This window comes from Euphorbia lathyris, chromosome 1 (assembly GCF_963576675.1).
Source record: "Euphorbia lathyris chromosome 1, ddEupLath1.1, whole genome shotgun sequence".
Classification (NCBI taxonomy): domain Eukaryota; kingdom Viridiplantae; phylum Streptophyta; class Magnoliopsida; order Malpighiales; family Euphorbiaceae; genus Euphorbia; species Euphorbia lathyris.
In genome coordinates, this window is record NC_088910.1 from 87939728 (window position 1) to 88000675 (window position 60948).

At 38.1% G+C, this 60948-nt stretch overlaps 2 protein-coding genes across 3 annotated transcripts; one reads left to right on the forward strand and one right to left on the reverse strand.

Annotated features, from left to right (window-relative positions):
• Positions 1 to 38999: 38999 nt before the first annotated feature.
• LOC136218611 (uncharacterized) lies at positions 39000 to 39824 on the forward strand. The gene has a single exon (XM_066005602.1). The coding sequence runs from the start codon at positions 39000 to 39002 to the stop codon at positions 39822 to 39824; it is 825 nt and encodes a 274-aa protein (XP_065861674.1).
• A 4624-nt stretch (positions 39825 to 44448) lies between these two features.
• On the reverse strand, positions 44449 to 48103 carry LOC136211078 (PLASMODESMATA CALLOSE-BINDING PROTEIN 3-like). 2 transcript variants are annotated; one of them, XM_066002604.1, is made up of 3 exons: positions 47837 to 48103; positions 46293 to 46793; positions 44449 to 44875 (listed from the first exon to the last, which is right to left on the reverse strand). In XM_066002604.1, exons 1-3 carry the CDS (start codon positions 47886 to 47888, stop codon positions 44673 to 44675), a joined length of 756 nt encoding a protein of 251 aa, XP_065858676.1. In that variant the 5' UTR covers positions 47889 to 48103; the 3' UTR covers positions 44449 to 44672. The 2 variants fall into 2 exon arrangements, with proteins under 2 accessions (XP_065858676.1, XP_065858678.1); XM_066002606.1 differs by having other exon boundaries at positions 46293 to 46763; positions 47837 to 48098.
• Between the last annotated feature and the right edge of the window lie 12845 nt (positions 48104 to 60948).

Consider the following 60948-nt stretch of genomic DNA (forward strand, 5'->3'; position numbering starts at 1 on the left):
CCAAAAGCTGACCGAGGACAGAAGATACACAAATCTGATTGGCCGAGAGCTCTGAGCAAGTCAGGATGACAATGACAGGAAGCCGTTTCCCTCCAACGGTTATTTCGAAATTCGAAATGACCGATGCCTCAAGACGTCTCTATAAATAGTGCCATCAGAAGCTTCATTCCACACAGAACTTGATCAAGCCATTACGCTGACCAAATTTCTACGCAAGTTCTGCAAGCAAGAAGCAAAGCAAATCTTACACTACATTTCATATATTTGTGTAAAAGTCTAGAGTGATTATTCAATCATCTAAGGTGTCTTAGCAATCATTGTTTAGGACAAACACTTATCATTTCTAGAGATTAGAAAGGAGAGGCTGAGTACTCGGTTATAGTACTCAGCGAGAGATTAGGATTGAGTAGAGGTATAGAGGAAGGTACTCTTGTTATACTCAGTTGCTAAGATTGTAAAAGGTTTTAGGCTCTACCTTTAAAGAGCTCAGTAGAGGATTCGAAATCTCAGAACGTGTTCCGGGGACAGGACGTAGGCTTAGAAGAAGCCGAACCTGGATAAATCTGCTGAGTAACGTATTTCTTACATTAAACTCCTTATATATATTGCTTGCTTAAATAACCAAAAACTGACCAAGTAAAGAGGTCAAGCTGAGTTGTGCGCATCGAACATCTGAGCTCAGGAATAAACTTTAAGTGCTATCTCCTGACTCAAGTCAAGAAACTGACCTAGTCACTAGTTGACTAAGCCAGTATCTTACTGATTACTCAGCGCCGCTGTTAAAACCTTTTCTCTTGAGAAAAGAAGTCTGCCCTAAATCTTTAAAAAGTTTAAATAGTTCCTAACCCCCCCCCCCTTGGAACTATACTTGTAACGTTATAAGGGACCAACAAGTGGTATCAGAGCCTAAAAGCTCACTGTAAAAGGTCTAACAACCTTGAGCTGATCCCTACCATGGGCGAAAACAGTACTCGGTTTCTCCCAGGAAACCAAACAAATCAGATACTGCCTGAGGGGCTGTCCATCACTCGGCCTCCCCTATTCTTCGGGTCTAACTATACCTTCTAGAAGAATAGGATGAAAAATTTAATTCAGGCTACAAATATGAGTGCCTGGCTATCTATAGTTCAAGGCCCATTTGTACCTGTCGAAGTTGTGGCTGGCCAAACAGTTGTAAAAGCTGAGGCCAAATGGACAGAGGATGATCTTAAGAAGCTTCAAAATCACGCTTCGGCTATCAATATGCTTCACTGTGCGCTCGATGCTGCAGAATATAATAAAATCTCAGGTTGTGAGTCGGTGCAAGAGATCTGGAAAAAGCTGGAAGTCACCTACGAGGGAACCAATAAAGTAAAGGAGTCCAAGGTGAATCAGCAGATGAGACTATACGAGCTCTTCGAGATGAACAATGATGAGGGCATTTCAGACATGAATGCAAGGTTTACCAACATCATTAATGAGCTCAAGAGACTTGGGAAAATCTTCACTGAGGAAGAACAAGTCAAAAAGATACTCAGGAGTCTTCCTAAAGACTGGCAAGCAAAGAAGACCGTTGTTGAGGAAGCTCGTGATTTAACCACCTACAAATATGATGAACTCATCGGCTCGTTGCTGACCCATGAGATATCTATGAAAAACTTCGAGGTGAAGGAAAAATCTGAAGACAAGAAGCAGAAGTCTCTTGTCATGAAAGCTGACTCCACTGACGGGAGCTCAACTGATGACGAGGAGATGGCTATATTCACAAGGAAGATGAAAAGGCTATTCAGGAAGAATGACAAATATTCTAAGAAGCCTTACAGAAAGTTTGATAAGTATAAAGCTGACTCAAGCGACAGCAAATACAAAAAGGACAGCTCAAAGCCCATTACATGCTTTGAGTGCCATTAAACTGGCCATATTAAGTCAAGCTGCCCCACACTGAGGAAAGACAAGAAGAGCGGTAAGAAGGCAATGGTGGCTACATAGAGCGATAGTGATGAGTCTTCATCTACAGAAGCTGAGGCCACCGAGTCAGTGAAGATATGCTTCATGGATGACGAACTTACTGAGCCGTGCGTCTCTGAGCATGCTGACCCATCCGTCGCATCAGATGACGAGGAGCAATCAAATGAGGTAATTACTCTTCCCCAGCTCAGAAACGATATGGTTAATGCCCTGAGTGATCTCTACACACTTGTCAAGAAGTGTAATAAGAAAGTTAGAGCACTCAGCAGGCGCTGTGACGAAGTGGAAGAGGTCAAGCTGAGTGACCTCAGATTCCTTCTTCAGGACAATTCAACTCTGCATGATAACATGAAGATCATACACGAGTCTGTCTCTGAAGTCCAATCAGTTTCAAAGAAACTGAGAAAGGACGTCACAACTATCCAGAACCAATTAAAGGTTCCAAATAAAAGAAACATTCCTCTGAGAACTCAGTACCAAGGTACTCAGCAGAGATGGAATCCCCAGCGAAAAGTCCAGTGTGACTTTTGTGGGAAGAAAGGACACACCACTAAGGTGTGCTGGCACGCTCAGCACTGGGGTGCTGACAAGTCAGTGAAACATCCTAAACAAAAGGTCAGCTGTGACTTCTGTGGAAAGAATGGCCATACTGTCCAAGTATGTCGCCATAAAATAAAATATGATGCTTTACCTGTTGCACCTAACAAGCAAGGACCCAAAAAGAATTGGGTACCTAAAAGTAACTAGTTACAATGCAGGTAAGCCTGAGATGTGCCGAGAAGTCAAAGATGTGGTATATTGACAGCGCATGCTCGAGGCATATGACTGGTGATGAAACTCATTTCATCACGTTTGAGCGTAAACGAGGAGGAAGTGTAAGTTTTGGAGACAACAAGAAGGGTAAGATAGTAGGGTCAGGAACCATTGGAGGTAATCCTACTATTGAATCTTTCTCCCTAGTCAGCGGACTCAAATATAACTTACTCAGCGTAGCTCAGCTATGTGACAATGGGAGAAAAGTTATATTTGATGCTACTGGATGTAAAATATACGAGGGTGAATCAAATGAGTTAATCTTAACTGCCCCTCGTATAGATAATGTCTTTATGCTAGACTTAAAGAAAAAGTTTTCAAAAACTGTATGCTTAGTATCAAAGGAAGAAAATTCCTGGCTATGGCACAGGAGACTTGGTCATGTAAGCATGGACCTCCTGGCCAAATTAGCAAGAAAGCAATTGGTTGAGGGACTGCCTGAACTTAAATTTGAAAAAGATCAATTATGCCACGTTTGCCAAGCTGGAAAACAAACCAAACAATCTTTTCACAGCAAAAATATTGTCTCAACTAAGCGTCCGTTAGAATTACTACACTTGGATCTCTTCGGTCCAGTCCAGCCGCTGAGTCTGGGTGGAAGAAGATTTTCCTTGGTCATTGTAGATGACTTCTCTCGGTACACTTGGGTCATCTTGCTGAGTAGCAAGGATGAAACCTTTGAGACATTTTCAAATTTGGTTAGAAAAATTGAAAATGATAAAGACCTAAAATTAGCTCACATCCGTAGCGATAATGGTGGAGAATTCAAAAACCAAAAGTTTGTTGAATTCTGTGAAGCCAGCGGCATTGACCATAATTTTTCTGCTCCTAGAACACCTCAACAAAATGGGGTTGTTGAAAGGAAGAACAGAACTCTGGTTGAAATAGCCAGGACAATGCTGGATGAGCATAGGCTTCCAAAGTATTTTTGGGGAGAGGCTGTTAACACAGCGTGCTATATTCTTAATAGGGCTCTAGTTAGACCTATATTAAAGAAAACCCCCTATGAACTTTGGAAAGGACGAAAGCCCAACATTGGATACTTTCGTGCCTTTGGCTGTAAATGTTTTATTTTAAATACCAAAGATAGCTTAGCAAAGTTTGACTCAAAAGCTGATGAGGCTATCTTTTTGGGCTACTCAACAAACAGCAAAGCATACATAGTTTTTAATAAGTGAACTCAAGTTCTAGAAGAGTCAGTACATATGGAGTTCGACGAAACTAACCCTGCAGGTAGATACCAGCCGCTGACCGAGGATGATCCACACTCAGTAACCGCTGACCAAGAACCAGCTACTGAGTCATTCACTAAAAGGCTGACCAAGAGTAAGAGTGAACCTAAGATTACTTTCACTGACCCATCTACTTCTACAGAGATTGTTGAAACACAAACAGCACAAGACATAAATCTACCTAAAGAGATAAGGATTCCAAGAGGGCACTCAGAGAGTGCAATCCTTGATTCTGCTGGGAATACCCTGATGACGATGAATCAACTCAGGAAGTACCTCAGCAATGTAGCCTTCGTCTTAGTTCAAGAACCGAAGAATTTCGCTGAAGCTGAGTACGATGAATTCTGGATGATCGTAATGCAAGAGGAGCTCGATCAATTCAGAAGAAACGATGTATGGGAGCTAATGCCTCATCCAAAGAGTCAGAAGACCATTGGAACAAGATGGGTCTTCAGAAACAAGATGGATGAACAAGGAAACGTGATCAGAAACAAAGCAAGACTTGTAGCTCAGGGCTACAGTCAGCAAGAAGGTATTGACTACGGTGAGACCTTTGCCCCAGTGGCAAGGCTAGAGGCAATTAGAATTCTATGTGCATATGCATCTTACATGAACTTTAAATTATTCCAAATGGATGTCAAAAGTGCATTTCTTAATGGAGTTATAAACGAGGAGGTTTATGTTAATCAACCTCCAGGTTTTGAGGATCCTAAATTCCCAAACCACGTTTATAAACTCAAAAAGGCTCTGTACGGCCTCAAGCAAGCACCACGTGCTTGGTATGAGAGGCTGACCAGTTTTCTGCTGACTAAAAATTACGTCAGAGGCAAAGCTGATACAACCTTATTCATTAAGAAAAAGGGTAAAGATACCCTGCTGGCCCAAATTTATGTTGATGATATAATATTTGGTGCAACTAATGAATCAATGTGCAAGGAGTTTAGCAAACAAATGCAGACTGAGTTTGAAATGTCCATGATAGGAGAACTCAACTTCTTCCTCGGTCTTCAAATTAAACAAGGAAAGAATGACATCTTCATCAGTCAAGCCAAATATGCCAAGGAGATATTAAAGAAATATGATTTGGAAAATTGCAAGCCAATATCCACTCCTATGGGCACTGACACTGTCCTATGCGCTGACGAGAATGGTAAGTCGGTAGACAGCAAATTATATCGAGGTATGATAGGCTCTCTACTTTACTTAACAGCAAGCAGACCGGATATTCAGTTTTCAGTATGCTACTGTGCTAGATATCAATCTAACCCTAAGGAATCTCATTACATTGCTGTAAAAAGAATCCTTAGATATTTGCAAAGCTCAGTGAACGCAGGTTTATGGTATCCCAATACTCATGATTTCACACTCATCGGATACACTGACGCTGACTATGGACAGGATAAGCTGGAACGTAAAAGCACATCTGGAGGATGTCACTTCTTAGGAAGCTGTCTCATATCCTGGTTCAGCAAAAAGCAGGCGTCAGTAGCCCTGTCTACCACTGAAGCTGAGTACATTGCTGCTGGTCATTGTGTTGCTCAAGTCCTATGGATTAAGCAACAGCTTGAAGACTTTGGTGTTCGAACAAAGACAATTGAAGTCAAATGTGACAACAAAAGTGCAATTGATCTTTCAAAGAACCCAATTCAACACAGCAGAATGAAGCATGTCAGCATCAGACATCACTTCATTAGAGATCGTGTACTCAAGGGAGAGATCAAGCTGACCTTTGTCCCAATGGACGAGCAGCTTGCGGATATCTTCACGAAGCCACTGGCCCGTGAGCAGTTCAGCATACTGAGAGAAGCTATTGGTATGTTTAATCCTCTTCAGTAAATTCCGAACTAAATGAATATGCATGCTGAGTGAATTACTATGCTGAATGATTGTTTTTGCTGAGTACTCATTGAAATTAATTGAACAGCAAATACTGAGTAAATTTGCACACTGAGTAAGTTAGTTTAAACTTAGAAATAATCCCTTTATGCAATACTGACCACTCAGAATATGAAACGCTTAGTATTCTAAACGCTGAGTGTTAGATCCGTTAGAATAAATGCAAAAGCACGCGTATAGCCACCTAGGATGACGTACGCGCCGAATGTGTCATAAATGCCAGGATCATTGTCGGTTCACAATCCCGAGGCAAAACTGACACATGGATTCGTTAAGATCCACACTTCACCGCTATAAATAATGGGTAAATTCCCATTGTTTTCTCTTTACGACTACCGAATTCTAAGGCAAAGAAAGCTTTTTCTCTAAAAACTCTCAAAGCTTCCCAAACGCATTCTTCAACTATGACTAAAGTTTCATTCAACATTTCCGGTGCCGGCCACCCTAAGCCCAGCTCCGATGACACTTCCAGGCAAACCTCTGTGCCGGAATCTACCAAGGTCACCTCGCCGAGCAAAGGAAAAACTGGCCAAACCTCCTCTGGTAAGGGAAAGCCTGAAAAAGTCAGGACCTATTCAAAGGTCTTCGAAAATGTCCGAGAATGGAAGGTTGAGCCCTCAAGATGGGTATCTAAAGCCTTCGTACAATCCGAACAACCCTTCTGTGAGTGGATTTCACAGAATGGATAGACTGAGCTGTTTTCAATTAGGGATCCCACCTATCCTGGCCTTGTAAAGGAGTTTTACCACAACCTTCGCGTTGCCGATGATAACCAGGACTACTTGGTAATCGTGGTGAAAGAGAAAACCATCTTCATCAACCCTCTCTACCTAGGGAATCTGCTCAAGTTAAAAACTGAGGGAGCAAGGCTAAGGAGATATGGAGATCAGGATGGTACTGGGTATGAGGTCAACTTCTGTAAACCTGCAGGCCACTCAGGAGAAGTATCCAGTTCCTCCATGGGTCAGCACCAGAAGATGGCTCATTATCTGCTGAGTTATTTTATCTATCTCAAGATTAACTGCACCACCTCAGCAACAAACTTCGAGCAATGCTTCATCTGGCATATGCTAACGTACAAACCGATCAACATGCCAGTATTCCTCATTGCTGGCTTCCTACGGAGTACCGGAACTCTAAGGCTAGGATCGCTCATCACCAGGATCCTCATTGATCATCAAATAGACCTGACTGATGAAGAAACAGCTAAAGGATCTGAGATCACAGCGGCTTCGTTGAGAGCATTGAAGTTCGGTCAGCCTCTGAAGAAAGGAAAAGCTGCTGCTGCTGTTGCTGGCCAAGCCGAGCAAACAATTGTTCCGCAGAAAGGGAAAAGAACTAAGGCCCCCGCTTCTCGTAAGAGGAAAGCTATTGAGACTCCTTCATATGATACTGAGTCTCCAGCTAAGAGGCAAAAGTCAGCTGGTACTAAGGGTCAGGAGAGACCTAAGTCAGCTGATAAACGAAGCAGGCAAGATGAGCCTGAAACTGAGGACAGAACTGATGCTGATGTGCAACCTCACAAAAAGCACAAGTCTTCTACACTGATTCCCCTCGATGCTATCCCTACTGACATTGTTGTGCCTGGTGACTCTCACTACACACAGTGTTTAGGAACTGTGTCTGAGGAACAAGAAGAAGAAGTGCATCTGGACGACCAGTTTATTGCACAAGTCGAGGAAGAACTAGATGGTGATAGTTCAGAAGATGACGAAGAAGAAGAGGCCAACGGTCAGGATGACGCTGAGGATAATGAGGAAACAACCAGTGAGGTTGCAGCTGAGCAAGCCCATACTGTGTTGGCTGCTGGAGAAAACCAAGAACTTGACCAACACAATGTTGATCAAGTCCAAGTACAAGCTGACCAGCTTAATAATGAGCAACAAGAATCTTCTCCATCTCACTCAGGAGAGTCTATACAGGCTGACAATCCTCCTAGAAAAAGAAGGTTAGTTAAGGCATGTGAGAAGACAGTCAGTGAGCCTCCTGTACAACCACCAAATCTTCCTGACTTCGTTATTCAAAAGCCAACCCAAGACCCTTCTGCTCTAAAGCTAAAAATTTTCAAACGACAACAACCTTCTACTGAATCGGCATCTATAGAAAAGCAAGCCTCTGTTTCTTCTCAACAGGAACATGCTGACTTAAGTGCTTCTGCCACCTCAACAAGTCAGGTTGAGGCGATTACTGTCAATGCTGTCCATCCAAGCATTGTGCTGACTCCAAATGTATGTGCCCCCGTCAGCACCGACAGTATTCAAATTTCTACTTCTCCCCTCAACAACTCTGTCGATCAATCAACCCTACTAGAATCTCAAGTGCAGATTGGAACAACACTACCAGTCACTGACCACGTCATTCCTCTAACTCCTCTTCCCACCGGTCATACTGATGCAACTGAACAACTGAATGAAGGTTCTTTAAGCTACATGAATGTCATTGAGTCTGGCAAACGCATCATCAACTCAGTACAAACCTTGATCAAAGACCTTCAACAATCGTCTACTCCTGCTGCTGAGTCTTTTAATGTAGAGACTACTCAGCTTTCCCAAGTAACTCAGCTTCTGAATGAAGTTAAGGGATTTAAGGACTTGCTGAGTATCATCATCTCCTATCAAACACAGCAAGCTAAGCAGGATTCCATTGCAAAGCTGGCTGAGATCCAGCTGACAACTGTTCAACACTTAAACGCTCTACAACAACAAGTTCAGACCTTGTCAGCTGAGAACACACGCTACGCTACCTCTAATGAAGTCAATATGCTCTTTGCTCAGCTTCACACCGAGCAAATCAAAACCAACGAGCAAATGGCTTCCTATTCTCAGTGCTCAGTTGAGCAAATTGGTGAGGCTGTTCGATTGTTAAATCTGAACAAGCAAGAGATGGACACTGACGCAATGAAACAGAATGAAATGTTGTCCATCACCAGACAAACCTTCAATCACATTCGTCACAGCAATGTTCAGCGTCAATACTATGACACCTACTTACTCAAGACATTCCATCAAGTCATTGCTGGACTGACTGATGCACTTACATGGATAGGTAAGTCTGAAGCTTTCATCGTCAGTATGATCAGCGCTGCCGAACTCAATATACCCGCTGGAGTCTCAGATCAGGGAGTTGCCATTTTTTATGGCGTCAATAAAAGCGCTGACAAACTTAAAGCACTGTCCAACGAACTGACCAGGGTTGTCTTAACTGACAGCTTTAGGATTCCTCCTCCCGATGCTGACAAAACGGGGGAGAAAACACAAGCGAGAACACATCATGAGTTTAGTAGTCAGTCTAAACAGAAGAAAAAGAAATAGATATAGGCTAGCTCAGTATGTAGTAGTCTCTATGCCTGTCTTTAACTTTTGTCTGTAAACACTGCCTATCTATATTTAATATCATACTTGCATCTTCTGTTCAAACTCTGAGTTATGAATTATTTGTATAAGATGCTGTGTATTATGTTATTTTGTATCTTCAATTAAATCAGATATGTTTAAGGCCTATAAAATTCATTGATTGAACCAAATGCTGATAACATGTTTGACACTGACCTATATGTTTATAAAACACTGCCTTATGAAACTCATTGAATAACAAATTACTCAGCGCCCTCTGAATGATAAAACCTTCCGCTTAAACACTGAGTAAAATAGAATATGTTCCATGAGCTGACCTATATTCGAAAAACTGACCTTAGACTTACTCGATTAGACCTTTAAATGTTTAGAGTAAAACTAAGTCAGTAGCTCAACTCTTACGGGGGAGTTTGCTAAGTTATAATAGGTCAACTATCATGGGGGAGCTCAATACTGAGTTCCTCGCTGAATAGTTTTGCCAACATCAAAATGGGGGAGTTTGTTGAAACACCTTTCCACATAATTTTGATTTGACAAAATTGTTTAAGTGTAATTAAAAACATATTCTAAACACACTAAGTTTAAATGCTTTGATTTATTCTACTAATGTGTTTGTTCAATGTTGAGTTAAATTGTTTATAAGACATAAGGATTAAAAGGCCCAAGCCCAAGTCAAACAGTTCAATGTAACTCGGCCCGCGTTTATCAAAACGATGTCACTGTGTACAAAACGCAACTCAGCAAGAGAAGGATCTAGAAGACCTACAGGGAACAACTTCGGAACGAAGCTGCTGAGTTGATTCGACAAAGCGTACAAGACAACAGCTGGCTAAGGAAAACTTCCAGACAAAGTATTTCCACTTTGGGTAAAGTTCAGACGACACAGTATGCTGTCTAGTTGACTTTAACATAAAAGGAGAGACATTCTGCCGAGCTGACCAAAAGCTGACCGAGGACAGAAGATACACAAATCTGATTGGCCGAGAGCTCTGAGCAAGTCAGGATGACAACGACAGGAAGCCGTTTCCCTCCAACGGTTATTTCGAAATTCGAAATGACCGATGCCTCAAGACGTCTCTATAAATAGTGCCATCAGAAGCTTCATTCCACACAGAACTTGATCAAGCCATTACGCTGACCAAATTTCTACGCAAGTTCTACAAGCAAGAAGCAAAGCAAATCTTACACTACATTTCATATATTTGTGTAAAAGTCTAGAGTGATTATTCAATCATCTAAGGTGTCTTAGCAATCATTGTTTAGGACAAACACTTATCATTTCTAGAGATTAGAAAGGAGAGGCTGTGTAACCCCCTCATTTGGATCACATGATATCTCACACAATATCAGTCATAGACATGTTTTCAATTCTCAATCATATAAACTTCAATCTCATATAAATTTTACATATTATACATAAGAGAAAGCATTTATAATTTACAATACACGTTTAAGTCATTATCCTACACAGAGGATTTACAAAACAAAAGTACATTCACAAGACTCCAAAATGCCTAGATGAGAATGGACTGACACTGCTGGTGCGACCTTAAGCAAGAAGAACTCCACCTAACCTGTAAAATCTGTTGGCAAGGGGTGAGCTGCCTACTCAATAAACATATTACACATATATGTATATACAAGTAATGTAAAGAGCACAAACCAAAATAGGTCATCAGTACCAAGTTAGAATTTATTCATTTAGAATAGTAATACTGATTTTAGAAAGGCCTTGCTATACTTAGACAATATATATAAAATGGTCCTTGGGCCCAATCTGTATTCCGGCTCACTAAATTCGGAATACAATCATCTGTGCTACGGAGGAGTTACACTCACTCACGTACTCATATATCTCAACACATGTGCTTCCGGCTCACAATATTCGGATAGCACTCTCAACTTGGACCATTTCACATATCCATCTAAGCAAGCTCATATTCATTTATAATCCAACCATTATCCAGTTCTAGTATGTGCACAAGGCTTAACATGTCGTATTTACGCATAACACTGCAACATACTCAATCATAACACTTTCTTATCAATCATGACGTATCATAAACACTCAAACATTATCCACATCATTCACATCAGATTCAACCACATCTCACACTCAACAAGTCACAAGGCACAATACATTCATACACATATATAAGCAATATGCTTACCGTCGCACTTGGTTCGATCTATTCAACACGATCGGGTATGCGTTCAATTGCACCTTGCCCTCCTAATGTCACATAACATTGATACAATTAGACTTAACATAAACTTAATGAAAATAGAAACTAAGGAATGCTATATGATTTACAAGACACTAATGCCACAAAGTTCATGCAATCTAATCCTTTTGTCTTAGATCATCACATGACCTACTTGCACACATTCTGCCATAACTTTCTGTATATGAATCCAAATGTCCTGATTCTTGAACCTACTGAAACGAGACATATATGGGTAGAACATATCCAAAATTCACTTTAATATCACTTCTACACAATATATGGCATGCAAAATGATTCGGTCCTATTTCCAGCCAAGAAACAGACTATTCAGATTTGCATCTACCATAATTCACTCAACCTAGCTCACAATAAACACAATGGATTGCCAAATCCTTTTACAGAAATATACTTCAAGTATTTAGGAACACTTTTTTATAAAGAAACTTTCTCCAATTCGGATTTTAAGATCCTCAAAATGCTACATCAACATGGCTGCCTCACATGACATTCAATTTCGAGGCAGTCATGATCCATCTAGGTTTTCTTCCTCTATATATGGAATTAAAGTCCCATATTTTACAGAGGGTTTCATAACACATATAGGAACATATGTTATTCTTTATGTATCTTCAAATTCGAACAATATCAATATGAAAAATAGGCTCCAAAATGACTGAAAGCAGTACCCTAGATTTCTGTTTAGGGCACTTGATACATATCTTTCATTTGGACAGCCTAAAACCAATGAAAACAACACCAAAACTCAACAAGCTCAATCACAACTCATCCACAACAAATCCTATGATCATACCTAGGTTTTTTCAGAATCTCCAACTCATAGAAAACAAGCTAAAACAGCATACTAACCTTCAACTTGTGTCTATCACCTAGTATGCTTTCTAACTTGACTTGTTTGGCTTGAAAATGGAAGAAATTGGAAGAGTTTTGTTTGGAGGATGTTAGGGTATATCAAAGGAAGGTTTGCTGAAGTTTTGGTCGAAATTGTGGCTGGAAATGAGGAGAAATGAGTTGTATCAATCATTGTTAAAACAAAGAGGCATACTTTGTCTTACTTGAGTGACACCTCGTGCTTGCTCACAAACCTCCAATCCAGCCCTCCACAAATGTAAGTTAATCAATTTAGGACATATGAATTCATTAATTCATTCATTTAAGTCCTAACTCAATTAACCAATCGTTACATCTTAACGACACACTAATCGCCTACTAATCGCACGATAATCGCATTATGCATACAAAACTTCTACTGACAATGAGATGAATCTAAAATGTATGTATTCAATCATGAAAATATATATGAATGTGGGAAGACTCATATGTTAGGGTTTTGGGGATGTTACAGTTCTTCCCCCCTTAAAGAATTTCGTCCCCGAAATTCACTTACCAGAAGCTTCAAATAGGTAAGGATATTGTGTCCTCATATTTTCTTCTACCTCCCAAGTTGCCTCATCAAGTGTTTGATTATGACTCCATCTCACCTTAACCATTGGAATTTCACGGTTTCTGAGTCGTTTCATTTCTCGTCCCAAAATCTCTAAAGGTTGCTCACGAATAGTTAAGTCTGTATTCACTATTGCAATCTCAGGTTCAGGAATCATATGACTTGGGTCTGATCTATATCTTCTCAATACTGACACATGAAATACATCATGTATTAAAGACAAATCTGGTGGTAGAGCTAACCTATAAGCCAATGGTCCAACTCTCTCAATGATCTCATAAGGCCCGATGTATCTTGGATTCAACTTCCCTCTTCTGCCAAAACGAACTATTCCTTTCCATGGAGATATTTTTTAAAAACACTTTATCTCCAACTTTATATTCCATCTCCCTTCGGTGCTGATCCACATAGGCTTTCTGACGTTCCTGTGCAGCTTTTAAATACTTCTTTATGACATTGATCTTCTCAACAGTTTCCTAGACTAACTCAGGTCCTTCCAATTGTCTCATTCCTTCAACATCCCAACATATAGGGCTTCTACACGGTCTTCCATATAGTGCCTCATAAGGTGCAATGCCTATACTTGAATGATAACCATTATTATAAGCAAACTCCATAAGAGGTAAATGTATATCCCACTCACCTTGGAAATTAAGAACACAAGTTCTCATCATATCCTCTAAGGTCTGAATAGTTCTTTCCGATTGTCCATCTGTCTGTGGATGAAAGGCTGTACTGAAATGCAATTTTGTTCCCAATGAGTGCTGTAAACTGCCCCAAAATCTAGATGTAAATCTAGGATCACGATCTGAAACAATAGATATAGGTACTCCATGCAACCTCACTATTTGTTCCACATAAAGTCTAGCCAATTTATCCATCGAGTCTGTCTGTTGAACCGGTAGAAAGTGAGCAGATTTCGTAAGTCTATCCACTATCACCCATATACTATCGTGTCTACGCCTTGTTCTTGGTAATCCCATCACAAAATCCATAGTGATCCTCTCCCATTTCCACTCTGGTATGGTTAAAGGTTTTAGTTTTCCCACGGGAGCTTGATGCTCAGCTTTAACCTGTTGACATGTCAAACATTTGGAAACAAATCAGATACATCTTTCTTCATTGTAGGCCACCAGTAAAAAGGTCTCAAATTTCTGTACATCTTTGTCATTCCTGGGTGCATAGCATAAGGAGAATTATGTGCTTCCTGTAGAATTTCTGATCTTAAATTTGCTACATCTGGAACACATAATCGACTACCTATCATCATAGTTCCATCATCTTCCACAGAAATATCAGGTCTTTTACCTTGTTGTACATGATCTCGCATTTTCTGTAAATAAGGATCATGCCATTGTGCTTCTTGGATCCTTTCTTTCAAATCTGGTTTTACTCGTAGTGTAGCCATCAAACCTGTTACTTCATTTACTTCTAACTGCACATCCATGGCTCGCATCTCCACTAGTGAATTCAAACTATAATTCTTCATACTAGCCACAATATCAACACTCTTTCTACTCAAAGCATCTGCAACCACGTTAGCTTTTCCTGGATGGTAATCTATTGTACAATCATAATCTTTTAATAGCTCAATCCATCTCCTTTGTCTTAGGTTCAACTCCTTCTGTGTAAAGATGTACTTCAAACTCTTGTGATCAGTGAGAATCTGAAATGTCTCCCCATATAGGTAATGTCTCCATACCTTCAATGCATGGATGACTGCTGCCAACTCTAAGTCGTGTGTGGGGTAATTCATCTCATGAGGTCTCAGTTGCCTAGAAGCATATGCAATGACCTTCCCATTTTGCATTAGAACACATCCCAAACCTTGTCCCGAGGCATCTGTATAAACAACAAAGCCACCACCTTCAGAAGGTAACACTAACACTGGTGCGGAAGTCAATCTCTTCTTTAGTTCCTCAAAGCTTTGGTGACATTTATCATTCCACTGGAATACAACTCCCTTTCTCAGCAATTTAGTTAATGGACCTGCAATCAGAGAAAAACCCTCTACAAATCTCCTGTAATAACCAGCTAACCCAAGAAAACTCCTAAGCTCTGTAACGTTCTTTGGCGGTTCCCATTCATCAATAGCTTTAATTTTGGAAGGGTCGGGTTGAACCCCTTCACCTGACACCACATGACCAAGGAATACAACTTCATCCATCCAAAATTCACATTTGCTCAGCTTTGCATACATCTGATTATCTCTTAAAATTTTCAAAACAATTCTCAAATGTTGTTCATGCTCACCCACAGTTCTTGAATACACTAGGATATCATCAATGAATACCACAACAAACTTATCTAGATATGGCTGAAAAGTCTTGTTCATTAATGCCATGAAAGCTGCAGGAGCGTTAGTCAAGCCAAAAGGCATTACAAGAAACTCAAAATGACCATACCTTGTACGAAAAGCAGTTTTAGGTATGTCAGCTTCTGCAACTCTCAACTGCCAATAGCCCGATCGTAGATCAATCTTTGAAAAATGACGAGCTCCTCTAAGCTGATCTAGCAAATCATCAATTCGAGGCAATGGATACTTGTTTTTCACTGTCATTCTGTTCAATTGTCTGTAATCAATACACAATCGCATACTTCCATCTTTCTTCTTCACAAATAATACAGGTGCTCCCCACGGTGAAGTACTGGGTCGTATAAACCCCTTTTTAAGTAGTTCTTCTATTTGTTTCTTCAATTCTTGTAATTCCATTGGAGCCATTCTATATGGAGCAATTGATATAGGAGATACTCCTGGCATGGTCTCAATAGGAAAATCAATCTCCCTATGAGGTGGTAATCCTGGTAGTTCATCTACGAATACATCTGCAAAATCTCTCACCACTGGAATATTCTCCAATTTTCCTCCATCCTCCCTAGTGTCCACAACATGAGCTAAATATGCCTCACACCCATTTCTAATCCATCTAATTGCTTGAATTGCAGATATTAAACAAGATGGCACAACCTTTCTCTCCCCAACAAATAACACAGTTGATTCTGAATTACAATGTAACACAACTTCCTTTGAACAACAATCCACTTTAGCTTCATATTTACACAACCAATCCATCCCCAAAATAATATCAAATTCTCTAAACCCCATAACTACTAAATCTATAGGGAACTCACTTCCCCTCACTTTTATAGGACAATCTCTCAGAACCTGATTTACAATCACATTATTCCCAACTGGCAGGATAACTCCCACATCATATCCTAATGGTTCTACCTTCCCATTTATTTTCAATATAAACTCAGGTGTTATGTATGAATGAGTGGATCCAGGGTCAATCAAAACAAAAGCTAAGGTATCAAGGATAGAAATTGTACCGGATATAACCTCTGGTGCTGTTTGAGCTTCACCTCTCGTCATATTGAAGGCTCTATTTCGTGGTAAAGTTTGTGTCTGTCCGCCCATAGGAGCATCATGTCTACCCCATCTACCTCCTCCTCGACCTCTGCCTCTGCCTCTATCCACTCCAGCTGTACCACCTCCTATATTAGACTGAGGTTGAACTCTCTCTCCTCTATCAACTAACAAGGGACAATTATTACGATAATGGCCTGTTTCTCCACACTCAAAACATGTACCCTTCTTAAATGAACCATAACACTCTCCTGTGTGAGATCGGCCACATCTGCCACAAACCAGGGAAGGTCCCCAACACTCACCTCTGTGTACCCGTCCACATGTCTGACAAGCTGGAAAAGATGTTGTTCTCGCTCCTCCTCTATACCCACTATTAAACCGACCACCTGAAAATCTGTTACTACCCACAGATGGAGCACTACTCAAAACATCTCCAAATCCGCCCCGTGATCTAGTCCCACCATGATGGATACTACTACTACCTCTAAATTGTTGAGAATAGCCTCTAGAAGAAACTGAGAATCCACCTCTCTTTGATGGCCTGCTAGACTGGCCTTCTGTATCAAATCTAGCCCTTTTAGTTACAAAAAGTTGTTCTTTATCTTTCACAATTTCCTCCGCTCTGAGTGCAGATTCTACTAACAATCTAAAGCTCGTTTCATCTGCATGAATCCCCATTCTAACATCTGGGTGTAGACCATGTTCAAACCTGCGACATTTTGCTTCTTCTGTAGCCACATTTGCAGGTGCATATTTGGCTAAAGTGTTAAACTTAAGCTCGTATTCAGCCACAGACATATCCTCCTGCATAAGGGTCAAAAACTCTGTTTGTTTCCTATCTTTGTATATCTTTGACATGTACTTATTAGTGAACAACTTCTTGAAAATATCCCATGTTATTTCAGTTCTAATTCTTGTCCTTTTTATAGATCTCCACCATTCTAAAGCTTCACCAGTGAAAAGATTAGAAACATATTTGACCATTGAGTCCAGACGACACTCTGTGTTCTCAAGTACATCTTCAATCTTGGCCCACCATTTATCAGCTATATCAGGATCTGTGCTACCCTCAAACTCTGTTGCACCCATCTTTTTAAGCCTTTCAAAATTTTTATCAAAGATTGGCGCATCTCGACGAGCTTGAACACGTGGCTGAGGCTGACCTTGAGCCAAATAGATTCCCATCATCTGTTCAAACTGGTTGTAACCCTGAGGATACCCTGCATGTTCTGAAGCTCCTATATGTTCTGAGCCCCCAGACTCATGAACACGACCAACTGAACCATGACTAGACATATGACCGGATTGTCCATTCTCACCATCAGACTCCATAACCCTACATGAAACATGACCATGTCAACATGCTTTAGCATAAGAAAATATGATTATGTGGTCTTACCCTAGGAATCCAAAACAAGTCATACACAACCAAATCCCTAGGAAAGTAGACCCGCTCTGATACCACTAAATGTAACCCCCTCATTTGGATCACATGATATCTCACACAATATCAGTCATAGACAGGTTTTCAATTCTCAATCATATAAACTTCAATCTCATATAAATTTTACATATTATACATAAGAGAAAGCATTTATAATTTACAATACACGTTTAAGTCATTATCCTACACAGAGGATTTACAAAACAAAAGTACATTCACAAGACTCCAAAATGCCTAGATGAGAATGGACTGACACTGCTGGTGCGACCTTAAGCAAGAAGAACTCCACCTAACCTGTAAAATCTGTTGGCAAGGGGTGAGCTGCCTACTCAATAAACATATTACACATATATGTATATACAAGTAATGTAAAGAGCACAAACCAAAATAGGTCATCAGTACCAAGTTAGAATTTATTCATTTAGAATAGTAATACTGATTTTAGAAAGGCCTTGCTATACTTAGACAATATATATAAAATGGTCCTTGGGCCCAATCTGTATTCCGGCTCACTAAATTCGGAATACAATCATCTGTGCTACGGAGGAGTTACACTCACTCACGTACTCATATATCTCAACACATGTGCTTCCGGCTCACAATATTCGGATAGCACTCTTAACTTGGACCATTTCACATATCCATCTAAGCAAGCTCATATTCATTTATAATCCAACCATTATTCAGTTCTAGTATGTGCACAAGGCTTAACATGCCGTATTTACGCATAACACTGCAACATACTCAATCATAACACTTTCTTATCAATCATGACGTATCATAAACACTCAAACATTATCCACATCATTCACATCAGATTCAACCACATCTCACACTCAACAAGTCACAAGGCACAATACGTTCATACACATATATAAGCAATATGCTTACCGTCGCACTTGGTTCGATCTATTCAACACGATCGGGTGTGCGTTCAATTGCACCTTGCCCTCCTAATGTCACATAACATTGATACAATTAGACTTAACATAAACTTAATGAAAATAGAAACTAAGGAATGCTATATGATTTACAAGACACTAATGCCACAAAGTTCATGCAATCTAATCCTTTTGTCTTAGATCATCACATGACCTACTTGCACACATTCTGCCATAACTTTCTGTATATGAATCCAAATGCCCTGATTCTTGAACCTACTGAAACTAGACATATATGGGTAGAACATATACAAAATTCACTTTAATATCACTTCTACACAATATATGGCATGCAAAATGATTCGGTCCTGTTTCCAGCCAAGAAACAGACTATTCAGATTTGCATCTACCATAATTCACTCAACCTAGCTCACAATAAACACAATGGATTGCCAAATCCTTTTACAGAAATATACTTCAAGTATTTAGGAACACTTTTGTATAAAGAAACGTTCTCCAATTCGGACTTTAAGATCCTCAAAATGCTACATCAACATGGCTGCCTCACATGACATTCAATTTCGAGGCAGTCATGATCCATCTAGGTTTTCTTCCTCTATATATGGAATTAAAGTCCCATATTTTACAGAGGGTTTCATAACACATATAGGAACATATGTTATTCTTTATGTATCTTCAAATTCGAACAATATCAATATGAAAAACAGGCTCCAAAATGACTGAAAGCAGTACCCTAGATTTCTGTTTAGGGCACTTGATACATATCTTTCATTTGGACAGCCTAAAACCAATGAAAACAACACCAAAACTCAACAAGCTCAATCACAACTCATCCACAACAAATCCTATGATCATACCTAGGTTTTTTCAGAATCTCCAACTCATAGAAAACAAGCTAAAACAGCATACTAACCTTCAACTTGTGTCTATCACCTAGTATGCTTCCTAACTTGACTTGTTTGGCTTGAAAATGGAAGAAATTGGAAGAGTTTTGTTTGGAGGATGTTAGGGTATATCAAAGTAAGGTTTGCTGAAGTTTTGGTCGAAATTGTGGCTGGAAATGAGGAGAAATGAGTTGTATCAATCATTGTTAAAACAAAGAGGCATACTTTGTCTTACTTGAGTGACACCTCGTGCTTGCTCACAAACCTCCAATCCAGCCCTCCACAAATGTAAGTTAATCAATTTAGGACATATGAATTCATTAATTCATTCATTTAAGTCCTAACTCAATTAACCAATCGTTACATCTTAACGACACACTAATCGCCTACTAATCGCACGATAATCGCATTATGCATACAAAACTTCTACTGACAATGAGATGAATCTAAAATGTATGTATTCAATCATGAAAATATATATGAATGTGGGAAGACTCATATGTTAGGGTTTTGGGGATGTTACAGGCTGAGTACTCGGTTATAGTACTCAGTGAGAGATTAGGATTGAGTAGAGGTATAGAGGAAGGTACTCTTATTATACTCAGTTGCTAAGATTGTAAAAGGTTTGAGGCTCTACCTTTAAAGAGCTCAGTAGAGGATTCGAAATCTCGGAACGTGTTCCGGGGACAGGACGTAGGCTTAGAAGAAGCCGAACCTGGATAAATCTGCTGAGTAACGTATTTCTTACCTTAAACTCCTTATATATATTGCTTGCTTAAATAACCAAAAACTGACCAAGTAAAGAGGTCAAGCCGAGTTGTGCACATCGAACATCTGAGCTTAGGAATAGACTTTAAGTGCTATCTCCTGACTCAAGTCAAGAAACTGACCTAGTCACTAGTTGACTAAGCCAGTATCTTACTGATTACTCAGCGCCGCTGTTAAAACCTTTTCTCTTGAGAAAAGAAGTCTGCCCTAAATCTTTAAAAAGTTTAAATAGTTCCTAACCCCCCCCCCCCCCCCCTTGGAACTATACTTGTAACGTTATAAGGGACCAACAGTGACATCATCATAACCCTTATTACCAAGTTCATTCTACAATGAGTACAACCCAAGTGGAAAGAACATTGTAAAATGGTCAGTTTAGTCTACTTGAATATACATATGAAATGAATAGCAAAGCTCTACGTTATATTACAAAAGGGAGGATGAGTGTTGCCTTTCGGTTGGAATTAAAGGTCCAAATCTCCTTAACTATTTTGAGTAGAGAAAGGAAATTTGGAATTAGAATGAGAACCACATTTGGAGCTGACATTGCCTTTCGATTCTCCTTTCTCTTACTCAAGATAGTTTAGGAGATTTGGACACCCTCATATCCACTTTGCATACTCCTTATTCCATATCCGGGCGAGCCCCTCATACTCTTCCCTGTTGCTGCTGTATTGCTCAGCAACTGCTTCTTGCCCGGGATATGGCTCCTCACTGTGGGCTGTAGAAGTAGATCATATAGGTGCCACAGACACTACAAAATTCATAGAATAATTAGATCAAAAATATGATGTTGTTTGTTTATCAAATGAAATAGATAAATGGTTGCATTATACCGTGGCAGTGGATAAGTGATGGGTATTAAGGATACGGGGAAGACAAATCAACCCCTAAGAAGCCACGTTAGGATGATATATCCTATTCCAGAAGGGAAACTTAGAATAAGAGGAGACATTTATTAGTGTATGTTTATATGTCATGTAGGTGATTATATCTCACTGATCTGAGTTAATATTACTCTTGCAGGATTGTTTGGGAAATCCGGAGGGTAGCTGATTCTGATTTCAAATACACCCCTTTCATATGGGGTGTATTGAGGGCCTTTCATTCTGATCGACCATGTGAAGAAGTTATCATTGAGAGGACTGATGCGCCTCCCGTAAAGAAGACTCACTAAGGGATAAGTGTACCCCGTCGTTATCAAGTAATAAATCTGGAAAGTCCAGGTATCGAATCCACAGGACTTATTTACCACAAGTATCGAGCTACTTGGTCTCAGGTGTTATCTAGGCTTTGTGGGTTTTGAGTTTGTTTGTTTAAGTTAATCTACTCCTAGGTTGAATTATGCTACTCCTAGCTAAGTTATACTAATTCTAACTAAGTTATTCTACGCCTAATTAAGTTAAACTACTCCTAATTAAGTTATACTACTCCTAGGTGATCTTTCACTAATGCAATTACCCGAAGGAACATGGTATGAACGATAATAATGAAGTTAGGTTATTAGGTCTATTGATTAAAAACCTAATCTAAGTCACTTGTATTCAAGGCGATTAACCCTACTTACCCTCCTGAAGTTCCTAGTGCGTGATTCCCTTGTAAGTCCGAAACTAGGTCTAAGGCTCAACAATTTGGGCTTAATCAACTAAGAGGTCGTCAATCTCCTAGGCTCTGACTAGGTCAGATTCAGCTCACAATATGTGCCTACTAGATTTTGGGGTTTTTGAATGAGTTAAACCAATTGAATAAAGCGTAAGACAACGATTAAACAAATAACCATAGAACAAAACAAGAGCTAAAATATTATTAAAGGCGAAGAACAATGTCACAAGATACAATTAGCCTAGGATTCATAGACTGTATCAAAGAGTACAAACAAGGAAAGATAAAAGGAGATACGAAAATCCCTTTCAGGGAACCTGTCTACTCTGCAGCCGGCTTCCTAGGTCTTAAGGACAGACCTTGAATATTCCTCGGTGAACAGCTTTGAAGGAGCTTCAATGGAGGTTGAAGAAGATGGAGGAGATGGAGAGGAATTTCAAGGGGAAAGCTAAAGTAAATTACAATAATGAAAGATATCTAATTTACAATGGAAAAGTTCTATTTATAGTTGTAGCTCGGGCCCTCTTTTTTACCTATTTCGTGTCCTTATGCAGGTGGGAAGTCGCGGGATCGGTCGTGGAGTCGTGGGGGCAAAATTGAACTTTTTGACCGATTCCCACAGGCCAGCTCACCCGAGCAGGCGCCAGCTCGGTGAGCTGGCCAGCTCGTCGCGAGCTGGCCTCCAGGGGCCTGCTCGGCCGAGCAGTGCCTGGACAGCTCGCCGAGCAGTGCCTGGGCAGCTCGTCGAGCAGTGCCTGGGCAGCTCGTCGAGCACCGCCTGGGCTGCTCGCTGATGCTCAATTCGCCGAGCGACTGCCGGGGGTCCCCGAGACGCGATTTTCACCCGAACTCGTTCCTGCTTTAGCCTGCACATGCATGAAAACTCCAAATAACATTAGTTCTGAGGCTAAATTGACCCGCCAATCGCTCGTTTAGAGTAGACACTCCGTTTGGTGCGACTTTTGGCGGATCAATTAGCTATAAAAGATAATGGAAGTTTAACATACATGATATTTTGGCCATATTTGCCTAAAATAACCAAAAAACGAGCCTAAACAACGAAAAGTAAATAAAACATTTCCAATTTCTAACTAACTCACACAAAAGCATATAAATGCGAGAATTGCTCGCTTATTCATGAAATAATGCTAAAAACCGTCCTAAAACCGTACCCAAAGATAGGGGTTTTTGACCCCTATCAAACCTCCTCACACTTAAAACTTTACTTGTCCCCAAGTAAACTAAAAAACTAAACCCGCAATCACAAGCAAGCTAGAAAGCCTCCTGGTTTGACTAGGTGCTTGACACAATTTTGATCATCTGTAATTACATGCATTCGAAAATACAAAGTAGAGACACGATATCCAAAAGCCGCATTTCAATTATCACAGGTCATATATTTAAGAAAAAGGACACATGTTCAATTAAACGAGCTTAAGGGGATAGCTAAGTAAAACACCTCACCATAGGTAGTTCACTCAATTCACACAATTTTGGTGGCTAAAGTGTTTTACTCTCGGCTTATGTTCTTGCTAAGGATTACGTTGATTTTGCACGTTCATCCGAGTTCCTCTACTATGCTATATGACTCCGATGATATCAAAAACAGCCTCGAATTGGGGTTGTAATGTGGTTAGAGGGTTAAAGGTACAACAAGGGTTAGGAGTTCTAGCACTAGAAAAACAAAGTTAAAAATGGCTTTAGCAAATTGTGAAGTGATTGAGCTTTTTATTCACATATTTTTTCTGAGACGTTCTAATTTTAAGAACTGGGAGATAGAGTTCTCCTTCTTTTGTTCGTCTCTTTTCTTTTCTTTTTTTTCTGTTTTTCTTTTTTCTCTTTTTTTTCTTTGGATAGTAATGCTCATTCACTTCTTAGCCTTTTGGCTTGCTACTATGATGCCATAAACAAAGATAAAGCGCTTAGAAGAAAACAAAAGCTCAATGTGAGCTTTGCAAAAACTTGGGTTAAGTAACAAACCAAGTAATGGTTTGCAAAAATTGGGTTAGAACGAAAGAAAAAATCTACAAACTACAAAAATACAGGCTCAAAGGGGCTTCCTAGAGTGGATGAAAAAGAGAAAATAAGGTAAAGAAAAGGGTTAATTCTAATGAGGCTGATTCATCGTTTACCATCTCAAATCATTGCATATAGGTTCAACTCAGTATTAGGTGCAAAATCTGTAATCTTTCCACAAGTCAAAGCATTCACACAAAAAATGTCAAGAAAAAGAGCTTTTTGATGTTCGCTCTTAGGCTCAAATTCAACTCACAATTCTTTGGGTTTCAATTTGTGCTTACTAGTTCTCCCCAAACTCAAGTTTAATATCACATGCCTTCAATTCTTAAGTTATCTACCTAAGTAATGATTTTAGCATTTCTTCAAAAGTAGGGTCTAAATGCAAACTTTAGCTCATGTTTTTACAGATACAAGGATTGTGTCCTACACCTAAACTAGTTGTCATGCAATTTTAGATTCGGTTCTCAACCCTCAAGGAAAAGTAACGAAGTTTAGATTCGAAGGAGGTTCACGGTTTTAGGTCCTAAACATGCAAAAACATAAATAAAACCCGAAAACGCTAAACTAAACTAGACACGACGCAACAAAAATTTAAAAATTATACAAATTTTTGTAAGTTTGTCTACCCCTCCTCCTCACACTTAAATCATGCAATAAGTTCCAACATTGCATACAAAACCATCAAGCGCATGTGCAAAAAGTTAGGGTGGAGAAGACAACTTACTGATTTTATCGCAATCGCCAAAAACTTGATGATTTGCGGTGCCAAAAAAAAAAAATTTTATTTAGCTCCGTTCGGAAAAAAAAAATCCCGAAATGTTGCTTATCTCGGCCGAGCAGCGGGCTGGGCGGCAGTGCCCAGCAGCGAGCTGGGCGGCAGTGCCCAGCGCGAGCTGGGCGGCAGTGCCCAGTGGGCTGGGCGGCAGTGCCCAGCGGGCTGGGCGGCAGTGCCCAACGGGCTGGGCGGCAGCACCCAGCGCGAGCTGGGCCTCCCGAGGCCAAATTTTTTTTTTCTTTTCTCAGCTCGTCGCAAGCTGGCAGGCAGAAGGTCCGAAAATATATATTTTATTTTTTTATTTTTTTATTTTTTTTATTTTAAACCCGAACACTTAAAAAAACGTAAAAGAAAACTAAACAACTAAACTAAAAGATCAATATATAATCTAAATAAAATAAACCTGAAAAGTTTTATTAAAACTTGGGTTGCCTCCCAAGAAGCGCTACGTTATAGTCGGTGAGCTCGACATAGAATTCCCGCCTAGGTGTATGCTGACATTCGCGTTAGGATTTCAAATTCCTGAATAAATAATCCGTACCTGCAAAACGGATTATCAGTTTCAAAGAATTTTAATGAAAACAAAGGATCAAATTTAAATAAATTATGAAAAATTTTAGTTTGCTTTCTTTTTTATTCTCTAGGTAGATTAAAGAGAATAAAAATTTCTGGACATGGAGCAAATTCGAACTCTTCTATTTTTGGATTCTTCTCTAGAGGCTCAATTTCAACTGATTCTTCAATTAATATTGAAACTTTTGGTTTCTCATAATTAGGGATCAGTTCTTCATTGTTAATGGGAAAAGATATTACCTGATCAACCTGACCTACCAAATTGGGTTCTTTAATTGATTCGTCCGCAGTTGAATCAACTAGGATCCCTTTTTGTATGCATAAATTTTTAATTGAGGCATACAAATCGTCAGTTTGATCTTCGTGGGTAGATAGGAAGTTAAGCAAATGCGTAACAGACTCCTTATTTCCATTGTTTCTAGCCATTTTCTCAAAAAAGAAGAATCATTAGAAATAACAATAAAAATTAAAAACAAATATTCACAAAAAGAAAAGTATAAAGGATTATATATAAAAAAGTATAAACGATTATAAACAAGTATAGATGATATTCACAAAGATATTCACAAAGGAATGCCTAAACTAACAAATCGACCTTTGGTTCGATATTGCAGAAGAAATAAATCCCCGGCAACGGCGCTAAAAACTTGATGCGCCTCCCATAAAGAAGGCTCACTAAGGGATAAGTGTACCCCGTCGTTATCAAGTAATAAACTGGAAAGTCCAGGTATCGAATCCACAGGACTTATTTACCACAAGTATCGAGCTACTTGGTCTCAGGTGTTATCTAGGCTTTGTGGGTTTTGAGTTTGTTTGTTTAAGTTAATCTACTCCTAGGTTGAATTATGCTACTCCTAGCTAAGTTATACTAATTCTAACTAAGTTATTCTACGCCTAATTAAGTTAAACTACTCCTAATTAAGTTATACTACTCCTAGGTGATCTTTCACTAATGCAATTACCCGAAGGAACATGGTATGAACGATAATAATGAAGTTAGGTTATTAGGTCTATTGATTAAAAACCTAATCTAAGTCACTTGTATTCAAGGCGATTAACCCTACTTACCCTCCTGAAGTTCCTAGTGCGTGATTCCCTTGTAAGGCCGAAACTAGGTCTAAGGCTCAGCAATTTGGGCTTAATCAACTAAGAGGTCGTCAATCTCATAGGCTCTGACTAGGTCAGATTCAGCTCACAATATGTGCCTACTAGATTTTGGGTTTTTTGAATGAGTTAAACCAATTGAATAAAGCGTAAGACAACGATTGAACAAATAACCATAGAACAAAACAAGAGCTAAAATATTATTAAAGGCGAAGAACAATGTTGATAACTTGTGGAAAAATCCTTGATCGGAGCACTTCCCTGTGAGGCGCCGTTGGGATCGGCCGGGGACACTCCGATGCTAAAGTCAGTAATATTTCTGAGAATAAACTGTAAGCACAAAAGTAGAGAATCAGTAAGTGTACCTTTGATCCTAGGAAGCTGGGGTATTTATATAGGTTTTTGTAACCTTCAGCATTAATGGGGAAGCAGGTGAAGAGTTGTGTCATTACTCATCTTTAATTGCTATCAATTCTCCATTAATCCCATCATTTAGCATTGAAACCCTCAGAGTTGAGGTATTCGAACAGTCAAGTCTTTATTCCCCTTTAATAGCTATTAATTGCCATTATTTATATTTATTTTCCCTTATTCCTTATTCAAGAATAATTTGGATTGTTATCAGAAGCCCCCCCTAAAGGTATAAAAAGCTCTTTAGGGCTGTTTAAATGGTGTTTTATTTTTCTATCTTGGAGGAAAGTGGACCCGCCCTAGATGGGGGATCACATATGGATATGATACGCTTTTAGGGGATTTTGCTTCTTCGTGGATAGATGGCCAACCGTATCCATTGTTAGCCTCTAGGGGCTTATTTTCTTCAGTTCTTCCATATTGAGGAGAATGACCCGCACTTAGGGATCAGTAAGAATGATCAGCCATTTAGGGACTTTTGTGCATTTTGTGGAGGCGAGACTTTGTTATTTCTATGATGAAGATGAGGATTCATTACTTTGATGAAAACGAGACTTCATTGTTTGGATAAAGACGAGACTTCATTAATTGGATGAAGACGATGCTTCATTGATTGGATGAAGACGAGGCTTCATGAATTGGATGAAGATGAGGCTTCATGAATTGGATGAAGACGAGGCTTCACTAATTGGATGAAGACGATGCTTCATGAATTGGATGAAGACGAGGCTTCATGAATTGAAAGAAGACGAGGCTTTATTGTTTGGAGATGAAGACGAGGCTTCATTATTTGGAGATAAAGACGAGGCTTCATTATTTGGAGATGAAGACGAGGCTTCATTATTTGGAGATGAAGACGAGGCTTCATTATTTGGAGATGAAGACGAGGCTTCATTAATTGGATGAAGACGAGGCTTCATTGACTGGATGAAGACGAGGCTTCATGAATTGGAGATGAAGACGAGGCTTCATTACTTGGAGATGAAGACGAAGCTTCATTAGTTGGATGAACCCTTTGCTTTCCAGAACTATTTTTACTAATGCATTATATCTTTTAGCAAGTAATTTTCTAGAATCTGGTTTAGGATTTCTCTGATTGTTTAGGGTAGGTGGCCAGCCGTACCCCAATGTGTGAACCTTTGTGAAGGTTTAGAAGCTTTTATTCCTGGTGAGGAAGTTAAGCTGTCTTAGGCGATCGATTTGCTTCCTATCTTTGAGGTGAATCGATCCGCCGCCAGGTCTTGAGACTCTTCTTTGGGAAGAGTATTTGAGAGTGTAAAGTTCTCACGTATGAGAAATGTTTTAACTATGTCTCTGATGGCAATCAATTGTTTCCTATCTTTGAGGTAGATCGATCCGCCGCTGAGATTATTGTCCGATTGTTTGTAAAACTTAAGTACAATTGTTTTAATCCTTATGGTCGCCATTTACTTTTACGTTTGCGTAAGTAAATATATAAGTTTGTAGGATTTAATATGGAGTAGGTGGCCAGCCATACTCCGTTGTGCGAACCTTTGTGAAGGTTTGAAGCTGTTCTATTCCTTCTAAAGGAAGTAAAGCTGCCTAGGGGATCAACTTGCTACCTATCTTTGAGGTGAAGCGATCCGCCCGTAGGACTTGTGAACCCTTCTTTGGGAAGGGAGTGAGAGAGTGTAAAGTCCTTGCGTCCAAGGAATGTTTTAACTCTTTCTCGAATGGTGATCATCTAAAGATGGATCCGCCCATGAGAGTGTTCTCCTATCTTTGAGGAGAAAGTTGAGGGTGTAATGATCTCATGTTTGAGACGATTTTAACCCGTTTTTGATGGTGGTCAATCCTTTTCCTGTCTTTGAGGAGAGAGTTGAGCTCATTTGAAAGCTCCTGAGGGTCTGTGCTTCTTATCTTTATGGAAAGGGGATCCGCCCGTGATGGGATCAATTGTCCTATCTTTGAGGTAATTGATCCACCTGTGGAACTTTTCATTCGCCAGCCACTGGGCGTATATCAGCACTAAAAGCTAGGCAAATGAATATAAGAAGTATGGCGAGAAAGAATAAATTATAAAATATAGGATACTATAACAGTTTAATGCACATATAAGAATATGTAAAAATACTGATTTTTAGGCCCATGGTTCCGTCTTTTCTGAGCAACTAGAACCGCATCCTCAATGATGTTTAACTTATGAGTAATCACATCTGGGCTTACTCCTGTGGGGATCTCATTCTCCTATGTAAATACGCTTTCAGACTCAATGAGAACTTTTTTAGCATCCTCTTTGATCTCAAGTTTTAATCCTTTGGCGATCCGCACCCGCTTTCCATCAGCAATAAGGAGCGTTTCTGTGTCGCCCAAAGCTGTAGTGACAAGTTAATATTTCTCACCTTCGTCCTCTTTGGATTGTGGGCGGATTGATAGTGACGCCGAGTATTAGTCTCTTTAGCCACCTTTTGGTTCCCGCTAATCATTACTCCTCCTTTGCTGGTGGGAATGTACATTGTCAGACGACGGATGGAAATTAGGGCTGCAACCTCTGGCCCTTAGTCTGGATAGTGTGACCCGTCACTCCAATGATGTCAACAATGGTTGTTTCTATTTGGATCGGATCAACCTTTAGTTTGGCGAATGCACCTTTGGTGATGACATTGCGAGAACTGCCCGTGTCTTTACTCGCTTCATTTTATCTCCCATCCTTAAATCGCCATTGTTACTACCAATGCATCTACGTGTGGAGAGATTACTGGACCTGTTTCTGCAAAAGGAGCAATGGAGGGATATTTTATCCAGAGCGAATATTTTTGCTTTTTCCACGGGTGGCTGATACACTGGTCCATCTGCTATGACATTAATGACACTTTTGAATTTCTTTTTGGGATCTGTCTTCTGCTTATCGTCTTGTTATTTGTTATTCTGGACAAAGCTATCTAGTTTGCCAGCTCCCAGCAAGCTTCAGTGTGGTGGCCAACCTGTAGTATGCTTTGGCGTTTCTTCCAACGGTTACATCCTCCCCTCATTTGGGTTCGGGATATGTAATGTCCCGCTTATATTGATTCTTTTCTTTTATATTGTGGCAAGTTGGAAGCTTTAATCATTTTGTCCGCCTCGTACCCCATGATCCGCGCAGTGAATGGCGAATTCCTGTTAACTGGATGGCGTATCTTTCTGCATTGTTCTCTTGTCTATTCAGAGCGACATGTACTCGCCTTTCAATCTCATCATCCGTGTGTTCAATGTTGAATCGTGATGGTGAAGCCGGCTCTTGATCTTGATCTCGATCATGTTGAGGTTATGCTTGGAGATATGGTTTAACGCGGATGGATGTTGTCACAACCGTGGGAGCCATTTTATCTAGCTTCGAATATCTTGTCTCTGCATCCTTCAACATTTTGCTAACATAATAGATGGAGAACTGCTGACCTTCTTCTTCTTGAATAACCACGGTGCACATAGCTTTATCCATGACAGATTGATACAAATGCAGGTCTCCCCTTCAAATTGGTTTGCTCATCAAGGGTGGTTCTGCTAGGAATTGTTTTGTACCTTGAAATACTTGTTGACAATCTTCCTAGTACGATGATCCGCTTGTTCAACCTTTGGATCTTTCTCACCCTTTGTGGAGCTTTCATTAGGCGCTCTTTTCACCTTTCTACTCGTAGGGCTTTATTTGGATTTGCTCTAACTCCTTTTTGGCCAATGACATAGTCAAGGAATTTTTCTAAAGTGACTCTGAATATACACTTCTCTGGATTGAGCTTTATTTTTCATGCTAGTGTTTGGCACTAGTTGCATTATTAGCAATTCCCTTGTACCTGTGGGTTAGCACTGAAAGAACTCCAGAAGTGGGGCATACCCTGTCCATTAGTAAAAGATTGTGGTAAGGCATAAAAGCTATATTTACTTACCTTGGGGATCAATGACTTGATCCATGGAACATACTTCATAGCAAAAGACTGTTTGCATTGGCCTTGTTGGCAAATATCATGTATAATGCAATGTCTCTTTATGGAATTTTTAGTTCATCTTGGAATCAACTTAATAATTCCTTCACGTTGGTCCCTGACTCTAGAATGAACTTAGTCAAAGGATAAAACTGAGTAAATATTATATGTCAAACAAATTCATAATAGAATTTTAATCGTGCTTGTTTTAATAATAATATCACGTATAACGGTCATAACCATAAAGATTGCTACTGCACATGAATATCATAATGAATACTTAATAAATAACCATAATGAGAATGGTTTAAGAATAATGTCCTTTTGTATTTCAATGCGCCTTAATATCCAAGATAGCATATTTATTTTAAACGTCATAAAAGTTATGACATTTTATATTGGGTAAGATATCTTACATAGTTGCTATTTACTTGCAATTAATATTGTGCATCCATACATTAATGGCATTCAGAGATCATTAAAGCCTCATTTGAATGAGGTGTAATTAAAGAAAGGTAAGTGATGATTTTATAATATAGTTATATATAAAATTACTCTCATATCATTTCATTTGTACGAATAAAATAAAAGAGAAAGGGTAATTTTGGAAGAAAAATATATGTACCATGATTCTCCTCCAATTTGGAGTGTAAGGAAATTTACTCAAAATCCACTCTCACCTACCTTCACATACAATCCTCCAATCTTTAAGGAATTATCATGTATATCCTAAGAATTTTGCATAAATTAATGTTCTGATCCGAAACCGACACTTGCACTATTTTGTAGTTAGCTCGGGACATGAAAGTTTTGTTTATCCAATTTGGTAATTCATCAGCCCATAATGGCCTTAATAGTTAGGGACAATTACAGGATAATTACAAATAGACTCAATATTTTCAAGTCTCTTGTGTTGGTAACAGAAATTCTAACAATGTCAAATAAACAGTTTTAATATGAATAGACACATCCTTGTAAAAAAGGGAATGAAATAACTGTTTGACAAAACAATATTCAAAAATATGAATTTCTGATATTAAAAGTACTATATAGGAGAAAAGCCATATATAGATGGTGAATTGTACAAGGAAAAACCAAATATGATTTTTTTGTAATTTCTTCTAATAGTTATATGCATGTTCATCCAAAAGACCGACCAGATCTAAATCATATGTAATTACATGAGCCCTTTTATGATATTTTAATATCAAATGACAAAATCACATTGAATGGATGAATTTTTTTTTTGTAAATCCCAAGATTACGGGTCTTATACATGCGTTTTGTACTAATTCAATGATAATATCATATTACATTTGTCATGCATAAAAATATGAGGGCATAGTAAGCATGCAAGATTTAATGAAAGATTTGTGTCCATGACTTCATCTTTCATAGTTTATTAGATTTATCATAATAACATGTAACGATATTCATAGCACTTGATAAAGGTAAGAAATTTCAATTTTCTTTAATTAAAAATGGAATAAGAAAGGGTAGGAAACTTATCTTATTTATCATAAACCTCCAGATTTAATGTAGAAAACTCTTTCCCACCAATCTATAGAGAAGCCTATCTTTGGATAGATTTGATGTATTGATTGAGCCAAAGTTTGAGATTGAGATTTCTATTCCATTGACTCCATTATTTTGTTCTTTGTGAAACTCTATACAATCAAGATTTTGTGATCTTCTGTTTGTTAGAGATCCACGCTCACCGCACCAATTGATAACTTGTGGAAAAATCCTTGATCGGAGCACTTCCCTGTGAGGCGCCGTTGGGATCGGCCGGGGACACTCCGATGCCAAAGTCAGTAATATTTCTGAGAATAAACTGTAAGCACAAAAGTAGAGAATCAGTAAGTGTACCTTTGATCCTAGGAAGCTGGGGTATTTATATAGGTTTTTGTAACCTTCAGCATTAATGGGGAAGCAGGTGAAGAGTTGTGTCATTACTCATCTTTAATTGCTATCAATTCTCCATTAATCCCATTATTTAGCATTGAAACCCTCAGAGTTGAGGTATTCGAACAGTCAAGTCTTTATTCCCCTTTAATAGCTATTAATTGCCATTATTTCTATTTATTTTCCCTTATTCCTTATTCAAGAATAATTTGGGTTGTTATCAAATGTCACAGGATATAATTAGCCTAGGATTCATAGACTGTATCAAAGAGTACAAACAAGGAAAGATAAAAGGAGATACGAAAATCCCTTTCAGGGAACTTGTCTACTCTGCAGCCGGCTTCCTAGGTCTTAAGGACGGACCTTGAATATTCCTCGGTGAACAACTTTGAAGGAGCTTCAATGGAGGTTGAAGAAGATGGAGGAGATGGAGAGGAATTTCAAGGGGAAGGCTAAAGTAAATTACAATAATGAAAGATATCTAATTTACAATGGAAAAGTTCTATTTATAGTTGTAGCTTGGGCCCTCTTTTTGACCTATTTCGTATCCTTATGCAGGTGGGAAGTCGTGGGACCGGTCGTGGAGTCGTGGGGGAAAAATTGAACTTTTTGACCGATTCCCGCAGGCCAGCTCGTCGCGAGCTGGCCTCCAGGGGCCTGCTCGGCCGAGCAGCGCCTGGGCAACTCGCCGAGCAGCGCCTGGGCTGCGCGCCGAGCAGCGCCTGGGCAGCTCGCCGAGCAGCGCCTGGGCTGCGCGCCGAGCAGTGCTTGGGCAGCTCGCCGAGCAGCGCCTGGGCTGCGCGCCGAGCACCGCCTAGGCTGCTCACCGATGCTCAATTCGCCGAGCGACTGCCGGGGGTCCCCGAGACGCGATTTTCACCCAAACTCGTTCCTGCTTTAGCCTGCACATGCACGAAAACTCCAAATAACATTAGTTCCGAGGCTAAATTGACCCGCCAATCGCTCATTTTGAGTAGACACTCCGTTTGGTGCGACTTTTGGCGGATCAATTAGCTATAAAAGATAATGGAATTTTAACATACATGCTATTTTGGCCATATTTGCCTAAAATAACCAAAAAACGAGCCTAAACAACGAAAAGTAAATAAAACATTTCCAATTTCTAACTAACTCACACAAAAGCATATAAATGCAAGAATTGCTCGCTTATTCATGAAATAATGCTAAAAACCGTCCTAAAACCGTACCCAAAGATAGGGGTTTTTGACCCCTATCAAGGACCTGTGTGTTATCATCCAAGAAGAATCATTAGAAATACACAGAAGAAACCAGGAAGAGTTACAGAACAACTATGGATTGACATACGTACCATCGATGGCCAGAAGCCACTCTGGGTTCTCCATGTACAATTTCTCCAAGTCAGCAATTATCTCTTGTGGAGTTTCAACAAGGGGATCCGTTGTTACAGCGTAAGTTTTCTGGGTTGTTGAAGGTATGGATTCTAAACGCGTATGATGCATATATTTATAGTGATATGATTGTGGTAAGTGAAAGGCCGTGAAAGGGGAAGGGTCTGTAATTACTGAGTTTAGGGTTGTGTGTAATATTAATAACCTGCTTTGGCTTTTGCAGATACCAAGACCTTTGGGATTATAGGCCTAATTATTACTCCAAGATATGGATTGGCGTTTATTCAAGATATTGGTTATTTTTTGTGTGTTTTAATTCAGAAATGTATGTGCACAAATGTAAACATATTATGAGTATTGGTCTCCAATAAAATTAAAACCATTGATATACAGAATTTCAAGTTCATATTTTAGTATGTTTCAGTATTCAGGTAAAAACCAGACATTCAAACGAAGAAGAAGGCAAAAAGTGACATTTTAATTTTTAAAAATATCATCTAAACAACAATAAAAAGACATTAAAATAAACGTATCTGTCATCTGGAAAAAAATCCTTTGACATGATTGATTAAGATTTATGCCATCTAAACAGGCTATAACGGCATAAATTATTATACGAACAGTCATCTCAAATTCAATATGTCAATTTTCCACACGTTAACCTGACGGTTTTAATTATTAGAATGTCATGTGATGACATTAAAGGTGACGGAAGTAATAAATAAGCTGCATCGTAACAAGGGTAAGATGACAGTAAGGAAATAGGCTAATGCCATATGTGATGACGAAACATGACAGAACCTGACCATCGTCTTAAGGTGCAACAAACGGCAGCGAGCCCCGTGACAGATTTATATCTCGCGGGACGATGGTTTTTAACCGTCGTCTGAAGAGTGTTTTGGCGTAGTGTGACATGCTACATTTTCCTCTTTATAAGAAGAAATACCCTTTTTTTATATTGTGAGATGGGACGTATAATTGCTAATACTGAATGGTCACATCCTTAATCTGTGTGGGAGTACTTTTAATTTGACTGAAGGAGTGTGTTCCTCGGAATTTTTTCGACTTAAGACCGTTGTTCGAAATCCTTTTAGCATCCATAAGATTGGCCTTTAATATAATCGATTAAGGAATTACAAAAGGATAATTAAAAAAAAGAAGTAGTGTCTATAAGCATTTAATTTTATTAATAACTATTTTGATTGCAGAGGGGGCAAAAACTTACATGGCTTTTGCTAAATGGCAGGAAGTTCCCTAATCTTTAACCTACAAAAGCTGATAAAGAAATAAGCAAAAAAAAACAACATAAATAATCTATTGATCATACTTTCTTAGTGCTATCACATTCCATGTTCTGGGTACAAGCTTCCCCTTTAATTGCTTTAACATGTAAGTGTGGGAATTGATGCATTCTGTTACTTGGAATGGACCTTCCCATTATCTTCCCATTTTTCCTTTTCCTTCGTCTGCTTGTAACACTTCAGTACTACGTAAGACGAGGTCACATGCTTGGAATTGTCTTGGTCAAACTCTTCTATCATAAATTGCTTTCACTCGTTGCTTGTAAGCTTCCATCTTGATTGCCATGTGCTCTCTTTTTTTCCAGCCATGTCCAACTTTTGTTGCATGTTTATCTCACTGTCTGCTTTTGAATAAAATGCAATCTTTGGACTTGTTGCTCTAATCTCTACTAGTACATGCCTCAGTTCCACAGTAGATAGAGAAGGGGTTTCTCTTGTAGTTGTCTTAGGGGTGGTTCGATAAGCCTTTAATACACTGGGTAACTGATTTGCCCAGTTTGAATCTATAAGTTCTAATCTCTTCTATAAGCCTAACACGATGGTCTGATTGGTTACTTCTCTCACGACATTAGTTCGGGGATATGCCACATAAGTGAGCCGAAGTTTGATTTATAACTTGTAGCAATAGTTTTTGAAAGCCAAAGAATTGAATTGTATTCCGTTATCTGTTATGTTTGTATGGGGTATCCCATACCTGGTGAATATTTGTTTATCCACAAAGTTGATAACTGATGACTCCGTAATAGCTGCACATAGGCTCGGCCTTTATCCATTTGGTAAAGTGGTCCACAGCTAATAGGAGATATTTCTTCTGCCTATTGGCTTTTGGAAAAAGGGTCTCACAATATCAAATCCCCATGTGGCAAAAGGCCATGCAGGGCTAGAAATATTGGTTAACCAAATCGATGTTTAGGTTTGGTTTATATAAGTTGATTTTAACAAACTTCAAATTCAGTTTAGGTTTCTATTATACAAAAACCACGGTTTCGATTAACCGAACCATTTATTATATTATTGTTGGGAGGTAGTTTTATTTTTTTTATTATTATGCAAATAAATAGTATAGGTTATATTTTAGTATATAGTTAACAAATAAAATAAAACAGAAGTTATTAAAAAAAAGAAAAATAAAATAAAATAAAATAAACATGTGGGAATAAAGCTGCTATTTTTTAGCAAACTCGAATAGCCATCTTTGACGAATTATTAGAGGTTCAAGACAATGAAATTTTGGAATTTAGGGTTATAAGCTTTCCAATGACTACTCATGGGTATCAAATGGACCTGTAATGAAGGAGTTGTGACTTTTCAAAGATTGCTACAGAAACACAAAATTGGGAAACAAACCAAAATCGCCGCTCCTAGTTTGTTGGCTGTTAGCCATGTTCTCCAAGCTTTGTCCATGATTCTTATTCCCCAAATTTGTAGTGAAGTAGTGGGTAGAAGGTTGATTTTTTTAGGAGCTACCTTGAGTAATGGATACACAAATTGGCTATAAATAGGAGCTGGTACTGAGGGTCTATCCGGGGCTGGGGCTCCGCACGCTGATCAACCTCTTCATCATTACTCCGGTGGATCTCTAAATGAATTCGACCGGATTGAGCCATCGCTGAATATTTTGATAGAAGGTGGATAATCTGAATCCACGCTCACCGCACCAATGATAACTTGTTACCTGAACTTGGTCACGTGACTCGGCCGTGATGATGATCTGACGTCTTATTAGATCCTGTAAAACAATAAGCACGTCAGATAGGGTCGGAGTCTGATAAACCCGCTCTGATGCCTAAGTTAGTTTATGATCTAGGACCAAATGGAAGGGAATGGACTAGTTTAGAGATAGTAGTTAGCGTACTGAGCGTTGTGCTTATACTTGTGTATAGTGCATGATTAGGTTTAAGGTTTGTCACCTCCTTATGAATTTTTACAAGCTTAGGATTTCGTATCCTGAGATAATTTATCTTGTAGGATTCTAGGAGGTACTTTGATGTGTTTAGGTTTGAAGGTTTGGACATTTGGTGATGGGCCGCCACTCATTAGGTTTAGACCGCATCAATGGTTTCCGTCCTGCTGGGACCGTTTTGGGCCTTTGTTATGCGTGGGCTTGAGCTGTAATGAGGGTAGTGATGACTTTACACACGTGATATCTTTTAGCCCGATATCACTACCTACAAAATTCAATTTGTTCTCAAAAGCACGCTATCATGCTTTGACTCCAAGAATATAATTCTTTCTAGAGAAATAACAATAGAAACCGGTATTGCTGAAGGATTTTCATCAAAATGTAAATAATAGGAACTAGATTATCAACCAATTTATTCGTTATTTGTTACAGAAGAAGAATAAAGAAGGAAACAAAAGTAGAGAAAGAAACATGAAAGAAGAAAGAAAGAAATACAAAAATCTTGCCTCTGATACCATCTCAATAATAGAAGTGAAAAGAATGACTTGTACTGAATAGTTTCACAACTATTACCGGGCTACCCTTCTCGGGTAACCGAGTTTAGTTTGCTTTGAAGTTAGTCTGCCATGTTGTTTGCTTTGCCGAGATAGAGGAGCTATTAGGATTTCGTCCCGAGATTGCTCGGATCCATGTCTAGAGAATACAAATAATTAAAGTGTATTTAAACATTTTCTAATTTAGAGCAACTCTAACGGTTGGATACTTCAACCATTGCACTTCATCAATTTACACTATTACAAAACATCATCCGTATTAAAACACTCTCCTAACAAATCATCTCTAGCGGTTAGATACTTTCATCTTATATAAGTGGATCCCATAAATCATAACATTTTATTTTTTACTTTAATCTAATTTTTTTTATTATTAATATTTACTATATTAAGTTATTCAATAATATTTTTTATGGTAATTATTCAATTTTATTGAATTAAAAAATAACTTTTATAAAAAAAATTATTGTATTAAAACGTGTATTACGTTTGAAAATGCTTTTAAAAAAATGGGTGAATTAAAAATTTTCAAAAAAATCAATATATTAAAACAAATAAACCAAAGAGTGAATTATGTATTAAAAACTTAGAAAATAAAATTGCAGTTTTGGAAAAAATGAAACAAATTACATTTTTTTTTACTTATGAAGAAATGGACCCACTAAATCAACAAAGACATTAGAGCACCTCTAGTGGTGCTTCTAAAGGGGTTGATTAGCAATTATTTTGAAGTATCTGACCACTATATTACATAAAATTTATTGTATCTGAAAGTGGATACCCTCCAAATTCAGATACTGATCTATGTCAAAAATGAAAAGAAGAAAGAAAAAGGGAAGGCTGGGTACGCGCTACAAATTTGTCTAAAAAAGCAATGGTGGTCTTCAAACACCATCAAATGGCGCGTAGCATGAAAAAATGAAATTTTATTAGTGGGGTCCTAGTCAAAAACGGCTGCCATCCTCTTGCTTTTGATATAATAGTACTTTAATAATAATTTTAAAGCTTTCATTTGATCTTTTTTTTTTTTCTTTTCAATATTGTTCAAATATTTAATAACAAAACAAAAGCTTTGCATTTACATCAATCCAAAAAAACGGTAATATATTTATTTTAACAAATATTTTTTTGTTTTATAAAAACGGTAATATTAAATTTCAAATGATATTTAACGGTAACATATTAAAAATAAAAACTATATATAAGGCTTGATTTTGAAATGTTACATAAAAAAATTCAATACTCTCACAATTTCGTATCAAAATGTCTTCCGATAATAGCGAAGAATTTTTGGGACAAGGCCAAAGGATGGTGGAAATGATGGAGGAAGATGATCTAGAGGATCTCAATATAATTGAACAACATGTCCAGCAATCAGAACCTCGGCGGAGGAAATATGTGAGACGTGATCGTGAAGAAGCTGCAGAACGACTTTTCAGTGACTACTTTTCTCCTAATTCAGTTTATTCGGAGGACCAGTTTTGTAGAAGGTTTCAAATGAATAAAAATTTGTTTCTACGTATAGCGACAGACCTGGGAAATCACACAACATATTTCCAACAAAGGGTTGATGCCGCAAAAAGGAAGGGACTTACTCCGCTACAGAAATGCACTGCGGCTCTGCGTATACTTGCATATGGCTCTCCCGCCGATGCCCTCGATGAGTATATCAAAATTAGCGAGTGTACGGCTTTAGAATGTGTTGAAATTTTTTGTCGTGCTGTTATCGAAGTGTATGGACCTGTGTATATGAGGAGGCCAAATAATGCCGACGTTCAGCGCTTGGTTCAGATGCACGAGGAACACCATGGATTTCCTGGGATGCTTGGAAGTCTTGATTGCATGCACTGGGAGTGGAAAAATTGTCCAGTTGCATGGAAAGGGCAATACACTCGTGGAGATCATGGGTGTCCAACAATCATGCTTGAAGCAGTCGCTTCTGTGGATTTGTGGATATGGCATGCATATTTTGGTGTTGCTGGTGCGAATAATGACCTCAATGTTTTGAACAGGTCAACTTTGTTCAAGGAGACACTAGCCGGAAGAGCTCCATCAATACAGTTCAATGTTAACAATCACACAAATTGAGATACTACCTAACAGATGGTATATATCCCGAATGGGCTACTTTGGTAAAAAGCTTTCCACATGCCCATGAACCTAAGCGACTCTGCTATAAAGCAAGACATGAGAGTGCAAGAAAAGATGTTGAATGAGCTTTCGGGGTACTTCAAGCCCGTTTTGCAATAGTGCGCGGACCAGCACAAAGTTGGAGTAAAAGAAAAATTCACGACATTATGGATGCTTGTATCATACTACACAATATGATTGTTGAAAATGAGCGTGGTAGGTACTCGAGAGATTTTCCTGAAGAAACTTGTCCAGAAACACTTCCTGAAGACGTTCAAAGTGGACATATTCGGAATTTCGCGCAATATCTTGCAAGGGATACAGAGATCCGTGATAGAGTAATGCACGGTCAGCTCAAATTGGATCTAGTAGAGCACATTTGGGAACGTTTCGGAATCACCGACCTGACTATTTAATTATTATTTTAATTTAACGCATTATGTTTATTTTTTTCCAAATGTACTTTTTTATATTTATAATTTTTATTCAACTACCGAATTGTTTTTCCAAATGTACTTTTTTATATTTATAATTTTTATTCAACTGCGAATTGTTTTTTCAAAATGTACTTTTTTATATTTATAGCCGTTGGAATATAGTCGTTGGAATATAGATGTTGGAACGAACGAATTTTTTTCTAATTAAATAAATTAAACAAATAATTAAAATTTATTTTTATTCGAATAATATAGTAAAATTTATTTTTTATTGAATTATTAATGATTATTGAAAATATATTGAATATTATTAATAAATACAAATATTTGAATTAAAAATGAAGAAATTAAAATGTTATGACGTGTGGGACCCATTAAAGTAAGGTAAAAACATCTAACCACTAGAGGAGCTTTTGTAAAGAGGGTGTTTTATTATGGAGGGTGTTTTGTAATAGTGTTATTTGATGATGTGGATGGTGTTTGAGTACCCAACCACTAGGGATGCTCTTAGTATCTAAATTTGGACACCCTCCAAAATTGAATACAACTCTTTTGCTTCATTCTAATGGTTGGACACTTACTTGATAGTTATATTATTTGCAAATTAGTCCTTTATTGAGACCACTAGAAATGTTCTTAGAGCATCCCTATTGGTTGGATACTCAAACACCCTCCACATCATCAAATAACACTATTACAAAACACATTCCATAATAAAACACTCTCCTTATAAAAGCTTATCTGGTGGTTAGATATTTTTACCTTACTTTAATGGATCCCACACGTCATAACATTTTAATTTCTTCATTTTTAATTTAAATGTTTGTATTTATTAATAATATTCAATAATCATTAATAATTAAATAAAAAATAAATTTTACTATATTATTCGAAAAAAATTTAATTATTTGATTAATTTATTTAATTAGAAAAAACAAATCGTTTGCTCCAACGGCTATATTCCAACGGTTATATTTCCATCTATAAAATTAAACAATTTTTCTACTTTAGTTATCCACATTCACTCTTTAAATTCATTTCAACTAAAACTCTTAACTATCAATGGCTTCATCTTATTTTACCAATGGTTTCCCTAATTTTTCTCCCGAGAAAAGCATAATGTCAACTTTGAGTAAGTCTGATTGCACGGCGAAGATGCTTGATTACCAAGACAATGCAATCCGTGTATATGGAGAGATCTTTGTTAGTCCAACAATGTTTCATCCAAAAACTCCATTTATGTTTTGCTTCAAGTTTCCCTCTGCTGGCTGCTCCAAAATAGACCCGGTATTAGGTGAATCTTGTTGCATTGTGGCTGCTCCAAAATGATCTTCGTTCGAATTTTCGTGATTGATATAAGGTTGTCGAATATACGAGAGATGGTTGTAGTTACCTGGCTGGTAGTGATATTCTGGATTGTAGTATATTGGTGGGTTCGGGGAATATGATATATTTGACTCATGTTGATAACTGCGTGGAATGGGTCGGATTGGAGATATTTAAGAATTTGGGCTCGAATATTGGGAGTTTGGAGTTTCTGTGTTTTGTGAATCGGGAATGAAAGAATAATATTGACTAAATTCATCACGATTATGCTCCATTTGAAAAAAAAAATACTATGTGAAAATAATTAAAGATTGTGAATTGTTGTTGTCCATTTTAAACCAAACTACCAATATATATATATATATATATATATATATATTGGACAAAATATTACCATTGTATACAATTTTTTTAGTGGACCGTTGTATACATTTTAAGTTTTCAAATATTGCACAAATGAATGTACAATAATTCCAAATATTACTGTTATTTTATTATTATTATAAAAAATAAAAAACAACAAGATGGCAACAGTTTTTTACTAGGGCCCACTTATAAGAATTTTTTTCTATGCTACACGTCATCTGATGGTGTTTGAAGATAACAATTGATTTTAGACAAAAAATGCAGCGCGTGCCAAGCCAGCTTTTTTTCTTTCTTCTTTTTTCTTTTCATTTTTCACATAGATCAGTATCTGAATTTGGAGGTTAACCAATTTCATATACAATAAATTTTGTGTAATATAATTGTTAGATACTTTAAAATAATTGTTAATCAGTCCCTCAGAAGCACCACTAGAAGTGCTCTTATACGGAAAAGTTTAAGAATCAGTTAGGTAACTAAATGCCTAACTAATAGTAATAATTATATAACTAACATTTCAATTGTTGGTTTAATTGATATAAGAAAAGGACCTGGCTGCTAAGAGCAACTCTAGTGGTTGGAGGGTTGCACACCCTCCAACCACTCCACCTCACCAATTTCTAAACAACCCTCTCAACAAAATAACTCCAAAAAAAATCATTTCTAGTGGTTAGTCACAATCACGGGTCCCACATGTCATATAATATTTAATTTTCATTACTTTTAATCAATTAACCTATTTTATAATAATAATAAAATTCATTAATGAATTAATATTAATTAAATAAAAATATACTAATATTTAATATTAATCGAATAAATTTATATAATTTGAATAATTTATTTAATTGGATTTAAAAATTAATAGGTAAATATAATTTATTTTCTCCGAATTTTAATCGATTTTAGTAATTAACAAAAGTGCATTACATTAAGGAAACATACATTTGAAAAAAACGAACAAGGTAAATGCATTAAATTAAAAGGAAAACATGATTGAAAGAGTAAAAATTTCCGACGTTCAAGTAGTTATGTTGGTGATTCCGAAACGTTCCCAAATATGCTCAACTAGATCCAATTTTAGTTGACCGTGCATGTTTCTATCGCGGATTTGTAAATCCCTTGCGAGATAAGCAGCAAAATCCGGAACAGTTGAATGTCATCAGAAACTACGGGCTCAAAAAATTCCTCAGTTGGAAAGTTTCTTGAGTAAGTGTGTCTCTCATTTTCAACAATCATGTTATGTAATATTACACAAGCATCCATAATGTCGTGGAGTTTTTTTTATGCCAAGTACGTGCTGGTCCACGTACTATTGCAAATCGGGCTTGAAGTACCCCGAATGCTCGTTCAACATCTTTCCGTGCGCTCTTATGCCAATTACGTGCTGGTCCACGTACTATTAGCATGTGGAAAGCTTTTCACAAAAGCAGCTCATTCGGGATAGATACCATCAGTTAGATAATAGCCCATATTATATGACTTGTTGTTAACAGTAAACTGAACCGTTGGTGCTGTTCCTTTCAAATTATCTTGGAACAAATTGGATCTACTCAAAACATTAAGGTCATTATTGGACCCAGCAACACCGAAATATGCGTGCCAAATCCAAAGATCGATTGAAGCGACTGCTTCAAGCATGATTGTTGGATATCCATAATCTCCTCGGGTATATTGCCCATTCCATGCAACTGGACAATTCTTCCATGCCCAATGCATGCAGTCAAGACTGCCAAGCATCCCAGGGAACCCATGGTATTCCTCGTGCATCTGAATTAAACGTTGTACCGTTAATAAATTCAAACAATGAAAAGACTATATATTACTGTTGCTTGTCATGTGGATTTTGAAATCCAAAACAAAAAATTATATTAAATACCCAATTCACATACATCACTTTTATTGTATATTGTATTTTAAAAATAAAAAGTTGAGACAACAAGTTGCAGGCATAGGAAAAGTAGGGGTCCACCACTCAAAACATATGAAAAAAAAAAGTAGGCATTAACGCGCCAATTACATTGCGTGAATGGGAAATTGCTTTGGATTTGGGCGGTGTACAATTACTTCTCCTTTTGCGGTGTCATTTTTCTTTTAAGCAATTAATTTCTAGAGACTCGCTGGATTGAGCGACTCGCCCAATCCCAACGACCCTAAAAAAAATTTCTCTAATGGTTGGAAGTATCCACCTAATTACAAATTGGTCCAAAACCCCTACACTAGAGTTGCTCTAAACAATCCAACAAAGAGTCCATTAATCATATTCCAATCGCTTCTAGAAACTGGAGTATGCTTTTGTTTCTTTTTCTTGAAATTATGTTATAAATTAGACATTCACAAGAGTAAACTACTACATACAAAACAAAATATTAAAAATGAAAAAAAAGAAAAAAGAACAAAATTATAGGAAGAAATTAATAAGCCAAAGTATAAAGTGAGGGAGTTATAGATCCAATAAGAGGTGTTTTATTAGACAAAAATTGTAGAGGATCCAAAAATGTCTTTTCATAATTCATGAAATAAAATACTAATTAATTAATATAGCAACCCTACATTACACTAAGCCTGTCTAGCTAGCCTAAGCCTAAGCCTGATTAAAGGCACATGAATATTAATGCTTAAGAGTCTCTTCTAAAAACATAGACTACCAAGCAATAAAACTGGGAAATTAGAAGCTACATTACATTACATTATAGTAGTGGGGTATTAGATATGTCATTATCAAGAGATTAATATTAATTTGAATAGGAGCAGAGGCAGATGCAGTAGTAGGGGTGGAGGGGGTGAAAGGTACAGCTCCAAAAACCCTTGATCCATTTGAATTTGTTGTGTTCAATACTGATGAGCTTGTGCTTGTTGATGCAAATTTACATGTTTCTGTGCCTGAAATTAATACAAAATTAAAAACAGGTCTTTATCAACTTCTATCATGTCGTTACAAAAATAAATTAATTGTAATTCATCTGCACCACATACACTAACTTCAGTTTTTGAGGTAGTACCTGCCAAAATTCTATCATTCATAAAGTCCCATTTTAGATTATTCTTAAAAACGAAAATTGGGCCAGGCTCGTATATAGACTCCAAATTTTCTGGTAACGATTTAATAAAAAACTAGTTTTTGGCCCGTGCAATGCACGGATTCATCTTAATATATAAATATTAATAAAAATACAATCTAATAATTACAATTAATGACATAAATGTGTTATATAAATTAAATATTATTATTTGATTTTCACATTTACTTTAAATAATATTTTTATAGATAAATATAATAATAAAATAAAAACTAATATATTATATATTATATTATATTTTTTATCAGTAAAAAATGAGGAAGTGACACCTCAGTTCCATCGTTACTGTTTTATATTATATATAGATTTACAGACATATTTTTAATATTAAAATGAGAATTGATGTTTTCAACTTTAGCAAAATAAAGACTTTTTCGATTGATATTATTAAAATCATCTTTGACAACTTCAAAAATAACATATTTTAAGAACTACTAATATTCTAAATAACTTTAATTCTTCAACTTTTTTATTTTAAGATTATTTAGATGATGTTTGGTAAAGAGAGAAAGTTAATATTTAGATAGAGAAAGTTCCAAAAAAAGATGATTTTCGAAAATCGAAAATGTAGTTCCATAAAAAATATGACATTGAACAACTTTAATTCTTTGAAAATTTTCATTTTCAGGACGTTAAAGATGGTTTTAATAGCATTAATCCAAGTGTGAAACCTCAATTCTCGTTTTGACAAAAAAAAAAAAATCACAGTCCTTTATCTGAAAATTAGTGAAACCACAAAGATTTTATTTGAAATTTACCCAAAAAAAAATTAAAAAGATAAAAGATAAAAGTACAATTTTATGGATTTAGCTGGGTTTAAAAGTAAACTTTTTTTTATTACTGTTGGACTTAATCCGAGTCCGATTATATATGAGGTACGCTAGCTAAGCATTTTCAAAGCTCAGCCTACTTACCTAAATCCGGCCCGGTCCACAAAGGACTCCCCACAACACTTGTAAATCATAAGACAGTTGAGGTAAAAAATAAATAAAACAGTTATAAAGCTGAATTCTGAAATTAATTTACTTTCAACGTTACCAAATAAAAAGTGGTAAGATTAAATTTTACCGTTGAAGTTTATTGGAGAATATAAATTTGACCTATTGTATAAAACCGTTCAATATTGTCCTATAATAATTTAAAAAAAAAAAAATTAAATCAATTTTACCTATTTTTGAAGAGTTCCATGGTGATTTTCAATAGTAAAAAAAAGGACTTACTTGGATCAGTGCTAGTAATGGTAGCAGTTCCTCCAAAATTGCAGCTACTTGGAATTGGATTTTTCTGATAATAATTGTTGAAAGCAAAAGAAGCATGATGTTGAATTATATTAGGATTGTAACAATAACCACCTTCTTGAATTGGTCTACAATCAGCCCCTCCATATCCACATGCATAGTCTAATGCTACTTGCAATGCCTTCTTTGATGCACCTGGGCTACCAATACACCAACTACCTCCACCCGATACCGCTCCTGTTGTTGTTGTTGTTGTTGTGCTCCCCGAAGATATCATCGGTTGTAATGCCGTATCTGGGTCTGAATTCGGGTTTACTACCGGAGTTCCGGTTGTCGGAATTATTGTGGGAACCGTTGTGATTGGAGTTGTAATATCCTTTTGTGACTTGGAAATACAACTTATGTTTACTTGTTTTCTTGCATTCTCTTCTTCCCTATACTCTCCAATTGCGTCTTGATGATATGGACCCAACAAATTAGTTTCTGTTCTCAATTTAAATAATAAAATGAAAATCTACAATGGAAAATGAAAGTATGAAATGAGAGTGCAATAGATTCATCTGATATACTACTATTTTTTGTTTCATACTTATTTTCTATTTATTATAAAAAAAATTAATTTTTATAATTAATTTTTCAACCTATTATAATAAATTATGGTCAAACCGAATCCAATCAAATTCAGTCCAATTATTAAACTTACTCGATTCGATTAGTAATCAAACCAAATTGTTATACACCCCTATTTCAATTTGTTAGAACTACTAGCAATCTGTGAAATGTTCAATATCACTAGCTATGTCAGAATTAAAAGGTTAAGTATAACGGTTTAAATAAGTTGAAGTGGCAAATTCAAATGAAATATCACTAGCTACTTTGGAAATTAAAATTTTAGAAGCCAAATTTTAAAAGGCTAAATTATATTTTTGACCGTGTGTTTATCAAAAGTTTGACATTTAGCCTTGAATTATAATGTGAAATCAGCTATATCATATGGTCTTAATAGTTAAATATTAAAAAAAAAATGTTGCATAAGTAAAGTTCAAAAATATCGTTTTGGCAACTTTATTTAATCCAAATTCAAATGAAATATGAATTTGAAAGTTTTTTGTATCATGTGAATCTACAGGAAGGAGTGGTTAAATTTTTTTCTTTTTTTCTTCTTTTTACATGTGAAATTAACTTGGATACATATATGATTCTAAAGTTGGAAGAGATGTGGTGGGAAGTGCAAATAACAGGTAAATTAGAGTCCAATCAGACGCAAAAAGAAAGTGCCCGACAGGGGTAGGCCAACATATGTAAATTATTCACATGATAAACAAAAGAAAAAGGTCTGAAATTGAACAGAATCATCAAAACCCAGTTGTTGAGTATCATATGATTAAATAGATAAATAAAGAATCATATTTATTTTCAGTTCCAGAAAATTATAGAACATACCCACATGGAAAAAGCATATCACAAGAACAAAATAAAGAAATCAAAGAAGTAAATCTAGACTAGAGCAAAGAAAAGAAAGTTACCTGAAGAATGGAAGAGACAAAAGATGAAAAACAGTAAAAAAGTGGCAGGCATGTTCTTATTCTTGTTTCAGAGTAATGGAGAAAAGAAAGAGAAGAATATTGTAGGAAGAGGAAGAGAAAGGAAAAAATATATAAATAAAAGGAGTAGATAAGACATGGAAGAAATTGAGTAGAGGATATGAGCAAAAGAGAAAGAACAAGGGTTGAAAAACAAGTAAAAAGGGATAATTGATTTTGAATTTAGATTTGGGTAGTGATCATTGTAATCATTATGTATTTTCACTTTTTTCCTCTTTTTTATTATTCTTAATGTCTTTTTCATTTTTAGTGAAGTTATGTAAATGTGTTGGGTTGGGGGGCATCCAAAGAATTTGGCTTTCTTTTTCTTTTGTTAGGTAAGTTTAAGCTATCCAATATTGGAATAAGATAATGATTCCTAATTCTAAAGAGTGGTGCATAACTTCTTATGCTAATGTCTCCAAAGCTGGCCCCTAGCGCCGAATCAACACTACTTTTTATATATACATCAAACTTTCAACCATTAAATTATGATAACTTAGATGGGAAATTTCGGTTAGATACTTTTAGACAATTCAGATATAGATGTCCTTCAATGTTCTATAAGATAAATAAATAGAAAACAAGGTGTGGCCGGATTCTTGTAGGAAACTCTCCAACACTCAAGTCTGTTTTGATTCTAAGTAAACAATAACAAGACATTAAGTATTACAAAAGAAAGAGAGTTACACAGATGTGTAGTTGGTAATATGTACCTTTCAATGGAGTGAGACCCTTTGAATAGGATTTGATATTCCTAGATCAATTAGGAAAAAATTGGCTTTTATGTAATTAGGAAATAATCCTAAATGAGGCAAGACCACGTAAAAATCAAAGAAAAGCGTGCATGCTCACAAGCTTGGGGAGGATGCAGTTGGTATTTACCTAGGTTGTATCTATTGTGCTCAATTTCGAATATAAGATTTGTTTACTTATGTTATCACAAACCCCTCCCCCCCCTAAGCATAGTCATAGTCTAGCTTTGTAAGGTTAGTGGTCTCTAATAAAGGTTTTAAGAAGTTAATGAGATCCAATTATGTAATTCTTTCATAATGGTGTGATCCTTATTATGCTTCAGTGGTTCATGTGCCAAGGGAGGAGAATGCTCCACTTTTGTTACTTGAAGCTCCTATAGGGATTGAACCTCAATAACTCTAGTGTTAACACTAGACAAAAATAATATTTTTTAAGCTACCTTTTGATGGTCTTTTAAGGTTGTAGAGGCTGAAAACTTTCAATCATTGAGATTTTTAATTTTTTGTTTACGTTGGAAGACGGTAGTCGAGACAGAAAAAAATCAACAACATATTTGCAATGAAAAATATAGTTTTTTTTTTTGCTGATTGAAACAACAGATTTTATCTACTAAAACATCAATAAACCGTTGTTTCTTATTTGTAACCAAACGCTAATATGTCTCCTATTTAGGGGTGAAATACAAAAGGCAACCGAAAAGGATGGAAAGAAGCACTCTCTAAGTGATACAGATTGAAAGCGATAAAGTGAAGGTTTTAATCGTAAAACCAACAAAGATGTTCTTTTCTAGCTAAACTAGAAGGAGTGAATCCCAAGATAAAGGTATAAACCTTGAATTCTCAAAGAGAAAGTTTAGATTGATCAAAAGTTGTTCTTCCTTACAAAGATGAGGTTTAAATACTCCTCCTAAAGAAAACTAAAAGACATAATTATCCTTACTATGGTTACAACTGAAGAAAGAAAATAAAGGTTAAAATAGGCAAAATGTATATCCTTCCTTGTGAAGGAAAGAAAACTTGTAATTTAGGCAGCTTTTATATCCTTCCTTGTGAAGGAAATGAATCTTGTAAAATAGGCAGAATGTATATCCTTCCTTGTGAAGGAAAGAAAGCTTGAGGCTATCCTTCCTAGACAAGGAAAGAAACTTCACTCCTTGAAAAGGAAGTAGTCTCTAGGATCCACCTTAGTTATTCATCCAACATACGCCATCAGGTGCACGTGTTGTTCGTCTTGTCTACATCTGAAGATGATCTACCAGGATTCAAGGTAGAGTGAGATCCACCAAACTGGGTCGAAGTAGATACAATGGGTAGATCTGTCGAAGTAGATACATCGACGGAGGTACAACGAATAGATATGCCAAGGTAGATCCACACAGGTAGATACTGGAAGTAGATACGTCGATGAGTAGATACTGTTGAAACACCTTTCCACATGATTTTAATTTGACAAAATTATTTGAGTATATGTTTAAAAATATTCTAAAACACACTAAGTTTAAATGCTTTGATTTATTACAATAATGTGTTTGTTCAATGTTGAGTTAAATTATTTATAAGACATAAAGACTAAAAGGCTAAAGGCCCAAAGGAAAGTCAAAGGCCCAAGACAACTCGGCCCGTGTAAACAAAACGCTGTCGTTGTGGACAAAACGCAGCTCAGCATGAAGAAGGATCTGGAAGACTTTCTTTATCTACTTCGGAACGAAGCTGCTGAGTTGGACGACAAAGAGTACAAGACAGCAGCTGAGCAAAGAACAACTTCAAGACAAAGTATTTCTACTTTGGGTAAAGTTCAGAAGACACAGCAAGCTGTCTGGAAGACTTTGCCATAAAAGGCGAAACATTCTGCCTGTCTGTCTAAAAGCTGCTCAGCACTGACCGAAGACAGAAGATACAATAATCTGATTGGCCAACGGCACTGAGCGTGTACTGAGTGACAATGACATCAAGTTGTTTCCCTCCAACGGTTATTTCGAAATTTGAAATAACCGATACCTCAAGTGTTACTATAAATAGGCCTTTCAGTTGCTTCATTCGATGCAGATCTTCAACTAGCCATTACGCTGACCAAATTCACACTTGAAGTTCAGTGAGAAAAAGCAAAGCAAATACTTACACCAATTTCCATATTACTGTGTAAAAGTCTAGAGTGATTATCCAATCATCTAAAGTGTCTTAGCAATTGTTGTTTAGGACAAACTTATTATCATTTCTAGAATTAGAAAGGAGAGGCTGAGTACTTGGTTATAGTACTCAGCAATAGAATAGGAGTGAGTAGAGGTATAGAGGAAGGTACTCTTGTTATACTCAGCTTCTTGTTGTAAAAGGTTTGATGCTCTACCGTTAAAGAGCTCAGTAGAGAATTCGAAAGCTCGGAACGTGTTCCGGGGACAAGACGTAGGCGTAGAGGCCGAACCTGGATAAATCTGCTGAGTAACATTGTTCTAACCTTAAACTCCTTTAATATATATATTGCTTGCTTAAACAAAACCGACCAAGTAAAGAGGTCACGCTGAGTTGTGTGCATTGAGTATCTGAGTTCAGGAATAGACTCAAGTGCTATCTCCTGACTCAAAGAAAGACGCTGACTTAGTCACCAGTTGACTAAGCTAGTGTCTTACTTCACTCAGCGCGCTGTGTAATTCTCTTTCAAAGAAAAATAAGTCAGCCTCAACGTACTAAAATTTTAAATAGTTCCTATCCCCCCCTTGGAACTAACTGGTTACGTTATAAGGGACCAACAAGTGGTATCAGAGCTTAAAAGCTCACTGTGAAAGGTTTAACTACCTTGAGCTGATCCCCACTATGGCTGAAAACAGCACTCGGTTTCTCCCAGGAAACCAGACAACTCAGATCTTACCTGAGGGGCTGTCCATTACTCGGCCTCCCCTATTCTTCGGGTCTAACTACACCTTCTGGAAGAATAGGATGAAAAACTTTATTCAGGCAACAAATATGAGTGCATGGCTTTCAATAGTCCAAGGCCCATTTGTTCCTGTTGAAGTTGTGGCTGGCCAAACAGTTGTCAAAGCTGAGGCCAAATGGACAGAAGATGATCTCAAGAAGCTACAAAACCACGCTTCGGCTATAAACATGCTTCACTGTGCGCTTGATGCTGCAGAATATAACAAGATTTTAGGTTGTGAGTTAGCGCAAGAGATCTGGAAGAAGCTGGAGGTCACCTACGAAGGAACCAACAAAGTGAAGGAGTCCAAAGTGAACCAACAGATGAGACTATACGAGCTGTTCGAAATGAACGATGATGAAGGAATCTCTGACATGAATGCAAGGTTTACAAACATCATCAACGAGCTCAAGAGACTTAGGAAGATCTTCACTGAGGAAGAACAAGTCAAGAAGATTCTTAGGAGTCTTCCTAAAAACTGGCAAGCAAAGAAGACCGATGTTGAGGAAGCTCAAGACTTAACCACCTATAAGTATGATGAACTCATCGGCTCACTGCTGACCCATGAGATCTCGATGAAGAATTTTGAGGTGAAGGAAAAGTCTGAAGACAAGAAGCAAAAGTCTCTTGTCATGAAAGCTGACTCCACTGATGGAAGCTCAACAGACGATGAAGAGATGGCTATGTTTACCAGGAAGATGAAAAGGCTGTTCAAAAAGAATGACAAATATTCTAAGAAGCCTTATAAAAAATTTGATAAGTACAAAGCTGACTCCAGCGACAGCAAGTACAAGAAGGACAGCTCAAAGCCCATTACATGCTTTGAATGTCATCAAACTGGCCATATCAAGTCAAGCTGTCCCTCGCTGAGGAAAGAAAGAAAGAACGGCAAGAAGGCAATAGTGGCAACCTGGAGTGATAGTGATGATTCATCATCATCTGAAGCTGATGCCACTGAGTCAGCAAAGATTTGTTTCATGGCTGACGAACTTACTGAGCCATGTGTTTCTGAGCATGCTGACCCCTCCATTGCATCTGACGATGAGGAACATTCAACTGAGGTAATATCACTACCCTTGCTTAGAAATGAAATGGTTAATGCCCTGAGTGACCTCTACACACTTGTCAAAAAGTGTAATAAAAAGGTTAGAGCACTCAGCAGGCGATGTGACGAGGTTGAGGAGGTCAAACTGAGTGACCTTCGATATCTTCTTCAGGACAACTCAGATTTGCATAGTAACATTGGAATTATGCAAAAGTTTGTCTCTGAGGTCCAATCAGATTCTAAGAAACTGAGAAAGGACGTCACATCCATTCAGAACCAACTAAAGGTTCCAAACAAAAGAAATATTCCTCTGAATACTCAGTACCGAAGTACTGGTCAGCAGAGATGGAATCCTCAGCGGAATGTCCAGTGTGACTTCTGTGGGCAGAAAGGACACACCACAAAGGTGTGCTGGCATGCTCAGCACTGGGGTGCTGACCAGGTCAGTGAGACATCCTAAATGGAAGGTCAGCTGTTACTTCTGTGGAAAGAATGGCCATACTGTCTAAGTATGCCGCCATAAAATAAAACATGATGCTTTACCTGTTGAACCTAACAAGCAAGGACCCAAAAAGAATTGGGTACCTAAAAGTAACTAGTTACATTGCAGGTAAGCCTGAGGTGTGCTGAGAAGTCAAAAATATGGTACATTGACAGCGCATGCTCGAGGCATATGAGTGGTGATGAAACTCAGTTCATCACATTTGAGCGTAAACGAGGAGGAAGCGTAAGTTTTGGAGACAACAAAAAGGGTAAGATAGTAGGGTCAGGAACCGTTGGAGGTAATCCTACTATTGAGTCTGTCTCCCTAGTCAGCGGACTCAAATATAACTTACTCAGCGTAGCTCAGCTATGTGACAATGGGAGAAAAGTTATATTTGATGACACTGGATGTAAAATATTTGAGGGTAAAACAAATGAGTTAATTTTAACTGCCCCTCGTATTGATAATGTCTTCATGCTGAACTTAGAGAAAAAGTTTTCAAAAACTGTATGTTTAGTTTCAAAGGAAGAAAATTCCTGGCTATGGCACAGGAGACTTGGTCATGTAAGCATGGACCTCCTGGCCAAATTAGCAAGAAAGCAATTAGTTGAGGGACTGCCAGAACTTAAATTTGAAAAAGAACAATTATGCCACGCTTGCCAAGCTGGAAAACAAACCAAACAATCCTTTCATAGTAAAAACATTGTCTCAACTAAGCGTCCATTAGAGTTACTACACTTGGATCTCTTCGGTCCAGTCCAGCCGCTGAGCTTGGGTGGAAGAAGATTTTCCTTGGTCATTGTAGATGACTTTTCTCGGTACACTTGGATCATCTTGCTGAGTAGCAAGGATGAGACATTTGAGACATTTTCAAATTTGTTTAGAAAACTTGAAAATGACAAAGACCTAAAGTTGGCTCACATCCGAAGTGATAATGGTGGAGAATTCAAGAACCAACAGTTTGTTGAATTCTGTGAAACCAACAGCATTGACCATAATTTTTCTGCTCCTAGAACGCCTCAACAAAATGGGGTTGTTGAAAGGAAGAACAGAACCTTGGTTGAAATAGCCAGGACAATGCTAAGTGAGCATAGGCTTCCAAAGTACTTTTGGGGAGAAGTTGTCAACACAGCATGCTATATTCTTAATAGGGCACTTGTTAGACCTATACTAAAGAAAACTCCTTACGAACTTTGGAAAGGACGAAAGCCCAATATTGGATACTTTCGTGCCTTTGGCTGTAAATGTTTTATTTTGAATACCAAAGATAGCTTAGCTAAGTTTGACTCAAAAGCTGATGAAGCTATCTTTTTAGGCTACTCAACAAACAGCAAAGCATACAGAGTTTTCAATAAACGAACTCAAGTTTTAGAAGAGTCAGTACATGTAGAGTTCAACGAAACTAACCCTGCAGGTAGATACCAGCCGCTGACCGAGGATGATCCACACTCAGCATCTGCTGACCAAGAAACAGCTACTGAGTTGTTTCCTCAAGGGCTGACCAAAGGTAAAGGTGAAACTCAAATTACCTTCACTGACCAATCTACATCTGCAGAGATTGTTGAAACACAGCCAGCGCAAGACATCAGTCTACCAAAGGAGATTAGAATACCAAGACGCCACTCAGAAAGTGCCATTCTTGATGCCGCTGAGAATACCCTGATGACAAGATATCAACTCAGGAGATACCTGAGCAACGTAGCATTCGTCTCAATCCAGGAACCAAATAATTTCGCTGAAGCTGAGTATGATGAATTCTGGATGAATGCAATGCAAGAAGAACTTGATCAGTTCAGACGAAATGAAGTGTGGGATCTAGTGCCGAAGCCAAGAAGCCAGAAGACCATAGGAACAAGATGGGTCTTCCGCAACAAGCTGGATGAACAAAGAAACATGGTCAGAAACAAAGCAAGACTTGTAGCTCAGGGCTACAGTCAGTAAGAAAGTATTGACTACGGTGAGACCTTTGCCCCAGTGGCAAGGCTAGAGGCTATTAGAATTTTATGTGCATATACATCTTTTATGAACTTTAAATTATTTCAAATGGATGTTAAGAGTGCATTTCTTAATGGAGTTGTAAACGAGGAAGTCTATGTTAATCAACCTCCAGGGTTTGAGGACCCTAAGTTTCCAAACCACGTTTATAAACTCAAAAAGGCTATGTACGGCCTCAAGCAAGCACCACGTGCTTGGTATGAGAGGCTGACCAGTTTCCTGCTGACTAGAAATTACGTCAGAGGCAAAGCTGATACAACCTTATTCATTAAGAGGAAGGGTAAAGATACCCTGTTGGCTCAGATTTATGTGGATGATATCATTTTTGGTGCCACTAACGAGTCAATGTGCAAGGAATTTAGCAAGCAAATGCAGACTGAGTTTGAAATGTCAATGATGGGAGAACTCAACTTCTTCCTTGGACTTCAAATCAAACAAGGGAAGAATGGCATCTTCATAAGTCAAGCTAAATATGCCAAGGAGATATTGAAGAAATATGATCTTGAAAACTGCAAGCTAATATCTACTCCTATGGGCACTGACACTGTCCTATGTGGTGACGAGAATGGTAAGTCGGTAGACAGCAAATTGTATCGAGGTATGATAGGCTCTCTACTTTACTTAACAGCAAGTAGACCGGACATTCAGTTCTCAGTATGCTACTGTGCTAGATATCAATCTAACCCTAAGGAATCTCATTACATAGCTATAAAAAGAATCCTTAGATATTTGCAAAGCTCAGTGAACGCAGGTTAATGGTATCCCAACACGCATGATTTCACACTCGTTGGATACATTGACGCTGACTATGGACGAGACAAGCTTGAACGAAAAAGCACCTCTAGAGGATGCCACTTCCTAGGGAGCTGTCTTGTATCCTGGTTCAGCAGGAAGCAGGCGTCAGTAGCCTTGTCTACCACTGAAGCTGAGTACATTGCTACTGGAAGCTGTGTTGCTCAAGTCCTATGGATTAAGCAACAGCTTGAAGACTATGGTGTTCAAACAAAGACAATTGAGGTCAAATGTGACAACAAAAGTGCAATTGATCTATCAAAGAACCCAATTCAGCACAGCAGGATGAAGCATGTCAGCATCAGACATCACTTCATTAGAGACCATGTACTCAAGGGTGAGATCAAGCTGACCTATGTTCCAACAGATGAGCAGCTTGCGGATATCTTCATAAAGCCACTGGCTCGTGAGCAGTTCAGCATACTGAGAGAAGCAATTGGTATGTTGAATCCTCTTCAGTAAATTCCAGTCCTTAATATATATTCATGCTGAGTGAATTACCATGCTGAATGCTATTACTTGCTGAGTGGATAGATGTATGCTGAGTGTTTAATGCTAAATGAATGAATGTCACATACTGAGCAAATATGCGCACTGAGTAGTTATCTCAAACTGAGAAACCAATTAGTTAAACCATCCATTTATGTAAAACTGACCACTCAGAATATAGAACAATTAGAATTCTAACACTGAGTAAATTGATCCGTTGCATTGAATGCAAAAGCACGCGTATAGCCACCTAGGATGACGTATGCGCCGAATGTGTCATAAATGTCAGGATTCTTGTCGGTTGAATATCCCAAGGGCAAAACTGACACATGGATTCGATAAGATCCATCTCTCATCTCTATAAATAGTGGGCAAATCCCCACCTTTACTTCTTCACGCTTACAGAATTCTCTGCCATTAACACTTTCTCTCTCTCAAAATCTTCAAATCCTTCAAATATTCTCTGCGAAAATGACGAACGTCTCTGTAAACATCTCCAATGCCGGTCACCAATCTGCTGGAAACCCTAAGTCTCCTACCCAGCATGATCAAACCAAAGCTACCACACTAAGCAAGAAAACCCAAACTGAGCAAGGTACCTCCTCCAAGGGAAAGAAACCTAAGCAACGAACATATACCAGGGTCTATGAGAACGTCAGGGAATACAAGATTGACTACTCAAGGTGGTTCTCGAAAGAATTTGTGAAAAGAGAGCAACCATTCTGTGAGTGGATCTCGAAGAATGGCTGGACCGAGCTGTTCTCAATAAGCTACAATACCTACCCTGACTTGGTAAGGGAATTCTACCACAACCTGTGTGTCGCTGATGACAACCAGGACCACTTAGTCACCAAGGTGAAGGACAAAACCATCTTCATTAATCCCACCTACCTAGCCAGCCTTCTGAAACTCAAGAATGAAGGAGCCATTCTTAGGAAGTCTGGAGATCAGGACATCACTGGGTATTCCACTACATTCTGCAAACCTACTGGCCATGCTGGAGAAATCTCCAGTACTTCAATGGGCCAACACCAAAAGATGGCACACTACCTGCTGACCAATTACATCTACCCAAAGATAAATTGCACCAGCTCAGCAACAAACTTTGAGCAATGCTTCATATGGCATATGCTGACCTACAAGCCCATCAACATGCCAGTATTCTTGATCACCGGTTTTCAAAGAAGCACTGGAACTCTAAGGCTGGGCTCACTCATTACCCAAAATCCTCCTTGACCACCGAGTAGACCTCGCGGGGGAAACTAAGGGCCAAGGATCAGAGATTACTGTCGCTGCCCTATTTGCTTTAAAGTTTAATCAGCCAATCAAGAAAGCAAAAGGTGCTGCTGACCCAAACGCTGAGGGGACGGTAATCAAAAAGGGCAAAAGAACTAAGGCCCCTACTGACAGGAAAAGGAAAGATATGCAAAGCACCTCTAAAGAAGTTGTTCCCGCTCCTAAGAAGATAAAGATTGTGTCCAAAGGAATGACTGCACAAGCTGAGCCCAAGTCAGCTGAGAAAAGACCTAGGCAAGATGAGCCTGAGGCAGATGAAAGGGAAAATGTTGATGAAGAACCTCTAAGTAAGAAGAAGAAGAACTCTTCGGAGTTAAGTCCAATCGATGCCATTCCTGCTAGCTTCTTTGTTCCCAACGACTCTCACTATGCTCAGAGTCAAGGTATTGCCGCTGAGCAACAGAACGATGAAGTTGAACTGGATGATCAGTTCATTGAACAGTTGGAAGAAGAATTAGATGAGGAAGATCAGGATGATGAACAAGAAGAAGAAGGAGAAGAGAGTGGTCAGGATGACACTGAGGAGACAGCAAGTGAAGAAGATGCTGAGCCAACTCACACTGAGTTGACTACAGAAGAAGGTGCTGAGCAAACAGAACAGCAGGATGCTGATGAAGGAGAAAATTCTCCATCTCATTCAATTCACGCTGATCCCACTCCTCCAAAGACTTAGGGAAAAAGAAAAAGACTTGTCAAGGCACATACAACAACAGTGCTTGACTTCATGGATGATCTAACGCAGAAAAGACGAACCACTGATCCATCGAATATCAAGCTTAAATTCTTCAGAAAACCTTCTACGACTCTGCCAGAGCAAACTGAAAAGCAAGCCTCTGTTTCTCTTCCACAGGAACAAGCCGACTTAGATGCTTCTGAGAACCCGACCAACATCGAGCCAATTCTCAATGCAGATGCTAAACCTAGCCCTCTGCCGCCTAAGGAAATTCCTGCTCCAGTCAGCACTGAACCTATCCCACCGTTAACAGAAAGTCAGCTTCAGCCTGACTCTGAACCTGCATCCAATACTGTTGTTTAATCACCTCTCCATTCTACAGAACAAGTGCAGGTTGAAACACTAAGCCCAGTCACTGACCCCACTGGCACTACAAATGATGCACTGAATCTCACTCCTCCACCAGCTGGTCAAACTAATGAAGACTCATACAACTACCTCACTGCCACTGAGTCTGGTACAAGGATAATTAACTCGGCTCAGGCCTTGATCCAATACCTTCATCAACCTTCAGACACTGCTGCTGGGTCTTCCGATAATGAGTCCACTCAGCTTCCACAAGTCACTCAACTTCTCAATGAGGTTCGAGGTCTAAAAGACTTGCTGAGTGTAATGATCAATATCCAAGCCCAACAACCAAAGCAGGAGTCCATAACAAAGCTGGCTGAACTCCAGCTGACCATGGTTCAACATATCAACTCCCTACAGGGACAATTTCAAGCCTTGTCAGCTGCGAACTCAGGGTATGCAACTTCTGCCGAAGTTCATCAGTTATTCACCCAGCTTCAAATTGAGCAAGAGAAGACAAACCATCAGCTTTCCTCTTACTCCCAATGCTCAGTAGAACAGATCGGCGAAGCTGTTCGTCTTCTGAATCTAAACAAGGCAGAGATGGACACTGACCAGATGAAGCAGAATGAGATTCTCCAGTATACACATCAAATCTTTACCCATGTCCGTCATTCTAACATTCAGCGTCAGTTCTATGACTCATCTCTGCTCAAGATGTTTCATCAAGCTTATGCTGCGCTGACTGATACACTCACTTGGATGGGTAAATCTCAAGCCTACGCACTGAGCATCCTTAGCGCTGCTGAAATTGGTGTGCCTCAAGAGGTATTAGACGATGGTGTTGTTGTCTTTGATGGCATAAATGAAAGCACCGGCAAGCTGAAGGACTTCTCAGCTCGCATATCTGAAGCTGCTCAAAACAGCACCTTCAGGCCTCCTCCTCCTCCCGATGCTGCTAAAATGGGGGAGAAAGAACAAACAGGAAGAACTCAGCATGAGGCTGCTGGAAGTAGTCAGCTTAAGGGAAAAGGAAAACTGATATATAAGAAGAAATAGCTTAGTTAGGATATCTAGTTTCTAAGTCTTAAGTATCCCTGTTATGTATAATGCTGACTACTTATTAATACTATGCTTGCATCAAATTTTTCAACTTGTATGATTAAAATCTTATATGATGCTGAGCTATTATGTTTTGCATACATCAACTGTGTTTATCATTCTTAATGTCTTCTGATTGTATGTTATTAACACTGTCTGGTATGATTAAAACATTGTCTTATAAGACTCATTGAACAACAAAATACTTAGCGCTCTCTGATAGTTAAATCTTCCGCTTAAAACTGAGCTAATAGAATATGTTTCATGAGCTGACCTTTATTTGAAAACTGACCTAGGACTTACTCGATTAAACCTTAAAATGTTTAGAGTAAAACTGTGTCAGTAGCTCAACCCTTACGGGGGAGTTTATTAAGCTATAAAAGGTCAACTATCATGGGGGAGCTCAAAACTGAGTTCTTCACTGAATAGTTTTGCCAACATCAAAATGGGGGAGTTTGTTGAAACACCTTTCCACATGATTTTGATTTGACAAAATTATTTGAGTATATGTTTAAAAATATTCTAAAACACACTAAGTTTAAATGCTTTGATTTATTACACTAATGTGTTTGTTCAATGTTGAGTTAAATTATTTATAAGACATAAAGACTAAAAGGCTAAAGGCCCAAAGGAAAGTCAAAGGCCCAAGACAACTCGGCCCGTGTAAACAAAACGCTGTCGTTGTGGACAAAACGCAGCTCAGCATGAAGAAGGATCTGGAAGACTTTCTTTATCTACTTCGGAACGAAGCTGCTGAGTTGGACGACAAAGAGTACAAGACAGCAGCTGAGCAAGGAACAACTTCAAGACAAAGTATTTCTACTTTGGGTAAAGTTCAAAAGACACAGAAAGCTGTCTGGAAGACTTTGCCATAAAAGGCGAAACATTCTGCCTGTCTGTCTAAAAGCTGCTCAGCACTGACCGAAGACAGAAGATACAATAATCTGATTGGCCAACGGCACTGAGCGTGTACTGAGTGACAACGACATCAAGCCGTTTCCCTCCAACGGTTATTTCGAAATTTGAAATAACCGATACCTCAAGTGTCACTATAAATAGGCCTTTCAGTTGCTTCATTCGATGCAGATCTTCAACTAGCCATTACGCTGACCAAATTCACACTTGAAGTTCTGTGAGAAAAAGCAAAGCAAATACTTACACCAATTTCC

Bases quoted from the DNA above. Each gene is read 5' to 3' on its own strand.
- LOC136218611 (XM_066005602.1), top strand. From the start codon at position 39,000: ATGTCTTCCGATAATAGCGAAGAATTTTTGGGACAAGGCCAAAGGATG.
- LOC136211078 (XM_066002604.1), bottom strand. From the start codon at position 47,888: ATGCCTGCCACTTTTTTACTGTTTTTCATCTTTTGTCTCTTCCATTCT. The intron at 46,794-47,836 runs GTAACTTTCTTT...AATTGAGAACAG, and splicing joins TTGTCTCTTCCATTCTTCAG to AAACTAATTTGTTGGGTCCA. The intron at 44,876-46,292 runs GTAAGTCCTTTT...TATTAATTTCAG, and splicing joins CATTACTAGCACTGATCCAA to GCACAGAAACATGTAAATTT.